Raw genomic sequence first — 72089 nt, 5'->3', positions numbered from 1 at the left:
ATATGTGTCATAAAAGTATGAATTGGTGTTATCTAGATGGTTCGGGGTGCATTCCAAGTAGGATTTCATAGATTGGTTATGGTTGCATGTTACGTTTCAGTAAATACTAATAATGGAAGAACCAGGGATGAGTCTCGGGAAAAATTGTGCAGCGTTCTGAATGAACGCAATTAAGGGGAAAAATTATTCTGCTAGGTGACATTAGTGGGTGGGTGGGAGCGAAATGAGAGCGTACACAAAAAGTGATAGGGCCACTGGGAGACCCAGAATATATGAGAATGCTGTTTGCTGAGTTTCAGCTCAGAAAAAGATCGCTTTGTTTCAATACACAGTTTAAGCATAAGTCTATTCAAACATACACAAGGTACAGGAATTAATATTAATCTAAAAGCATGATTGATATGATTCCATCTGCTAAAAGGCTGAGAGAAGTAATGAAGGATATAATGGAAGTTAGAGATTGTGAATGTGGGACACACTATTTCTTGGTAGTATCAAGAGCAGATCTTGGGAAAAATGGGTATGGAAGAAAATGAAAGAAGTGAAAGAAACTATACTGACAGTCGAACAACTGCAGGAAGAAAACTATGACTCATGCATGAAAAACTATTAGAAGACAGATTAATCTCTGAACCAAAAGAATGGAAAGTGAATGTAAGAGAAAAGGATATAGAAGCTACTTGGAGCAGAATATAAAAAATATTCTACAGAATGCCACAGAAATGTATGGTTACTCTAATGGGAAGGATGAAAAAGGATATTTGGTGGAAATTATGAAATGAAAAAAGGCTGTGGATGATAAAAAAAATGCATATAAGAGAAAAATGGCTACCAAAAAAATAAAAAAGATGAGAGAAAGCTACTTTATAATGTGTAAGACAGAAGTATGATCATCACAAAGAATGTACAGAAGTCAAAGAGAACAAGGAGATTGAAATTAAAATAACAAAGACCAAAATAGTTATGTTTGACAGGAAAATGAAGTGAATAATTGCAAGTTTTGCATAAATGATGCAGAACTAGAGTAAATGTGTGTAGCTTAGTAGAATGTTTACTAAAGGGGCAAAAATGGTTAGGGAAATATTAAGGTGTGCAAGATAATAGGCAGCATGTAGTCTATTGGGAAGAATGAATGTGTGGTGAAAGAAGAGAAAAGGCTGTGTTTAATATCATGCTTCTGTCACTTTTGTTAGGTGGTGGTAGGAAGGATTGTGTACTATGCCAGGAGAAATGTAGAAGTAAGATTAAGGCAATTGAAATGGGTAAAATGCTTGCAGGAAAACAAGAAGAAATGGGTTCAAGAATGAATGTAACTGAATGATGAGTGACTAGCAGAAAAGAAATACATTGAGATCAGAAAGAGAGAATGAATGAACTGCATGAAAACAACTACATGAATGAAAATTGAATCGGTTGAAATAGAGTGGAAAAGAAAGAAATTCATAGCTGGATGGAGTTAATGAGATTGTGAAAAAGAGAGAGCGGAAAGTTTAAAGAAGAAAAGGAAATGTATGAAGTGGTGTATGGATGTGCTGAAAACAAGAACCATTGGCAATGCTGGAAAGGTATAGAGAGGAATAATGAATAGCATTGGTGTGAATTGGTTTTAGCTATCTTGGCTTTTATTTTTTTTATTTCATGCTTAATTCCTTCATCTTGTACAGTATAACACTGCTTCCCCTCCCCCAAATAGTATGATGGATATGTATGTATGCAAAATGTAAAGGATAACATTCAAATCTTCACATATGTTATGAGGTGTAGATCAGATCAGATGGGTTTGAATATACAAAGATCAAATTCTCCAGCTGTAGCATCTGGCTTTGGTTAAAAACAGGCTGGGGGCTTGGATACACTTTGGGTTTAATTCATCTGAAAGCCAGTTTTACTCCACTAATCATGCACATTGTTTGTGCAAGGGTTAATTATATCTGAATGCAGGCAGACACACACAGTTTTTTTTTTCCTGGATTACAGCCACTGCTCCTTATCCAGTTTCTACAGACATATTATTCAGAAAAAAAGAAGCCTTCAATATGTGAGGTTTTATCTATCCTTTTAACAGTTAATTAAAAAAATAACATGACTGCTGGTAGGATTTGAACGAATGAGATTTGTAAAGATAATTACACTGGCATTACCATGAATATACATTCGGTAATAAACATGGTGTAGGTTTTGCCCGTCTTTTCTTAGAATGCCTTTTGCATTTCGGAAAAGATGGTTAGAAACAGTAATGGAATATGAGGAGAAAAAAATGAACCACTAATGTCATTGGTAGAGCCCTTCAGAGGAGAGAGAGAAAAAAATCTTGCCTTTCATAAGAGTTGCACAAATATGCAGTCAGACATCTCCTAAAAGGAATAAGGGGGGAATTATCCAAAAAGGCTGGCAGACCGCCATGTTGCTTGAAGGATTAATATACTGCATGTGAAGATGCTGTATTCATATTTTGGTTCCCAAACAGTCTTTAAAAAAAAAAAAGCAGCAGTGAAAGCTAAGGCTCATTAAAAGGAAAAAGTCAGACATCTTGCTGTTTAAAGAAAGGCAAATTGTAGAAGTTATCCAAAGCTGAAAGACAAATTGCTGAACCCATACCAAATGTCAGCTGTGAAGGCCCTGCTACAAGAGAAGATTGTCTGAGAAAACTTTTTAATTGGGTAAACCAAGGGAAGATCAAACCCTCTAAATTTTTTCTTTCTTGTAACAGGGGACTTCACTGAATTACTAGCAAAAAAAAAGTCTGTCTCAGGGTGGATATTTGGTAGAAACAGAATGCACTGGCAACAAATAGCTTGATTTGCTTCAGCAATAGTTTCATTTCATTCTGCAGCAAACACAGTTCAAACTTAATGTAGACATAAATATAGGTAAATTTGACCTTCCATCTACCAGCAGCTTCTCGGAATTGCTTTCCTATACTGCCCTCTACTGGAGAGAAAATGGCACAGAGAAACAACTCCATTTCTTTGGCAATAAAATAGAGTACAAAATTGAAGGACGAAATCTGAAACCAGCATTTCACTGTACTGTTTAAGATTCAGATTAGATCCATTTAGCTAACATCCAGTTTATCGGACCAGGCTACATAAAAATACATATCCCCTCCAGTTTTAAGACAGATTGAGGAAATTGGCTTGACTATTATTTATCCTCCAGTTTTTCACACGTGAAATTCAGCACCTTCTTACTGTGTGTTTGAAACATCTCCAAACAGCAGAGTTAGATGGTAAATTTTTCACTGTCATGAAAAGGCAATTAATTATCATGAATGTATTATAAATAACAGAGGGAAAGGAGATGCTTGAAGAAATCCCAGGATGCCTTATTCTCCAATTCAGTGGACATTCCTGAATAACAGACGCGCCCCCTTCCCAATTATTCTGTTAAAATGAGATTTCTCTGTAATGTTTCTTTTAACAATAAGCCTAAGAAAATGAAACAAAGGTTTCAAGGGAAGATGCGTGTTGCTGTGTTTCTGATTAAGTAATTTAGGAAAGTGAAAGCTACTACATTTAATTTGGATGTAGAAGTAAACCTAAATTCTCCAGGGTACCAAGCTTTATGCCTGGAGTCTACCAGGACACAGCCATGTTGCTTTCTTGGCATCAATATGGAAGTGTCTCCCTTCGTCTGGGTTTTTTTTTTTTTAAACTTCCCAATCTCACATATGGCCCTGGGATTCCCTGGCTGTCTCCCAACCAATCCCCTGTTAGATCCTATAATTCCTTGGCTGATTTTCTGTAATCAGCCAAGGAAAGTTATTTGCCAGTCATGTTCCCCCTACATCCTCAAAAGCTAAATTGAAGGCAAAATAAATAAACAGGGCAGACAGTTAATTGGAACTGTATAAGAAAACAAAGGCTACTCCTGGTAAATAGGAACAGCAGGATTATATGTGATCATGATCTATAGGAACTGTAGCTTTGTTCTGGTAAGAGAATGGAATAGAAATACAATTCAACCATCCTTCCTTACCAGATTTTTTATTGATTGATTGATTATGTGCCATCAAGTCATTGACAACTTTTAGCACATAAATAGATTTTCTCCATGACCATCTATCCCTAACTTAGTCTTTCATGTCTTCCAATGATGCACTCATGGACATTGTAACTGAGTCCATCCACCTTGCTGCTGGTCATCCTCTTCTTTTTCTTTCTACCTTTCCCAGCATTAGAACTTTTTCCAGAGAGCTCAGCCTTCACATAATGATATGTCCAAAGTAGGATAATGTATGCCTCTAATGAGAATTCTAGGTTGATTTGTTCAATGATCCATCAGTTTGTTTTCTTGGCTGTCCAGGGTATTCTCAGGAGTCTTCTCCAACACCAAAGTTCAAAAGCATCTATTTTTTTTATTTGATTTTATTTGATTTCTATAGCCACCCATTTCAACAAGTGACTCTGGATGGTGATATTCTTCCTCTCCTGTTTTTTTCAAAGTCTACCCTACCTGGATACTCTCCAGTTATATAGCAAATCCAGCTCAGAGTTCCAGTGGCTATAGCCATCCAAAGCACTCCCTAATTGTACAGGCCATAAATGCCATAAATGAATAAATCTCTAGTCCTAACACATTTTGTAGGCACCAAATTGAGGAAGAGCGGCATGAAGCATGCAAAGAAAGGCAGGAAGGCTATGATACATGCAATACATGCAGAGAATAAAATGAAGATTGACAAGGGAGTCACTGTTTGAAAATAAATATACATAAATAAATAATCCTATCCACTTTTTTCTCTTACAACCACCCACCTTTTTCTTGTATCCTAATATGGTTTAATGGTTAGTCATTACAGAAGACAGTCTTGGCTGAAATGCCTGATGCGGATAAACTGAAGCTCACAATTCCCTTCTAGATCTGAGAGACAACCTTTGTAGTTCTAAAAGCTACATGTGGGGCTGCTGGGTGTCTCAGGGGATGCAAACAGGACCATGTAACTCCAATTAAAACTGGGTTTATTAGATTTTTTTTTAAAAAGTACCCAATTAAATATGGATAGATTCCTACTTGTACCTAATGGCAATATACAGTATGTGAATTACATGGAATGTGAAACTAATCCTTAGCTATAATCACACTTTTCAAAATGTAATGGAATTGTTTATCTTCTGGGGAAATATCAATAGTTCAATAAAACAACTCCAGATAATGAGGAACAGTGTCACATGAACTGTTTATTTCCTCAATCACAAAATGTCCCAAAACTTGAATAGCTCGCATTTCTTTTGTTTTTAAAAAGCTGCAGTTGACACAGAACTCATTTTCCTTACCTTATTTTGCCTCATTAACTTCCTAAAATAATAAATATACAATCTCATCAAAAGCCTTAAAGCAAATTATTCTCCTCAGTTGAATGAGCTTCAGGCCCCTCTGCATTCACAAATAATGGATTTTTTTTTCCTAAGATCATACAAACACAGTAATATAGCTAGCATTACATTTCAAAATATTGGAAAACCAATTAACCATACAGTCCCAACACAAACAACAAATGAAATCTTTACATATCTGAAATAGCTGATGTAATGCTTACCAAAAATCCTTAATTCTGTTTTCCACAGTCAATTTTTTCTCTAGGCCCTTATGTATTCACAGGAAAAAAATGTTTATAATTAAAATGCAAAATAAAATGCATAAAAGGAAGAAAAGTTACAGACACAGACACAGCCCTGGATACATGAAGTCATAGGTGTCTGCAGGGTAGTCAAAAAAGTCAAGATGGAAGTCATAACCATGCAACTGAAATCCCAGCTTTTTTAGCATGTATCATGACATGCGTAAAAAGGTCAGGGCTTCAATCACATGGTTGTGGCTGCCATTTTGTCTTTTTTGACCCCATTCCTGTCAACACCTCTTCTGCAGATACCAAGCCCAACCTCACTGCAAAGATCCTGTTTTGATATTGCTGGAGGAGGGTTAAAGCCTCCCCTCAGCCATTCTAGGGTACCATCCTAGTGTAGCCATTGTTATCACCACCCCCAATTTTTCTAAACCTTCCTGGCCTGCAAGGCAAGACCTACCACATCTGCCAGTGGACTACAAAATGGCAGCCAGGAGCTTTGGAACATTATCTTTGCTGCCAACTAGTGGTCATCTGGAGGTTTGCAGCCCAGATATTATATGCCTAGCTACTGAGTCCTCTGAATTCTGTGCATTCAGCCTGGTAGAGAGCCATGGAGATGGCTTTGAAGCAAATGTCCAGAAACCATTGTGTAAAGAAAGAGGACAGAAGCATTATGTCAGCTCTGGAAAGGAGATAGTATTAAGAAGAGAATCAGAATAATTCCTCCCTGACTCACTGAGGTATAAGGGGGATGGAAGGAGAAGCATAATCAGACTTACAAGATTGGTGTCAGCCCTTTGTGCAGACCAGACCAGGAAACAAACTCCACAGGAAGACCAGAGCAATAATTTATTGAGATAGGCTATAACAACAGAATCTTGTAATTGCAGTAAACTGCGGGGAGGGGGGGATGTATTCACTGAAGGCAGATGACCCCTGGAAAGCTCCTTCTGGCTCCTTTGTTCCATTCTAAGGCCTTCCAGGTACCAAGTTAATAGCCCTATCTCAGGGCCCTTGGGAAATGTAGTCCACTTAAGCCCTGCTTCAGGGATGATATCCACAATGCACGCATACACAAATAGAAATAAATGTAGGAAAGGATTGCTAGACTCAGAGGTAATTGGGAATGATGTCTAAATGGTGTGTGATTATTCTGTTTGAAAAGGCTAATGGAGTAGCCCTCAGTTTGGGCTTCAACATCGGCTGTGTCTCCATTAATTTGAGACCCAGGACGAAACAATACAGGCCAGCAGCCAAGTTAGCTCTTTACAGTGGCTGACAAAGATCTTCTGTACAAAGGCATGCAGGGAAACAGAAATTTACAGTAAGTGAGTCATGAGGCTTTTCCTGTAAAATGTAGATTTACACTGCAGAACCTTTAAAAGCCCGTGACAGGCTTACTGATCTAAGGCCAAAAATACATATTGTATGATGTCATTTAGATGTTGTTAGCGCTAACATATAAGATACCCCAACCCCCAGATAATGAAACACACATGTTAGTTAATGTCTCTTAGAATTACACTATGCAGTATTATGGAAGACATGCAACACATTATTTTCCTGAGAACTAAACCGTAATATCAAAGTATTTCCAGTTTAAGTTCACTCCACTGATGGTTTTGATGGCTTAAGTCCTTGATCTCTTGATCTCTTGCAAACGTAATATTCAGATTGATCACTGGATATTTCAACAGATTCTGAAACCAGGTGATCTAGCTGGCCTTTTCTTTTTACCTCTCCTACTTGGAGAATCCATACCAGTAGGGAGTACTAAAACTTCTCCCTTGGTCAGCTTGATTTCATTTAGATTCACAGAAATCTACTTTATTAGAGGTGTGAATCCAAATCTTTCAGACTGCAACATTGTTAGACATCAACAAATATATTTTCTGTTTAAATAACTGGATGAAGTTTCTAAGCATGTCACTCATGAAGGGATGAAGCCCAACAAATTCCAGAAATATGCTTGTGTTTTTAATGCTTGATAAATAAACATTTTTATTTTAAAAAAAGAATTGTTGAGTTTGCCCATTTAATCACTAGATTCACATGTTCTGTGGAAGAGCTTAATTCAAATCAAATCAATCTTTGTCATAGACTAGCCTAATGTATAGCTTGGGGACATTCCCAGGGAAAAAATTAGCTTATACTCCTGTGTTAGGTCTTGCAGATCTGGACTGCACAAATGCAGACAGTTTGGATTTTCTAATGGCAGCAAAAAGATATTGGGAGGGGGGGATAAAGCATGTTTAGCAAAATTATATCCCCTTCTCTATTTTCAGGTATTTTCCTAATATGAAAAGTTTGGAAAGAAATTGATTTGCAAATATACTATGTTCAGTATTCCAAAGAATTACTAGTAAAGGTTTGGGAAGATTTTATTCCAATTCTGTCCAATTTTAAAAGGTCAGCTTCATAGATATTTACTGAATTAACCAAATTAGTAGTGGATTTGGTGGTCTTCTGAACCTGATGCACACCACTATCTGAGAGCACTCTGGTACAGACCAAAAGAAGATCAACAGTAATTGATCGACGTGTGGTAAGTTCAACAGAGCACAATGGGAATTACTTTTGAATAGCTGTGTGTGCACAGAATTGTGCAGTTTATACCATGTGTTAGATATACATTTGGTTTTGCTTCATAGGAAATATCCTTCCTCTCCTGAGAAAAAGCAGCAACACCAAAGCCCAAAGTAAAATCAGATGTATAGCTACAAGTCAGGAGACAGTCAAAATACATAAGATTCTTAGCCAGTCAGTTGGACTGAGAGACAGTTCTCCTCTAAATATTCCAGAGCAGCACAGTGAGGCAACCTTCAGAGAAACAATAGTGTATCCTTGTTCTCCTGCTCGATAGCAGTTATTATGACATGTGTATATAGAAACTAGTTATGTATTCTAACTTTTGCTAAATATAATCTCCAATCACAAGTTTCCCCTTCTTTTCCTCTGTTTTTTTTTCCCCATATCTTTTTGGATCTTAAACTGTATTCTTTTTTTATGCTTGCAGAAAGGTTAGTTTTAGACCCCTGGCTCTGCTATTTTAAAATAAAGACATGTTAAACTAAAATAGACAGTATAATAGGAGAGAAAGTATAACAAACAAAACACATAAGCAAGTATGAACACTTGGAATGTATGTAGGGCTTTATATGCATTGTCCACCAAGAGATCTGTGAAGTAGGACAGTAATAATATCCTCTGGGCTCATAGTCCTATCCTGTGAAGTGGTTCCACAAACGCTATTATTCTTCCACTCTTTCAGATTGTGGCTAAAATAACTATATTTTCATGCTCACTCATTTAATCTACTTCATATGTTGATCTATATTTCTCAGTTCTACCATTACGGTGACTCTGTTCTAAATTAACTGGAGTGGATTTTTATAGAAAGCAGCCTACAGATAAATAGCTTCTTGGCTTTACGTGAGCTTTTTACCCTACATTCTCAAGCAGTCTTAACGCATTCTTAGGGACATTCCACATTAACAGACTAAGAATTTGGAAATATGCTTTCTAGCAATCACACAACAGAGTCAATAAATCACAGTCTGTCAGGGATACACAACCTATGGGCATGGCTGATTCAAATGTACTTGCCTGAAATGTATAATGCAATCCTGCACATGTTTTGATGGGTTTCTTAACTATGCACAGGATTACAGCTTCATTGTGAAGTAGTTTTTCCTTTTATCTTCTGTTTAAAGCAGGAGTTCTTAATCGTTCTGTGCCAAAGGGCCTCTGGGAGAATCTGGTGAAATCTACACACCCCTTCTCAGAAAAATGTATTTAGATGTAGAAACTAAAATACTGGAAATAAAGTTGTGATTTTTCTCCCATCCAAGTTCACAGACCCCCTGAAATCTATTCACAGATCACTAAGGGGGCCTAAGTTAAGAATCTCTGGTTTAAAGTAAAGAGCCTTACTTCCAAATTAGTTTAAGATCACATATCTTATACCACATATACAATATTTATTTTTCATCCTCTGGATACAGGATTTGTTCCTCATCTGTATGACCAGTAGAGGATGCTATGCTATCTGTTTTACTAATGCATGTACTCCACAGCAATCATAACCATAATATCTGTGGAAGGAACAGTTTTTCAGTCTTTATTTTGTCTTATGGGCAACATTTCATGACATTCATAATCATTTGGCAGATTTCTCCTGTCTCTAATTTGTTCTGACCTCAGACATAAAACCCCATTCTGAAATGTGATAACATGACCAGATATGCCGATTTCAGAATTATAAAACATGTTGTGAATATTGTTCTACAGTATGTTGCTATACTATAAAAGTTCATTTTATAGGTCATATAATTTATCACTAGCATTGCCATGCATACCAGGCCAAATATTGTGCTATATAAAAAATTATTCCTTTAGATGTTGTTGTTTATTAGTTTAGTCGCTTCCGACTCTTCGTGACTTCATGGACCAGCCCACGCCAGAGCTTCCTGTTGGTCGTCAACACCCCCAGCTCCCCCAGGAATGAGTCCGTCACCTCTAGAATATCATCCATCCATCTTGCCCTTGGTTGGCCCCTCTTCCTTTTGCCTTCCACTCTCCCTAGCATCAGCATCTTCTCCAGGGTGTCCTGTCTTCTCATTATGTGGCCAGAGTATTTCAGTTCTGCCTTTAATATCATTCCCTCAAGTGAGCAGTCTGGCTTTATTTCCTGGAGGATGGACTGGTTTGATCTTCTTGCAGTCCAAGGCACTCTCAGAATTTTCCTCCAACACCACAGTTCAAAAGCATCGATCTTCCTTCTCTCAGCCTTCTTTATGGTCCAGCTCTCACAGCCATATGTTACTACGGGGAACACCATTGCTTTAACTATGCGGACCTTTGTTGTCAGTGTGAGGTCTCTGCTCTTGACTATTTTATCGAGATTTGTCATTGCTCTTCTCCCAAGGATTAAGTGTCTTCTGATTTCCTGACTGCAGTCAGCATCTGCAATAATCTTTGCACCTAGAAATACAAAGTCTTTCACTGCTTCTACATTTTCTCGCTCTTTGCCAGTTATCAATCAAGCTGGTTGCCATAATCTTGGTTTTTTTGAGGTTTAGCTGCAAGCCAGCTTTTGCACTTTCTTCTTTCACTTTCATCATAAGGCTCCTCAGTTCCTCTTCACTTTCAGCCATCAAAGTGGTATCATCTGCATATCTGAGATTGTTAATGTTTCCTCCAGCGATTTTAACTCCAGCCTTGGATTCCTCAAGCCCAGCGTGTCACATGATGTGTTCTGCGTACAAGATGAATAGGTAGGGTGAGAGTATACAGCCCTGCCATACTCCTTTCCCAATCTTAAACCAGTCCATTGTTCCGTGGTCTGTTCTTACTGTTGCTACTTGGTCGTTATACAGATTCTTCAGGAGGCAGACAAGATGACTTGGTATCCCCATACCACTAAGAACTTGCCACAATTTGTTATGGTCCACACAGTCAAAGGCTTTAGAATAGTCAATAAAACAGAAATAGATGTTTTTCTGAAACTCCCTGGCTTTTTCCATTATCCAGCGGATATTGGCAATTTGGTCCCTAGTTCCTCTGCCTTTTCTAAACCCAGCTTGTACATCTGGCAATTCTCGCTCCATGAATTGCTGAAGTCTACCTTGCAGGATCTTGAGCATTACCTTACTGGCATGTGAAATGAGTGCCACTGTTCGATAGTTTGAACATTCTTTAGTGTTCCCCTTTTTTGGTATGGGATATAAGTTGATTTTTTCCAATCTGATGGCCATTCTTGTGTTTTCCAAATTTGCTGGCATATAGCATGCATTACCTTGACAGCATCATCTCGCAAGATTTTGAACAGTTCAGCTGGGATGCCGTCATCTCCTGCTGCCTTGTTATTAGAAATACTTCTTAAGGCCCATTCAACCTCACTCTTCAGGATGTCTGGCTCTAGCTCACTGACCACACCGTCAAAGCTATCCCCGATAGTGTTATCCTTCCTATATAGGTCTTCCATATATTCTTGCCACCTTTTCTTGATCTCTTCTTCTTCTGTTAGGTCCTTGCCATCTTTGCTTTTGATCATACCCATTTTGGCCTGGAATTTACCTCCGATGTTTCTAATTTTCTGGAAGAGGTCTCTTGTCCTTCCTATTCTATTGTCTTCTTCCACTTCCGCGCATTGCTTGTTTAAAAATAATTCCTTATCTCTTCTGGCTAACCTCTGGAATTTTGCATTTAATTGGGCATATCTCCCCCTATCGCTGTTGCCTTTTGCTTTCCTTCTTTCTTGGGCTACTTCTAGTGTCTCAGCAGACAGCCATTTAGCCTTCTTGGTTTTCTCTTTCTTTGGGATGTATTTTGTTGCCGCCTCCTGAACAATGTTGCGAACTTCTGTCCAGAGTTCTTCTGGGACCCTATCTACTAAGTCCAGTCCTTTAAATCTATTCTTCACCTCCACTGCATATTCCTTAGGGATATTAGTGAGCTCATATCTACCTGATCTGTGGGTCTTCCCTAATCTCTTTAGTCTGATCCTAAATTGTGCAAGAAGAAGTTCATGATCTGAACTACAGTCAGCTCCAGGTCTTGTTTTTACCGACTGTATAGATGTCCGCCACCTTTGGCTGCAAAGGATGTAGTCAATCTGATTTCGGTGTTGTCCATCTGGGGAAGTCCATGTATAAAGCCGTCTCTTAGGTTGTTGGAAGAGAGTGTTTGTTATGCAGAGTGAGTTGTCTTGGCAAAATTCTATCAGCCTATGTCCTGCTTCATTTTGTTCTCCCAGGCCATGCTTACCTGTAATTCCAGGTGTCAACTGACTGCCCACCTTAGCATTCCAGTCTCCTGTGATGAAAATAACATCTCTTTTAGGTGTGTTGTTCAGTAGGTGCTGCAGATCCTCATGGAACTGCTCTACTTCAGCTTCCTCAGCATCTGTGGTTGGGGCGTATATTTGGATCACTGTGATGTTAGATGGCTTGCCCTGAATTTGAATTGAGATCATTCTATCGTTTTTTGGATTGTATCCAAGCACTGCTTTAGCCACTTTACTATTAATTATGAAGGCTACTCCATTTCTTCTGTGGTCCTCTTGTCCACAGTAGTAGATCTGGTGGTCATTTGATGTGAAGTGGCCCATTCCAGTCCATTTCAGTTCACTGACGCCCAAAACGTCTATCTTTAATCTTGACATCTCACCAATAACCACATCCAATTTGCCCTGGCTCATAGATCTTACATTCCAGGTTCCAATGGTGTGTTGATCCTTAGAACATTGGATTCTCCGTTCACCACCAGCACTATCGGCTGCTAGCCGTCCTTTCGGCTTTGAGCTAGCTGCGTAATCATATGTCCCATTTTGAACAGGACAGTCCCGTTTTTTTAATATTTCCAGACCGTCCTGTCATTTTAAAATAAATGTCCATTTTGTCCCGTTTTCTTAAAAACCTTACTTAAAAATTTGAAAGTTCCCATGAACCTGTCAGAATGCAGTCTGACTTTGAGTGGAAGGAGGGGGAGCTCAGCAGAAATGGTGGGGAAAAAGCCACAGAGCTCCACCTGGCAGGAAACCTAAAAAGGAAGAACACAGCTGGTAGGCAGTGATCAAAGGGTGAGCCAATTGGCTCCTGCCTTGAAATGGCGGGAAGAAAAGAACATAAAAGCACAGCCAGAGGAGGAACAGCTTGTCGGGGACAACCATTCACTAGACTCTTGCAAACGAAGGAATCCAAAGATTTCCAGCCCAAGAAAACCGAAGAAATTCCTGCCTGCCGATTCAGCCTGTCACCCAGCCCTGCCCTGTTTTGCCATCCCAATGTCCTGTTTTTAACCCCATCCCGTTTTGCCATCCCCATGTCCCATTTTTGTCTCAAGGAAATATGGTCAGCCTACCTTTAGAGGACTTCACAAAAATCCACAGTTATACTACAGGCAAGTAGCCTTTCACATCTCCATTTTATGGAGAGAGAGAGAGACAGAGAGACAGAAAGATATAAGACAAAGGCTGGCTGAACTGGAATAGTGCTCCAATACTGACATTTCATGAATCACCAGTAACCAAGGCCATAATCTCCACAATGATCCTCCTGTCACATACCACAGACACAGCACCATTTGCATGAAGTATCTAATCCTGGCTGTCTAACTGGAGAGGATTAGGATGAGGAACAATAATTTCCGTCAGCAGAAATCTACTTTTGTTGACAGATACTCTCTACTTTCTACTAGTTTATCACAGAAACCTGCCAAAAGTTCTAGTAAAGAACTGAGCTGTTGGCAGATAAGTTGAGTTATGTTATAATCAGATCCCATTCAGATCAAGGATGCATCTACAAGAACATAGTTAAGAAAAGTCCTGTGGAATCCTTAGTTTCATCTGGGAAATTGTGAGCATCCTAACCCCAAAATGCTAGAGAATTCCTGGAAGCTTGGCATTCAGACAAATCAGCCATCAATAGACACACAGAAATAAACCATATTTACAGACCATTCAAAAGAGACAATAAAAAAGCTAAGAAGGAAACAAAAAGTCCAGAACGCATTCTTTCCAGCAACCAACACCCAGATAAGCAAGGATTAACACCAGGCAAACAATCAAAGCCCTACCAAGAAGAAAACTACACCCCCCACCCAAACTGGCAGGACACACTACTGTATACAAACAGGGAGTCAACCCCACACTCACTCGCATTAAAAATGTTACCTAGTTGGGTAATGAAACATCTGCAAGCAAGCAACCAAGCTCAGAGAGTACCAAGGACTCCACAGTTCAACCCTGAGCTACAGATATTCTCTTCTATTAAGAAAAGGCCAAAAATAATTTCCAATGCAATGGGGCTCCCCAAGAACTATTTTCTAATTTCCCCCTATTTTTAGGGGGAATTTTTTTTCTAATTTCCCCCTATATTTTAAGCCACTCTTAAATGATTGGGGTTGTAGGAGGATATACAGATCAGAAATATCACTTCAGCTGGCGATGGCCACTTTAGCCCCCAATACTCTACCGAATACCCTAATATTAATATAAATAATAATAATTTGTATTAATTATGCAAGTAATACCTAATATAAAGAACATTTAAATGTTAAGAAAATCATTCTGAAATATGAGATTCTTGGTTTGAATGAGTTACTCTTCTGTTTGTTGTTTGAACACAAGATTCCGACATATACTGAGCCCGATCATTGGTGTGTCCAGCTCAGTGACTGTTTTGTTTAACTTTACTGTAAGACCACCCAAGGGCTTCAGACTGGAGGTTTTCCAATCATTTTGGAGATGTCAAGGACCTAAGATCTTTGGCATGCAGAGCATGTAGTCTTATCACTAGGCAGTCTTGCCCACTACAGAATCAGATGATATTCACAGTGGTGGGGGGGGGATGAGCAGATATAGTTTCACATTTTTTAAAAAATTGCGAAGTGTGGAGTCCTTGGTGCTCTCTGAGCTTGGTTGTTTGCTTGCAGATGTTTCATTTCCTGACTAGGTAACATCATCAACACACTGATGATGTTACCTAGTCAGGTGTTGAAATGTCTGCAAATAAACAACCAAGCTCAGAGAGCAGCAAGGACTCCACAGTTCAGCCATGAACTACATATATTCTCTTCTATTAAAAATAACAAATACATCATTTAAAATGGTTCCAAGACCGATCAAAGTATAGCAGAGAGAACCTTGTTCTTCATCCTGGTTTCTCTCCCACAGATGTTTAGGTATCCAGGTTTGGTGGAATGCAATTGCACATGGTCCTAGAACTTGACAAACTACAGAAGCTAAGAACTATATCTACAGAGATTATGATGGACACAGAACAAAAATAACCAATTTAATAATGGCATGACGACTCTACAATGCTATTCTCCACTCTCTCTCATACTTGCAATGCTGCTCCATTTCTTTGCCACTTATACTATGATTCCTCCTTCAAAGCTTCAGTGTATCTCCACTCAGCCAACCCTGACTGCACTTGTCCATCCCCTACCTTCCAGCCTTTGCTAGACAAATACCCAAACTTCTCTATTCTATTTTATTTCCTCACCTCCTGTGCTCTCATACCAGCTTGGGAGTCATCAGCTCATTGAACTGATGGCATCTGGTAAATGTGCAGATGTTCCTGTTGGGATGATTTGCATGTGAATAGGGCTTCAAATGTCACGTTGGGAAGCCATGCAAAGGTTTCACTTAAAAGTCCTACTGCTGTTTCTGAGGCAACCTCTGAGGAACATTTCTTTAGATTGCTATAGTTTCACTTCTTTGGCCTTTCTGATTTGCAATTGTTCATTCAATGAGTTAAGTAATAAATATATTGTACAAAGCTAAGGATTAGAAAATATTTAAAAACATTCTTCTGACTTAACACTAAAACTTTAGTTAATATTTTGATTTTCCTTCTTATATAGACAAACCTTACTCTTCACCCTGCCATAGCTCAATGATGAGTAAACATAATCCATTGTTGTAATATGCCAACTGATGGTTGAAGCTGAATAAAAAATCAGCTAGTAAGAGAGGAAAAGGAAAATTGAGTGGGTATAATTCTGAACTGGGGAAGACTCCAAACTGTAACACCTTGTTGAAGATTCCAGTTGCCCTGTCTCCATTCATGTTCTCTCATAGGACAGCTAGGCACATTTTATGATCTTGGTGTTTTGATCTCAAGTCTGCATGTATTTGCAAGCAATCATGAAAAAGATGGGTGGTGCATTTTTTTTCTGCAGAAAGAGCATTTTATTTTCACATCCAGTCCAATTAGACAGTTTGATAGACAATCCCTTGCAAATTTCTTAATAAACTCTTGCATGGGGTGGAGAGTCAATGAATATTAGCCATTAGAGCAGCAAGGCACACAGATCTGTTTTGACAAAACAAACGATGTGTTGCACTCTCCATTCATTAGAGGACAGACAGGATTATAGCATTTTTTAAATCTGAGGATGACAAGTCTAATGTAAAGCATGGCATTCCCCCATATCTCCTGTCCAGGATCTTCAGCCTGCATGGCTGGAGTGTAAGGATGAAACAGAGGGCTCTTTCAGTTGGGGTGTGCAAACAAGTGCAAAAGCCTCTCATGGGAGAATCAACCAAAGGCTTGCTTGCATTTTAACTAGGTGTATGATTTACGATGTATGTTTGCATGTCAGCTGCCCTGAGTTTGCTTGTCATAGAAAGCCGGGATAGAAAAGCTAAATAGAATTAATGAAGCCTCGCTGCCATAGGAAAGTATGAAAGTGATTCTTTATCATTTCTATCCTTCAGCTTTAACCTAAAACATAGAAACTCAACAGTCACTTCCAACCCACAAAATGTAATGCTGTATTAAATGTATTCCCTTTTGAAGGGCCATCCATTTTCATGTGATGAATGCTGAACTAATACAGCTGCCCTGTTGGGAATTGTATATAAGACAATCCCCAAATTTATTCTTGGAGCTTGGAAACTGGACTCACTGAAAGATTGCCTTGCTTTGTGGACAACCGCAAGCCAGGTAAATGGCTGCTGCAAAAGTAACAGAGAATCTTGTGGCACCTTAAAGATTATTCATTTATTTATTTTTTATCCCACGTTTATTATTTTTATAAATAACTCAAGGCAACAAACATACCTAATACTCCTTCCCAGTATTTTCCCCACAACAACAACCCTGTGAGGTGAGTTGGGCTGAGAGAAAGTGACTGGCCCAAGGTCACCCAGATGGCTTTTGTGCCCAAGGGGGGACTAGAACTTACAGACTCCTGGTTTCTAGCCCAGCACCTGAACCACTAGACCAAACTGGCTCTCATAAAGATTAACCAACCAATTATGTATAATTTTTCACAGTTTAAATTTCAGAACATCAAATTATGAAGTTAAAAAAGCCCTGCTCTCTGTGTCCCTTGAATGAAATTGAAATACTCAGTTTCATTCCCTAAACTCAAATCAAACAAGAACAATAATATACAAGAGCTTAATTCCAACTGTCATCAGACATCCTGAAAGAATTATGTCAGACGTGTCAAGAAATCTAGGCATTTAAACAGCCAAGTATGAATATTTTTAAGATTCGATGGATATTCCACAGAAACACATGCACACACACACACATACACATTTGATGAGTAAACGTTTGCACAAAGCAAAAATATTTGCTCTGACACAGTTGGTTTACTGACTGTAAATTGATGGGAATTGTGTCAGAGCGAACAGCAAAGAATGTACCACTTCTTACCTTTCTGCAAAAAAAATTTAAAAAGGAAGGAAGATAGATTGACAGTTTTAATATCACTGTCAACATTACATTAGACAGCATATCTCCACACCCAAAAGAAATACCATTTCTCTTTGTCGAAACAAACAAAAAGCATAGGCAGATTGGATAGCAGTCTAAGAAAACTTGTGCAAGAGGCAGAAAGGCAGCAACTTAACAGGCAATAGAGCAGTTCAGTTATATGGCCCTACCAAAATTAAGATACTACACTGGGTGAGCTTGGGAGAACATCTGCTTTTGCAGGAGTCTGATGCACAATTGATCTGCATCCAGATGTGCATCTATATGGACATTAATTGTATGTATTTGTGGAAAGCTGTGTCTGTGAGCAGATCTCTGTCATAAATTGAAAAGTGTGAAGATACTCAAAATGGCATTTGTAAGCATGGCAGAATTGTATTGTGTTTTATAGTTCATACAAGTTCATAAATTTTATAATTTGATAGAACAGCTGCCCTAATTAATATCATCTAGATAAATTTCACATGGATAAATCCAACCATACTTCTTTTCATTCCACTTTGTTCTTGTGATATTTGGGTTTGCTCAGCTGGTTTCCAGGTTATTGCTCTTTTGTCTTGTCATAAACTGTGAAATTATCTTGTTCTTCTATCCATGTTTCCTCAGATCATTTAACATACTTGGCTATACAAGCTTTTTGTGTACATTTGGTCTATGTGTGTACATAAAGAAATTGAAATATGAAAGAAAATGTCAGTCCACAAAGACCCACTGCTAAACAATGATCTCATTCAGGATACTTCCACATAATCATTGGTTTTACTCTTCCTACCTTTGTAATGTTGGATTAAGTGTCTCCACTACTGACCTCCATCCATCAGTATTGCCAGCCAACATGCCTTCCAACTAGCCAATGGAAGGATGCAAACTAGGCAACCAGACAACCTCATCATCCCTCACTGCCATTTCTTAGTGCCGTGAGACAGAAAAAATAAAACCTGACCCAGCAAAGCCACATTTCTGTCTTACCGTTGAGGTTGGGAAGATGTCAGCAATGTACAATCGCAATTTGTCACAAGATAGAAGTGGTAAAATCCAGAAGGAGAAAGTCCAGGGAATGTGACTAGGGAGGAATGGGAAACTGTTGGCCTCGCAGGGTAAACCAGATAGGAATCACAGCCAGATGAGCTAATTTTACTTAGTAGACAAGTATAGACAAGCTAATGTCTTTACAATGTGACAACCTGTATAGATGTGAGATTATAACTCCCAGGCAATTATTACTAAGAGTAGTAATCCAAATCACTTGGAGGGCATCAAATTAGGGAATCCAGAAGTAGCAAATCAAGCCTTTAAAGCATGATCATTAGCTAGGAAAAGCTCACCAGACCCAAGCAGCAAATGGGCTTATTCATAATCTTGTTCCAGTATTACAAAATGCTAACTATAAGGAAGTAAGCACAGGATTTAATTTAATATCTCATCTATTTGATTGAGATGCCACCCGAATCCAGAAAAACCCAGGGCGGCTTACAATATAACAAATAAAGTAAAATGAAGTATCAGTAAGGAAGGAAAATAGAAAACAAGTTAAAAACTAGAGAACAAAATGGCACATTCAGCCAGCAACCCAGAAAACATATACAGACATAATTTACTAGGGGCTCCAGCCATCCTAGACCAGAGCCTGGGAGAATTAAAGATTAAAGATCCAGCAGCACACTTCCCTTGTTTATTTACTCAGAAGTAAATCTCTTCTGAGTTTCCTAGCACTTGCTATCTTGTAACCATGAACAGAATTGCACCTTAATCAATAAATAATAGCAAAGCTGTTTATTTTAATTGGTGTTGGCCAATGAGGAGAAATTTAATTAACAAGGCTGGATATGAATGTTATGCTTGTTTAATTTGGAGGCATATGTGTGCATGTCTGTTTCACTATAATATGGAATGAAAACAAGATTGGATTAAAGAATGTTAGACAGGCCAGACCTTCTGATTTAGCAGAAGGGAATTTCTTCTTTTTATGTGAATTAAACAGTTCTGGGAGCTCCTGGGAGAAGCCCCAAGCGGGAACAGAGCAAATACTTGCATGTATATTAAGGTGAAAGATTCGATTTCCTGGCAACTTCAGTTAAATGATCTTAGTACCCATTTAGCAGCAGTCGTAGTATGGCACGCTGGAGAGCCATCATTGATTAGAGTAAATGAAATACAATGGCTAAACAGGTACAAATCTGCCATGATATAAGCTTCATATTCTACTTATTTATTTACTCCTTACATATAATCCTATGCAGGTCTATCCAATAAGCCTTATTTCCAGAAATGCCCATTTCTCCAAGACAGATGCTTATGTGTATCCACGAAAGCTTTCAACTTCTCTTTGACATACAGTATGGCATTTCTAACCATAACACTTCTGAAAAAACTTTTGGATGCTAACCAGGAACCTTTATTGCTGAACCCGCAGTAAGAATAAAAATCACCAAGGAGCTGATGGGAGGAGAATATGGCCAATCAATGAAAGCCTAAATTAGCTTTCCCTATCCTGTATCCCCTACATCTGTTAGTACTGCAATTCCCAGCCAGCATAGCCAATGTCAGTAATGTTGAGATAAGTAGGTAAGAAGCTGGCTGGAAATGTTGGAGCTAATTCCAACTAATTCCAATCAGGAAATACTATATCAGGAAAGGCACATCTAAACAAATTAGTCCCTTGTGGCTGTTTCTTCAGCCATTCTTAACAGGCCAGTTTATATCTCATGTTCTAGCATACAGTTCCTAGGCATTCCAGTACCTTAACAAAAGGACTTGGTCTCGTCCATGTTTTGTGAATCCTACTTGCGGTCTACTTGCACAAATTCTTCTGAAAAATGTGCTCTTGGCTGTATCCCTGACTGAAGGGTGCATTCTTTTCTTCAGAAAATGGTCACAGTTGACTAGAATTTACTGTCTGTATATTTGTACTTAGTCACATTTTTAATGCATTGAATAGGCTGATTCCAATTAAGTTAATTGCACTTAGATCCCTCTGAAAGCAACGTGAAAACTTAGTAATGACTTGAGGTTTCTTCATTCAGTAGGAATAAAGTAGGACTTAATGAGCAGAGTAATTGTAATTGCCATAAGGGGGTTGATGAGGCAGTACTTCCAGCCAGGGCAGAAGGTACAGGGGGATCCTTCCCTTTTTTCCCTTAACGGACTGGGGAAAACAGGGGAGATAATTGTGCTCTGTCCCATCCAGGCCTGTACAGCTGCAGACTGAAAAAAGCCTCTCAGGATTCCACCGGGCTTGGATCCACACAATGCAAGTGACCAGAGTGACATCTTTACCTGTAACATGTCCCCTTTGGAGTCCTTTTCTAAAAGAAAAATATTATATCAAAGTAATCCACCAAACAAACACATTGATAACATACAGCAATACCAACAATTTAATATAACATTACATTGATAACTGCAATAATAAAAAGGGGAAAGGTGGAAAATTGTATTTTAAATAGAACCATATTGCTCAAAAGCCTTTTTCCTTGCCCCTTCGTAAAAACCAAGAAACCCTTATTCATACTGTACATTGACAAACAATACATATTGACAATCCATTTCTGCAGATTGGATGTTTATTTCTAGTGTTGCTGAATATTTCTTTTGAATAGAGGAGAATATCTGTAGTTTAGGGTTGAACTGTGGAGTCCTTGGGGCTCTCTCAGCTTGGTTGTTTGCTTGCAGACGTCTCATTACCCAACTAGTCAGGCAATGAAATGTCTGCACGCAAACAACCAAGCTCAGAGTGCACCAAGGACTCCATATTGCCTAATTCTTCCTAGGGCTATTCCAGGCTTGAGTGTTAGAATTGTTTTTGGTCTTCTTACAGTATGCCAGTGATATTCCATGTTCTTTAATTAAGTAGGATAGAATAGCAGTAGCTTAGATATTTGTGTTCTGTTTTTTCCAGGAAAAAAGTCCATCTCAAAGCAATGTGCAAAAGAAACAAAACATCAAAACATATAAGTAAATGAAAGGCAACTTATCTGTATCAAAAACATAATACAAAAGCTAGTCAAATACAGCAGAATTTTTTAAAACTCAAAAATAACATTGAAAAGTGAAGCATTGTAATTATTTCCAATTAAAAGAGATTAAACACAACCATTGGAAAAATAATCAGTCTCCATTAAATATACATACAAGTAGCCCTTGCTTACTGACCATTTGTTCAGTGGTCATTCAAAGTTACAACACTGCTGAAAAAGGAGATTTACAACCCGTCCTCAAAGTTGTGGCCATCACAGCATCCCCGTGGTCACATGATTGTGATTTGGATGCTTGGCAACTGGCATGCATTTACGATGGTCACAGCAACCAACAGTCTTATGATATCCATTTGTGACCTTTACAGCTGGCTTCCAAGAAGCAAAGTCAATGGGGAAGTTGGCAGGAAATTGCACGTTAACAACTGTAGGTGATTTACTTAATGATTGCAGCCAGAACTGACACTGTAAGTCGCCATGGTCACATGATGTTTCACTTTACAACTATGTCACTTAGCAACAGAGTTTCCAGTCCCAATTGCAGTCAATAAGTGAGGACTACCTGTATAGCAAAAAAGTGGTTATTTTATTAAAGATCTTGACCATCTATAATAGCCTCTGGATCACAGAGTACAAAAACAAATGTTTTTTTTCCTATGGAAAACTGAAATTAAGTACCAGAAAACATATATGAAATTTTTAGTATTGATTGTTAGGGTCATCATTTTGCTTCTAAATGAAGGAGGAGCATGATCAGACCAAGTTGAAGCAACTTCTCCTGGAAGCTCAACATTTTGTTCAGCTTGCCATGTTAGATATTGGGTTATTTTTAATGAGATGATGATGATGATGATGATGATGATGATGATGATGATGATGATGATGATGATGATGATTTCTAAATGGTTATTCTGGTTGTACACTGGCCAGAATCATATCTGATTTGGGTGGCCTTAGAAATACTTATAATAAAATAAAGTGGACTTTGATGGAGGTAATTCAAGAATATAAGAAAAGCCATGCTGGCTTAAATGAAGGTTTATCCGGTCCAACATTTCATTCCCTCAGTGGCCAACCAGATGCTTCTGGGAAGCCCATGAACAATAGGATTTTCCTACTGTGTTCCCAGAAGTGCATGTATCTCTTATCCTGGAAGTGATACATAGATATCATAACATGATCATTCTCCATGATATGATATAATCTCCTTTAAAAGCATCCAAGATGATATTCATCATTTCATCCTGTGATAGTGAATTTCTGGATTTAATTATACATTGCATGAAAGTACTTCCTTCTGTCAATCTAAATCCTTAATCATTCAGCTCCATTGCATGATCAGTTCTAAAAATATAGAGTGCACCTATCTTCTTGATACCATACATGATTTTGGACTTCTTTCTTTTGTTTCTTCTTTCCAGTTTTTTCCTCTGAACTAAAAAAAAAATGCCAAACTTTGTTGTAGCCTTTCCTCATACAGAAGTTTCCCCACCCTCTGGAACATTCTAAATAAAAAGATATTACCATATGAGAATTCTCCTGATAAACAGAATAAAGAAGCTACATAATGGAATACTGTAATAAATTTTAACAAATTTTTACTTTGATAAGTTTCTTTAGCTTTAGTTGAATGCATTTCAAATTCTTGTAGTTATTATGTCTTCTATTCTAGCTGTAGAAGGTATTTCGTGTTTTCTCATTAACTATAACAACTGTGATGATTGCTAGCTTACTTAGCCCCTGTGTATACATTATAATTCCTGAACCATTTTTAAAAGGTGTTTTTTGTAAAAAGGTTACATAGGAAAGAAAGTTTTTAATAGAATTTCTTTTATGAAGTATTAAAACAAAACCTACAACCATGGATCTGTAACTATAGAATTCAATACATAGTATTAGTGTTAAAAAGCAGCTGTAGATTAATTTGTCACTTTTTATAGGCACTTCTGACTATAAACTGGCTGTTCACAAGAATACTTCTGTACAAATCCTAAAGACTGTATGAATAAGGTCAAGATTCAATACAGAATATTCTTGTTATGAATTATGACACATTTATGAGTGATGGAAGCTTTAGTTACCAGAGGAGAGAAGACCAAATTACAGTGCAGATTCACATATTCATTCAACATACAAACCTGTTTTGTATATACACAATTCCTTCACACAGGTGTACAAGTATGTGATGCAGTCATGTGGATACGACTTAAACCTTCAATTGGGCAAGGAATGAGATAGTAGTCAGGTAACTGGCATCCTGTATGAAGGTTTTTGAATCATCCAGCTACTGTTGTTTGCACCAAGAACTCAGCTTCAGTGGTTTCCTTCCCTTAAACACAAAAGTTTCACTGAGTTATTACATCTAATAACCATTGACAATAAAGCTCAGTTGCCATTCCAACAAGTTGCAGCTACAAATTTAAGCTATGGTTGGATCCAAATGTAGTCATGTTTAAAGAAGGCCCTCTGATATCAGAGGGACTTGAGTTTTGTAAGCTCAAACTTGACTTACTGGTATCAGTGGAAGATGGAATATTTGCTATTGAGTCCTAACATTTCCACACATAGTTGTAAAAGTTATTTCCTGTAGAGTAAATAAACAAATCTAAAAGTTGCCAATGGTGTTGGTTTATCTAGTCAAGACTAAAAATAGGCCTTTCTCTGAGAGTGGTATTTTCTTATCTAACCAAGTTTAAACTCTGTTACAAACCTCTTCCTCCCTGGGCAGTTTTTTAAAAAAGATGTTATAACTAAATTCTCAGGATAAAAAGAGAATTGTCATTGCAGACTAGAATTGCAATTCCTGGGATATTCATTATAAGTGGAAATGCCACAGAAATTATTCAGTCATTACTTAGGAAAGAAAATCCCTACCTATCTAGAATTGGGAGCAGGGGAATGCAGATATGCAAATATATCATAAGGAAATCAGCAATTGCCAATTACTTTGAGAAAAAATGTGGCTACAGTTGCACTCCTCCGATGTTGAGGTCCCAGAGCATCTATGTATCACAGTGATAACGCTCTTGGTCATAAACTCAGAAAGAGCAGATGAGATTTGCTTTGTTTTTATCATTTAGATAATGACTTTATACTTCATATGAAATTATACTATAGCACTTTGTTTAAACATAAATTTAAATAAGCAATTAAAAACACCTGGACAAAATTTTTGCCATCTGCCATTTTATAACATACGCCTTATGCCATGTTGCATCACTGTTTAAAGAATAGCAAAAGAGATATATTAATGTTGACCTATATCTCCTGAATGATGTACAGATACCCAACAACCTGAGCTATGAAGAGTAAGAGCTTTTATTCTAAAAAAATAGATAGATACGGTAGATAGATGATAGGTAGACAGACACAGATAGATACCCATCATTCTGGTCAAAGAGTTATCTTATGCAACATATGCCAAATATTTCACCTGCAAGAGTCCACTTAAAAAGTCATGAGGATGTTAAAGATAAGGAACAAGTGACATATTCAACCAAGAGTTATTTATGAAGCAATCTGAGTTTTCTAAGCTACAGTACTGTACAAGTTTCCATATTGGACAAAATGTAATAATAAAAGAGACCCAAAATGTATATAGCGACTATAAATATAATCTGGTTTTTCAATGAGATAGACACATGCTTATCATTTCAGATCTGTAGAGCTAGTCCTACGCCTATTTAAATGGACATGTTGCAAAAGCTCTAAGGTGTGCCACAAACTAAGCATCAGGACTGGGCTGCAGTGGCTAAAAGTGTAATGCAATTCTTGGCTGCATTAATGTTATATGTATATTATACAGCAACTGTGAGAAGTAAAATCACAGACCTCTGTTCTGCTTGGAGTACCGTATCCCATCCCAGGCACTAAAGATTTGGAAAAACATTGAGGAAGAATCAGAAAGATTATGAGAAACATAGCAATAAAGACTGAAATATTTGAATATATTACATTACTTGGTCAAGCTAATTTTTTAGAGCAGATAGGCCTTTTCACTGTCTCTTTTATCATAAGATATTCAAATCTAATTTATCCAGAACAATGTGGTTGACTTCCTTTTTTTAGAAGATGACCAAGAGCAAATGTCATTCAACTGTCTCCATATGCCTATCAAAAAAACCACCATCCAATGGATACAAATTTTACCTACCAAGAAGTGAAATCTTATACATCTTTTCCCCAAAATAAGACCTACTGTGCTCAGTGGAGCTTATTCCTTGGTCATACATACAGAATCGTAACCCTAGGATCTGTTTATCAGCATATTTCTGTTAACAGAAAAAAAGGAGGCTGGTAAGTTCTGAGTAGGTTATCTTGGTAGAAGAATTTGACAGATGGAGAATGGCAAAAAAGCAGTTTGGCATGAATTTGTTGAGAAATCAAGAGAATTCAATTATCTAGACAATATAGAGTATTCTGTGAACAAATTCTACAAAACCATTATGAATTTCAGTTAATTATTCTTGAATGTTTCAGAACAATATTCCAAACGGACATACTAATGCTGTATTTTGATTAGAATCTTGATCTCCATTACTAACTGACAAGAAGCCTCTCAGCGTTTTGTCTCTTCATTTAACTCTCCCTTTCACTTCTTTGTTTCTCTCCCCCCCCCAAATCTTTCCCACATAATTGATCACCATCTGTTGAGTCATCCTTACCCTCACAGACCTCTCTTTCCCCTGTGACGTACTTCTCCCACTTCTGACGGACATAGTCATCTCAACCAACGCCTTTATAATGGAATCTCTTTTTTTAAACCAGTAACCACCAAAGGCCCCAGTAAGAGAATCAGCACAATAACAGAAGAAGGGAGGAAGGACATTTTCTCCACAGTGGACTAGAGGAAAATAGGGCATTCAGGCCCAAGTGCTTCTGATCTGCAGCTACGGATTACCTCCCCAAGGAAATGCTTCTTTCTGAAGAAAGGAGCCCAACATCATTTTCCCAGTACTGATGTCCGGGTGACTTAGCTGGCTGGCTGCCTCCCTGGGTAGTTGAAGTCTCAAAGAGCAGCTGAGAATGTGGTAAAATGGCAGGGAAGGCAACAGTTCTCAAGACCGGAGAGAAAAGCCAGATGTTCAGCTGGTGTGGAGCAGGCACCTTCCTTTCTGTGCTGTACCAGACCCTGCAGGAGGCTGAACTAGCCTGCACGGTGCTCTTTTAAGTCAAAAGGGCTTTGTAAATGTGCCTGTCCCTTTAAAGAAAGGGAACGCTGCTTCTCACTCTGCCTCGGTGGGTGAACACAAGGTGCGAGATAGAGCCGCTTGAGAGAGAGTAAAGAGGAGCCGGTGGAAGGAGGAAGAAGGGGAAACCTGCTGGAAAAAAAGAGGTGAATTGGGGCAGAAATGAAGATAAGTGAAATAAAGGCAACAGGGCCTGGGGGGAGGTGAGAGCTTTTGTTTAATAGTCGCAGGAAGAACAACTGTGTTTTCGGGGGCGGGGGGAATAATAAAATTAATTGAACTTGTTATTGAAGCTACTCTGGGAGTTGAGAATTGTCTGTGTAAACTCAAATAATACTCTCAGCAACCTTTTGTGCCTGAACTTCAAAAAACTGAATTTCTAAGAGAATTGTCAGTAAAGATCGGCTGGGAAGATAAATTCCTGTTCTTCAGCTGAACCCCAGTGCTGGAGCAGTTGTTTGGGTTTTCTTTTCATGATTATGGAAATAGAAATATTTATGATCCATAGAAGTCTCACGCACGCTGCTGCTTTGATTGAAAAACACACTTTTCCTGTTCTGATAGAGCCATTTAGCTTAAACCAAATGTAAATTCTGAAGGAACAGCAAAAATCAAATTAAAAAGTACATCCAATATTCACAGTAGTTCTAGACTTTCATCTTTTATTTATGGAGGTTCTTGATTGTGCTGGATTATATTTATTCTTTAAGTGTTCCGGTGCTGAAGCTGAGTTTATCAGAACAATGGCAAACTTGAAACAGTTCTTCAGTGGGGATAGAAATACCATTTTTGTCAAGAAAGGTTATTGGTGTAAAAGTAGCAGATACTACTTTGCCCATTTTGTTCTTTATTTTTTATAGTTTTTCAATTAGCGTAATTTGTTTAATTAATATATTAATTTTAACCAAAAGAAAAGTGTAGAAATGTTCCTCATTGTGAAACACTAAAGCTGGATTTACATGACCTCTTAAGGTTTCTAATCAGTTTCTTTTGCTTAAATCAGATAAAGGTAGAACAAAATCATCTTTTTCATTCTTAGACTAAAACATTTGTTTGGAAATGGTATAATTTTTAATACCATTTTGTCTGGAACATCAATGAGGTTATGTTTCAAATAGAAAAATAATGTCAGAGAGAATTGTAGATTGAATTCTGATGTTCTAATGTGATTTGCTATGTATGTACAGTGGAGGCTCAGTAAGTACATAATATGTGATTACTTTTTTATAGCTCTCATATTATGAAATAGCAATCCAGAAACCTGTTGTGACTTCAAAATGACTTTTCATGTGGAAGGGTTGGTAGCTATCATTTTGTTCTACTTGGCCATCCTGATTGTTGGAATATGGGCTGCTTGGAAGACCAAAAACAGTGGGAGTGATGGAAGTCGTGGTGAAGCTATTATAGTTGGTGGAAGAGATATTGGCTTGCTAGTTGGTGGATTTACCATGACTGGTATGTTTCTCTCTTTTTACCTATTTCTCAATTATGTTTATCGTTTATAAGGTGATAGGACTGTATCCTTTCCAAACATGCAACCTCATAACCATAGAAAATGCTCCTTAGTTTTCAGTGAAACTTCAAGGTGTGAATAGTTCTGCCAGAAAGCCTTCAACAAGTTGCTTTCAAGTATTTTATTGAAAATGGCAATTTGTGTAACTGTCTTTGAAAAATACAACTCACTGAGTTATGCTTAGTAATGCAACATGAACCGTGTGAATATGCAGCCATTTCTCTTGTACATCCCCTTCTTATTTACTACAGAACCTACCTACTGAATGAATCACATTTCCCATTTTTGTAACACATTTGGTAATACCCAAAGAAAGCAAATATAAACAAAAGGAAGTCATAACTATTTGCATAATGAGCACATACAGTAAAGAATCAAAATATATGCATCAATCTGGCTTTAGTCCAAGCCAGACACCTCTATTAACTTCAATACAATTACATGAGAAATTTACTGAATCTTCTTCATCAGTATTTAGCCTGATCATTGTGGAACAGGCTAAATACTGGAATATTTAGAATAAATATTGGAACTACAAATATCTAGTCTGGTGATTCCCAGACTAGATATTTGTAGTTAAGCCCACATAAGTAGACATGCAGAACAATCTTGAAAATGTTTCATCAGAAATTACCATTCTATGTAATGGGATTGGTCATAAGTAGAATAAGCCTAGTTCAGTACATCGGATTCCCCCTTAATGTTATTTTCACAGATACCGGAAAGAATGGATCATGAAGTGTCTTTTCTTCAAAACACTTGGACTCCATGTTGTCCATGATGTCAAATGATGAGTCACAGTGTGCTAAACGTACTAAAATATTTAAAAGGTCTGTGACAGTGTTACAAACTGTCACTTAAGAAATGTGCAAAATTATATGAGATATGAAATGAGTCCAATCAGACAAAACGATTTGTCTTAAGAGTGGTTTAACTTCTTCAGAAGAAAAGCCATTCCAGTCCCCAATTTTATCGTCCTTTTTTATCTTCCACTTATTAATGCTTTGCCTTCAGCTTTGAAAATAATATTATTTAGGATTAATTTTTAATTGAAGAATTAACTTCCATGTTCTAATCAGTCCTCTTAATTCTGATGACATATTCTGGTACAGGCAAGAGTACAAATTAATAAGGAAAATATTTAATTCAATCATTGACTAAGTAAAACCCTGTGCCTCTCACAACTTCAATTTTTTTTGCAAGAATCTATGGTTATGTTAATAAATAAATATTTACTACAAGTAGTTGCTGTCATCTGTTGAATTGCTATTTCCAGTCATCCAGAGACATAACAGCCATCATTTCCCAATGCTGGGTTCTGAAGCCATACGGACTAAGGAACATTATTTGGTAGATTATCAATCCTATAAGCATTTGTTACCATTCACTGTAATTCCACAATGATTTTTGGTTTGCAAATCTTAAAATATGTAAGACAACAATTTACAAGATAAAATGGCATTTAATTATGTCTATAAGCTGAATGCCAGTCCTGAGAACAACCAGAATTTTGCAGACAGTTTCACTGAGAAGAGTGCCAACTGTCTACTAAGATTTTCTACATTAATAAATATTTATAATGGGGAAATAAGTTCTTCACCAGTTAATGATAAAAATAAGATTTTTTTTAAAATGAATGAATTACTTCATAAAAGAAAGACAGATTTGCCGGCAGAGTTAAGAAGAAATAATAGAAACCAATTTAGAAACATTGAGCAGTAAAATTAAAATAAAATATAATAAGTGACACTGTATTTCTATTTTCCTATTTTTTATAGCTGTGTTCAAATATATGAATAGATTAATAGTCTGAGTTAACATCTGATTTCATTCTAATATCATGGAATTATATTGATATGAAAATTACACATCCAGTTTTACTCTGTGTCTTGAGCTTTTCTTTAAATGGTTGTACTGTAATCATCCTGGAAGCTTATCTGATTAATACTCTGTCAGATATAATCAATAAGATTTTTTTCCTTTGATTTTCCTTAGTTTGTTTTTCCTTGTTGCTCTATTATTGTGTATGTTATTCATGTTTTGCCTGTATTTTTAAAATTTGTTTCAAAATAACCTTTCAATTAAAAAAAAAACGATGGTAATAATCCTACTGAAACTAAAACAAAACTCTCTGGTCATTACAACTGTAAAATAGTCCTAAAAGAGTGGAAAAGGACTTTTGCTATCTTTTCTACCATAAGTTTATGAAAAACCATCCATCCATCAAGGGACGAGAGGGGAAGGATGGGAGCTAATATGAGATATAAAATTAGTTAATGTATGAATGAAATAATTATATGAGATATAAGATTAATTAATGTATGAATGAAATAGTGATAGTGGACATATTTGTGTGCCTTTAGTAATATCCATAACAACACTGAACAGAAAACAGGCTGTGCCTAATATAAATACTCAGTCTTATATGGAGTATAAGATTGGGGTGACAGACAGATGTGAAACAAGCACATGAATGAACAAAGGAACATTAATGTTACATGATATACTACTTGATTCTTTGCTGCTGTTTTATTCTATTTTAAATGAGGATTTGTTTTTATGGTGTTGATATCTTGGACTTTGCTATTTATTCTTCACCCAGAAAATGTTGGTAACAGGGAGCTTGAGAACATAATAAATAAATTCTCTGCAATTTCATGGGAGAGAATGGATTCCAGAAAAGTTATTTGGATAATATTATTTAGAAAAGGAACCAGTTCCTTTAGTTCAGGAGAACAGTAATGTGAAATTGCTCTCTTTGGCGTTCTTTTTTAATAGAACCTATACCAATAGAAGTAAAACTTGGAACACAGAATTCTCTCATTCAATTATGTCCTTTTTCAGGAAGTTTCTGTTTCATTTTCCTACTCTTAATAGTTTCCCATCCTCCCCATGGAATTCCAACTGATTGTGCTAAATTGTAATTACACTACAGGTAGTCCTCAAGTCACGATGGTAATTGGGACCAGAATTTCCGTCGCTACACGATGTCATAAAGCGTGACATCACCTGACCGCATTGTTTAGCAATGGAGATCCCAGCACTCCCCGTTGCCATCGTTAACCAAACCTGACCAGTTGTTAGGCGAGGACCCACCCCAATCCAAGCCATTTGTGGCTTGGTCCTTCCCAGCCCCGAGCCTTAGTAAGGTAAGACAAGGGACTGCCTCTTCTTCAACTCCCCCCACCTGCCTATCTCCCCCATCTCCTCCCTTTTGGTTGCCTTGGCACTCCGCCACCTTTGCTGGCCTTGCCGCCCTGCACTCTGCTTGCCCTACCACCCTGCTGACCCTGCCACTCTTGCCGCCCTGTGCTCCACTCACCCTGCCAGCTTGCTGCCCTGCTGCCCTACCAGTCCTGCTGCCCTGCCAGTACCGCTGCCCTGTGCTTGCTGGCCCTGCAGCCTTGCCGCCCCCACCAGCCCTGCCGCCCCTAGCTGACCTTCGCTGTCTTCCTTCTGCTGCTGACAAGGTGCACCCAGACCGGCCCTGTGGGAGGCAGCTGCTGGCCACACCAGGCCCTCTTCCCAAGGCTGTTCATGCCATTTTCCAAATTGTACAGGCTATTCTCACGATGCTTCAGAAGGCCTCAGAAGCCTCCCAAAGGCCTTCTGAGGCATCACAAGAATGGCCTACGCTACCTGGAGAAAGGTACAAGTGGCCTCAGGAAGAAGGCCTGGCACGGCCAGCAGCTGACTCACACAGGGACAGGCCAAACACACCTTGTCATCAGCAGGAGGAAGATGGCAAAGGCCAGCTGGGAGTAGCAGGACCAGCAAGCACAGGATGGCAGTGCCAGCAGGGCCAGTGGAGTGCAGGGTGGCAAGCCTGGCAGGGCTAGCAGGGCAGCAGGGCAAGCAGAGCATAGGGCAACAAGACTAGCAGGGCCAGCAGGGTGAGCAGCACACAAGGTGGCAGGGCTGGCAGGGCAAGCAAAGCACAGGGTGGCAGGGCAGCTGCAGCTTGGCACTGGGGTGGCAGACCGCAGCACATGGCCTCAGGCGGCACTCCTCAGGGATGGCAGCGGCACTGGGGCTGAAGTAGAGGCCCGGGAGGGGTGGCAGCCAGCTGAGACTGCTGAAGGCCCTAGGCCTCTACAGTACTTCAGCCCCAGCACCACAGCCACCACTGAGGAGTGCCACTGTGCAAGACGTCCAAAAGGGCAGAGGTGAGGGGAGAGGCGGGTGTGGGGAGCTGAAGTGCTCCCATGGTCTTAAGTGCGGGTGGGCTGCCAAGTGAATTTTGATCACATGGCCATGGGAGCACTTTGGGAACCAAGCATAAGTACCATTCGTTCAACACGCCATCATTTCCAACAGTCGCTGAACCAATGGTCATAATTCGAGGACTACCTGTATAGGTATTTTTCTATATTATTTTTGGTTCTGCAGAGTCTGCTGACACTTTGGTTTGTGTGTGGAAGGTACTACTTTGGCTAGACTGCAGTGTGGATAACTGATCTAAGTAAGGTTTGCTACAAGAGCCAGGAATGCCACCTGAGTTTATGAGTGTACCAGACCATAGCCATGTTTCTTGTTATATCAATTACCTGCTTATCCATCATGCAGCTAAAAATTCCACTAGCAGCATTGCCTTTTCAGAGCATTCCGTTACATGTTCTTTCCATTATACGCTTATGTGGCATCAACACAAGCAGAACAAGTAACCACAGGACTTTGTCTTCATTCCATAGTCATAGCTTCCTAGTTTGGAAATTTTGCTTTGCTCCTACTCTTTCTATTTCTAGGAAGGACTTTCCTCTTTAGCCAAGCCTTTTCCCTTTGGATTAGTTAATAGTGAGTTTTAACTATCTGTTATCAGATGTGAATTGTTTGTTAAACTGTTGGTTTAAAAATATGGCTTGAATGCCTTCAGAGAAAAAAGGAGGGATATAAATCAATATTATTGTTAGTATTTATATCCTCATCTTTGACAAGTAGAATAATAGTAACTTGCAGACTACTTACGTGCCGCTGACTTTGCAATATCCTATTCTTTTGGTAGGGAGTAATATCAGAATAGATTCTATATAACTTTTTAAATTTCTGTTACTCATATATAGGCCTGAGTGCTTCAAAATATCCCTTTTTGTCTGTGTAGGAGGTATTATTCATCAGCAGGGATGAGAATTAGTCAATGATGCATATTTGGACAATAGATTAACCACAGCCTCCACTATGATCCTAGGAAGCCATTCCAATAAATACATTTTCCACTATTTTCACTTATTTTGTTGAGATACATAGATTAGTATCCAAACTAGAGGGTTTTTTTTTTCTTTTTAATTCTATACTAAATTCTTAAAATCCCCCAACCTAGTACCATTCAGGTTCAGAATTATGGGATTCATTTGGGCACCTTCATCATAAATATTAATGCAGCCTGTTCATGAAAACTACACCACTTGCGTCAGCTGCCAACCCTGGACCATAAGGAACTTAATCAGAATTTAATTTCAGTTTCTGTGCGGAATAACCTTTGACACAATTGGGGGTCAGTTCTTCCAGAGATCATCAGGAAAAGGCTAAGGCTGAGCAATGCAGCCATGCAAATGAGTTATGCTGACTCAGTTTGCTCAAAAGCATCGTTCCAGCTGGAGGAACTGGATACCGCTGAAGGAAAATATTAAGTGGAATGCCATACAGAGAGGCAGGAATGAAGGAAGAAGAGACTCAGGCAGAGAATGCCAAATTGGCTGTTGCCCATAGAAATACAGAGGTTTCACCTGGAACATCCACAATCCATTTGACAACCAGAGGCTGCTCCCTACTACATGATGATACTAATCTGAATTCTCCTAGTGTCCAAGCAACAATTTCAGTCCAAGATTCCTGGTGTTGAATGTGAGACCCTATTGTCCAACAACTTTATGCTACTGATAATCTTGAGTTCTCTTCAGAGGATGACAGGGCCAAAGTACTTATGAATTAACATGGATCCATAATGTACTTCTTAGTTCCTGAAACATTTGTAAAAGGCAAGCTGTAGGAGAGATAATCACTGCCATTATGATGCAGAATTTTACTAAGCTGTAAACATTTGAATATTCTCCCAACGTGACTAATAATACATATCTTTGTGAGCTGTCTGGAGCGTTCAGTATCTCCTGTTTGGTGATGGTGCTACATGCTCAGAAAAGAGCTAGCGAAGTTCACTGCCATTTCTTCTGTGAGTGAAGACAAGACTTTTTGTGGAAACACAGAGCCTAAGAGATAAAAAGGAGTCTGAGCAGAGACAGAGTAACAAAGAACATTCAGGCTAGCATTTAGATGTATGTATATGCCAGTTATTCTACTCTTTTTTCTTTTTTTCTATCTTTCTTTCCCATTACTTATTTAAATGGACTAAATCTACTAATTTTAAATGTGTAATGTAAATTGGCAAAATAAGTGCATGCAAACTAAGAAGTCTTTAGCTGAGATGTGACTGTGTGCTAGTCATTCTCCATTATATTATTTTTGCTGCACAAATAAATTATTCAGCTTTGCTTTCTCCATCCATTGTGTAATCTAAAGTTCTCCGTTTCTTCCACAGCCACCTGGGTTGGAGGCGGTTATATAAATGGGACAGCTGAAGCAGTGTATGTTCCAGGCTATGGACTCGCCTGGGCTCAGGCACCCATTGGGTATGCACTTAGCCTAGTTGTAGGTAAGCTAAAGCTGGGGGGGGGGGGAATTATTGTTAAAATGGCAAAGATAAAGCTTAAGCCAAGATTCTTCTGTCACTGAGACCAGAAAACAATGTGACTATCTATTCCCATGTTCCCCTTTCAATGTAACTGGATTTGGGAAGAATGGGTGCAACCAGCACTACAGATAGTATCTGCAGACCTATTTTCAACTGTCTTGTAATAAGGCATTAAGGACCCATTCCCTAATCAAAACCTTGGGACAATTTAGGCCGTTGTCCAACTTCCTGTTCAGGGCAGGAATACAAATTAAAGCAATGGGAGTTCAACCTTTGCTTTAATATGTCCAATAAAAGAGAACCTACAGTTTTGTAATAAATTACATTTATTATGTTACTGATTCCACTACTGAATTCTTCCTCTGTTGGGATAACTGCTCTGAGTAAGACTAAGTAAAGGAGCCGTTCCAAGTAAGATTAAGTCTGTGTCCAAGTGATAATTTCTATTCTTTTACTGAAACACGTATACTGATTATGACATTCCACTGGTCATACACTATCAGTAACAGTAATAACTATAAGAACCCCAGTTCCATTACTATATAGTCACTTTGACAGTCATTGAAAAGAAAGTTTTATTGGATTGTTATATTATGGAAAAATGATTTGGTGTGTGTTTAGATATCAGTTATGTTTCTCATAAGCAGAGTGATAGTACATATATAAAACCTATCATCCTCCATTGTTATGGCTGGCTGCTTGACCCAGAAAAATAATTAGAATCCAAACTTTTTTCAATTTCATAAAAGGCTTGCAGTTCATAGAGATAATTTTTTTGCTTCCATTTTAAGGCTTTATAAAGTTGGATATTATCTGAATTTTAAAGGTACTCTAGTTTCCTGTCAGTATCAGTGATGCTTAGGAAATGGAGTGTTCTGGAGCTGTAAATGTGGAGGATTTTTAATAATGGATTTGGAAAGGAATTTCCTGGACATGCGAGCATTTCTTATTTTGTGAACAGAATGCTGCTACCTATGGTCAAAATAAAATATTTTATGGGCTTATGAACTTGCAGCATTTTTAAAAATAAATAATTATTTCTACAGAAAAATGTATGCATAATCATAGATTTACAGTGATTATTGAAGATGGAAAATTTACACTGAATCAGGAAAACAATGAATTCACTTCTATTTTTTTATGTTTATGATATTTGTGTTTTTTTTATCTTTTAGGTGGTTTGTTTTTTGCAAAGCCCATGCGTTCCAAAGGGTATGTGACAATGTTGGATCCATTTCAGCAAATTTATGGAAAACGGATGGGGGGGCTTATCTTCATACCCGCCCTGATGGGAGAAATGTTTTGGGCAGCAGCCATATTTTCTGCATTAGGTAAGGAATTCTGTAAACAAATCAATTGTATAAAATCACCCTGGATAAAGATGAAATATGCAAATTGAGAAATGAGATACATTTGCACAAATGTTCTTCTAAACAAATGCTTAAGAATCGAACAAGCTTTTTCCAATATACAAGATAACTACAGTGTGGTAGTACTAATCAGAACACCGGTAGTAAAATATTGTGTAGAAAAGCCAGGTGTTCTCTTATTTATAGTAATATTTGGAGAGAGTAATCATGAAAGGATTTAGCTGTACAATTGGATTTAAAGAGATTTTGAGTGGGGATGCCACAATTCAAAATGTATTTTTAAACACTTAAAACATTTGGCCTATGCAGTGAATACCTTAATATCTCAAAGTCGATATATTGTACTTGTGCATATATCATCCATTTATATGCTGTTTAGTTGCAACATACAGGATTGTGTAGATCTGTACGTGCTGAGCTTATATCACTGCAAACTTGTATATCCATTTAAATGTGTACCCAATGAAAGACCATTGTTAACTTCACCACCACAGAATGTGCCTTGGAACTCCAGCCTGAGCCCCACTAAAGACATAAAATTGGATAATTTTATTTATTTATTTATCTATTTAGACTGTATAAGACCATGTCACTCACAATCTATGACTCTGGGTAGACTACACCAGTAAAAATAAAACACAGTAAAGGTCAAAAAATAAATCCAGCACAAAACCAAACCAATATGACAAAACATGATCACTACATAGACAAGGCTGGGTGTAACAAAACACTCACTTTCATAGCGGAATGGGTTCATCTACCCCCTTGGTATAATAACAGTGATAATATTGTCTTACCTTTGCACTTAGGGTGGCATCCCATAACAATAAACATTCAAAGGCATATATTAAAATCAATTCAAATGTTAATTAATGCCTAAAGCCTGGCAAGACAGATGTCATGTCTATAGACTGCTCTTCCAAAACCAAAGGGAGCTGGAATGAAGAAACTTCTGAGGGATGACATTCCACCACCCAAAAGCCATACATAGAAGGTCCTGTTTCACATGGCAGATAAATAAGCTCCTGACTACGGGATCATTTTCAGAAGAGCTTGTCTAAAGATCTTAATGCCCGCCAATTAAGTCCCTCAGATAGCTATTTATGGCTTTAAAGGCAAACAACAACATGAAGCTCTAAGGAAAGTCAGTTCCTACCAAGAGTGAGCAACTTGAAATCCCCAGATGATGGATTTTTTTTTCTGTTATTTACGAAACCGCGCAGCGGGGTGAGCTCCCGTTGCTAGTCCCAGCTCCCGCTCACCTAGCAGTTCGAAAACATGCAAATGTGAGTAGATCAATAGGTACCGCTTCGGCGGGAAGGTAACGGCATTCCATGGCGTCATGCTGGCCACATGACCCGGAAGTGTCTACGGACAACGCCGGCTCTAAGGCTTAGAAACGGAGATGAGCACCACCCCCTAGAGTCGGACACGACTGGACTTTACATCAAGGGAAACCTTTACCTTTACCTTTTAGTGCTGACTACCAATGCCAATTTTACCATTAAAAATAAATTTAAAATTGAGATACTAAAAATGGTTAAAATGCCATTTCAATAAGCAAGTGAAATGAATAATTCGTATTACTGAGTATTTATATCATTAAAGCCTACAGAAAAAAATGTGTTTTAAGGGATTTTTTAAAAAAGCTAATAAAGATGACAGGCCCCTCCACTCTGCAGGAAATGTGTTCCAAATAGCCTGCACCATGTAGGGCTTTAAAGGTAATTAACACGTATGTATGTATGTATGTAGTGGTGCCAAGTGACAGCAATATCAGGAAGGAGTATGAGAAGCTGGAGAAGTACCAGGGCCTGAAGGAGGAACTAGAGAGGATGTGGAAAGTGAAGGCCAAAGTAGTCCCAATGGTGGTAGGGACACTTGGGGCTGTGACCCCCAAGCTGGGAGAGTGGCTCCAACAGATCCCAGGAACAGCATCAGAGCATTCTGTCCAGAAGAGTGCAGTGCTAGGAACAGCTAAGATACTGCGCAGAACCCTCAAACTCCCAGGCCTCTGGTTGAGGACCCGAGGTTGAGGAAAACACATACCACCCATAGGGGTGAGAAGGGAATTTTATTTTATTTTATTTTATTTTATTTTATTTTATTTTATTTTATTTTATTTTATTTTATATATATATATATATATATATATATATATATATATACATACACACATACACACACACGCATACACACTTTAAGCACAAGGGTAATATGGTCTTGTCAAATTCTCTAGAGACCAGCCTGGATGCTGTAATTTATACCAGCTGAAGTTTCTGGGCCAGACGAAAGGCAGCCCCATGTAGAACACATTTCTATAGTCAAGGTTACCAGCACACACACCACATTTTAAGGCCATTATCTTTCAGAAATGGACTCAGCAGGCATATTAACAAAAGCTGATAAAAGGCATTCCAGGCCATTTCCTCAATCTGTGAAGAGAGGTTTGCTCCAGAAGCTTGCCTCTACATTGTGATGTGCTCCTTCCAGGAGAGGATAATCCCATTCTGAACATGCACATTTACCATGACTTTGGGAGTCTGGCCACTCACAATGAGCAGCTCCATCTTGTCTGGATTTTAGGTCAATGTATTATCCCTCTTCCAGTTCATTATTGACTTCAGGCAGACACTGAGGAAAGTATACCATTTCCTAAAAAAGTCACAGAGAAATACTTTGGGTATTCAATACATCAGCATGCTGATAGTGCCCAGCAAAAAAATCAGATAATTTTCCCCAGCATTTTCATGTAGGTATTGAAAAACACAGGAGACAGACCGAGTGGAGTCCTAAGGAACCCTGTATAATAGTTCGTGTTTCAAGGACCAACTGTCTGCAAATGATATCATCTGAAATCTACCCGAGAGATAGGAATGGAAACTCTGAACAACTCTGACTTCTATACTCAAATCTCTCTAGTGATCTAGAAGGATTCCTTCAGATACCTCTCCTTAGAGGTAGACTGCAAACAGTTAACCCATGGCACAAGAATCTAAGAACTCTGATTAATTGTATTTATTAAGAGGTAGGTTAAGGTCACAACACAAGAATTCTAGTGAGTACTTTCAAACAAGACAGTATATTTCAACAACCTATGGCAGTGAAACTCTTGCCCATTTCTTCAAGCTTTTTTATACAAAAGGGAGGAGACTTGCCTCTTCTGTGAACTTTCTACAAGCCTTAAAAACTGACATGGCCACCAGAAGGCAAAATAGCCCTTAAAGCTCTAATCTCTCTTTCCTAATAATGACTTGACAGCCTTCCAGTACCAACTGCTATTCCCCACCACTACTGATTGCTGCCATCGGTCCCTGTGCCCCCCCCCCCCAACACACTTTAGCAAGTCACTTAAAAGTCATAATTGGTCTTTATTTTCCTTGTTGTGCAGGGTCTTGCAGTTGGGGCAATATGCAGAATATTGAAATAAATCATGCATGGGTGTGTGAGTGGAAAGGAATCCTTCAGATAAATCCCTGACTTGTACTTTGCAACTTTTGCTACCTTATAACCAATAACTATGTACAGTATATAGAGCTGGTTGACAATGACATGTTTAAAAATAAATAAAATAATCAGCCTTACTTCCAGCTGTGTTCTGATTATCTGGAAAGCAACGGGGGTGGGGGGTTTAACTATAATTTTGTTGCAAGTGCTTCAGAAACCAAGAATAAACTGCATGCTGAGGTGATGGAAACTGAGTGGCTTAAACAATTTTCAGGGAATTTAAAATGCAAGTTCTCTTTTAATGGAGCTTACGGTACATGAAAGCTTTCTGTCATGTTTCACAATGTGGAAGCAAATATTGTAAAAGCTGTTATGCTCACAAAAAGACAACTTGCAATTAGGAACTAAGATTTTACTGTTTTAAATGCTAAGGTATGGCTGTGAGTGGCTTATATGCATATTGAGTCAGGACCAGGGACAGCAACATGTTCAAACATAAGCACTATGTTTTGTCCATGAAACTTCCAATATTAACAGGATCAGTTGGTTAAGTGATTTTATGTTTCCTACCTATGACAGGAGAAAAGGGTGCATCCTAGATAACATACATTCACTTCAAAATGTGCTGAGCAAACCCTGTGATTCTCATGATTTAACCTTTCGGCTTAGAAACAATGGCTAGAGTGATATATTACTGTGTAAACGGAACATATCAGCATCACAATTATATTCTTCCAGTTTTGTTGCTACAGAATTTCACCCAGGACTTCCTAGATTTTTTTTCCCCTATTTCTTTTCTCTAGAGTCACTCCATATGTTGCCTTTCCTATGGTGATATCACTTCACATAGCTTAATATGCTGACCACTGCATGCTCTCATGATGCTTTGGGTGATGATGCAAAATGGTTCTTCTGCCTGGCAGACACAGTTCTCACACCACCATTCCATGTCTCAGGTACTGGCTGGTTCTGAGCCTGAGCCATTCTCTGTGATGTGCAAAATAGCACGGCTTCTTATACTTCTTGTCTACGGTGGCTTAGATTCCATTTGGAGAGCTTTTCACTGACATCTAATTTTAGAAAGTGATGGGACAGAGTAGGTCCTTGAAAAGATACTCTATAGATCAGACTAAATGAGTCTTCTGAAAATACTGTCAACCCTTCTATTTTTTCCTCATGAAAATATAACCTTGTTTTAGAAACAGACAAAAAGTTGCAAAATGAACTTTTCAGTCACATCGAAACACGTTGGAAAGAGCATAAATTGTTAGCAGATGTTTAACTTATTTCTCTACCCCAACCCTTGTTACAGGTGCCACCGTAAGTGTAATCATTGAGATCAACATGAATATTTCAATTATTGTTTCTGCTTCCATTGCAACTCTATACACATTAGTGGGAGGAGTTTATTCAGTTGCTTATACAGATGTGGTCCAGCTGTTCTGCATTTTCATAGGATTGGTGAGTTTTATATTTATTTTTCCATATTTAATACCAAGGCGAATGTATTCTGTCCAAACAGAGGAAGAAGGTGCTTCGTTTCAACACAGATTACAAGAATACGCTGACTAATGTGCAGGAGAAAGGGAATATTAAGAATTTTCTTTATATTCCCCTTGTCTTAACTGTTCTTATGGAATAATCCAGCACCAACTTGTTAGATATGAAAAACACGAGAACTGGACCAGAGATTTCTGAAAAGGAACTTACTTTATTTGAAGCGGTTTGCAAAGCGCGGTGGGCACCTTGACCAGGCTACGCAGAGTCCGATCAAAAGGAAAGATGCCACACCCAAAATTACAAATACACACTTTCTTATACCTTTCCCTGTCCAGCCTCCCCCTTCTCCTTTCTGGCCTGTTTACCCATTGGCTGGGCACTCAGACGCACAATCTTCCGACCGCCTCATTCCCTGGACCCCTCTATCTTATTTTGCTTATGCTTGTAAAAGCCTATTTTGAAGCATTTGAAACATTCCAAGGTTTTCACACAGTGAAATCCTCATAGGACAATATCTCATATGGTTACATTTACTCTATCTCCTTGCTTAGCACACCCTGGAGGAGCCTTTGTTCATATGTCTCCTCTGTTGGTCAGTGTTAGGCTAATTAGTTAGAGACCAATTGCTTCCCTTTGTTTCTTTTGAAAGAGTTCTTACTTGTAAGCCACCTCATTGGCCCAAGGCTTTTACACATTTAAACCTTTACCTGTGTTAACTGTCTCTTTCTGTCTTCATGTTAGTTTAATTATTTATCATTGTGTTACTCACTAGCTTAAACTTTGCTATTAACTAATATTAGTATTTATACCTTAAAATCTCCCCCAACCAAGATCTATATGATTTTGCCTTATAATATCAATAATAATTGGTATTATTATTTTTACAAATTGTATTATTCCATATACCACAATCCCCCCTTTTAATTTTTATCAGTTTGTTCAATTTGTAACTCGAATTGTTGTAAAACGTTTCTTGCCTCTAGATATCCTTGAGTATCGTGGCTCCCCAAGCTTTGGTACATTATTGATTTTGGAGGCATCATGCTTTTGATTGTACTTTGGACAATGCTTTTGATAAGGGGGATAGGATCCCCATCATTAGAGCTTGTTTCCAACTACTGAATAACACCCCCCCCCCAAATCCCTCTTGTCCTATATCTAGGGCCCCTTTCCATCCACCAAACCAAGAATCCAGCAACCCTGCAAGGGAGGTGTCTACCCCCGAACCCTCAGCCAACTCCCCAGACAGTGCAGCCAGACCCTGCAAGGCCCAAGCAACAGTTCCATCGGGGGCTGTGCTGCCCGGAATAAAGGCACAACAGCTCCCCCCCCAGCACCACACAGACTCCCCCTTTCTCTGCCAACAGCACATCCAATGCCATTCCACTCTCCCAGGCCACCCCACTAGTGGCATCCACCCATTCTGCAATACCCTTCACAACATCTCCGGTACAGTTCATGAACCCCTGTTGGCCACAATAGATGTAGTTGATCCAATCCACATCCCCGGTAGACCATCACCCACCAAAACAGAAAGGATTCAAATCCCGTCAAAGTTTGGCCTCTAGCCCTGAACTCATCCGGCACTCCCCTAGGCACTCCCACCCTGTCTACACACACTTCACTGTCAAATGATCCTCCCGGTGCATCCCTCTTATTCCTTCTGGGTTTTAAAATACCCCTTTTAAATGCAAGAGTAAATGGAATGGCCACTTAGCTGCTGCTCACAAGCAAGCTGGCCAGCCTTGTGCTTCAGCTGCTTAGAGAAGTTTGCCACAGGCCGTTTTCAATTTCCCAATTTCTGAGTTAGTACCCCATTTGCAACCCCTTTGTTTTCGGAAGCAAACAAAACAAAACAAAACAAAACAAAACAAAACAAAACAAAACAAAACAAAACAAAACAAAACAAAACAAAACAAAAGGCTTCTTGAGGTTGGCAAACCTAAAGCTGGAGCTTTCTCTTCCCCCGTAAGACTTTATATTATCTCAAAAGGGGAGAGCCCCAGTCTTTCGGATGTCTGAATACTTATTCTCAGGAGAGCAATTGGCAAGGCCTGGGGCCACCTCAATTTCGCCTCCTGAGCCAATTTTGCCACTGCCCTCTTTAAGAGCCCATCAGCCTTTTCTAAATGCATGTCCACCATGAAGAGTTGTCAACCCACACAACCAGCAATTAAGATATGTAGCCTGACAAGCTATTTTCTGAGTTAAAGCTATTAAGGTGTTAAATTTTTCACCCTCCTTCAATAGTTGTTCATCAGTCCACTTGTGACTCAGGCGCCAGCCTATAAGGCTAACAAATTCAAACCAGTGGATTAACCATAGTTCCTTACTACAGGTAGGCTGGATTTCAGAATTGTATCTTAATACCTTTTCATATGAAAATATAAATTCCCTATTGTTCTAAATTGAGTGCATCTTCAAAGCTTCCCTTGAACCCTGTGACTCTCTTTTCCAGGTTCAGGGACCCGTATGGTCATCAAAACTACAAGGTATTAGACAAAAAAGTTCAGGCGCATTTTTTCTTTTTCTGCACAGTTCAGTGTCCAGCAGTATTTGGCAACACCAGTGTCTTCTTTAGGGTTTCTCCCAACTCAGTTGCTGACTCCCCTCCGTCTGGTTTAACTCGATTTCCAGACTTAAAAGGATGCGTCTGCTGTTCCAACAGTTGGACTCTGTGTTCCTGTAGATAGGGAGACAAGGACAAGACTTGCGCAGATAACTGTTTCAAATGCTTGCAGACAAATTTCTTCCCCATGGCATGCATGTCTCCTACTTCTCCACTAAGAATTCCAAGATAGAGTCACCCATCTCAAATGGACTGACTCCTAGTCTTTTCTTAGGAGCAATCCAGAGACTTAGTATTGTCACTAAAAAGGCCTGTGTCCATGTTAATGCTGCCTTTGGTCCTAGCCCCTCCAAGTGTCTTTTCAGCCTATAAAGAAAGCCTTTCACCCATTCTAAGAAACAGTTCACCCCAGGGCCACCCCCCTTTGGAGGTTCCCCTGGAGTTGAACCTGGTTGGTCTTTGGGTTGTCCTTTTGGCATACCACATATTTCTCACACACACCTGTTTGGCTTTCAAAAAGATTCCAGGACAAATAAATATTCTAGACACACAATCCCCTAAAGCGTTTGTCCCATGTGACTAGATTGGTAAGTGTAGTTTTGGGATATATCTAAAAACTATTTTGGATAAAACTAATTTTTCTGCCCTAGCAAAACACCACCCTAAGTAGGTAGGCTAGCCATCTCTTCGCCACCTAACCCAATTGTTTAAATAACAAGTCTTTTCCAAAAGCCCCAGAATTGGGTCAAGACTTTCACAGCCAGACCACTAATTTTAACAACTTCATTTCTCTTTTTCAATCACAAAAAGAAAGCATTGACATAAGAGCTCATCTAATGTTTGGACTGTTTCCATAACCAAAATTGTCAAAACAAAAACAAAAACAAAAATTCAGATAGATCATACCAGTCCATGGAGGCTCTACTAAACCCATATATTGTCCAAATTTTTTTCTCCCTTTCCTGTTTTTATATCATCATGTGCTATGTTGAGGAGTGATTAAAATTTAATCCATATAAAATTTATAAAAACACACACTTTTCTAAAAACTAGAATGGCAGGGGCAGAGCAGAGTGGAGCTGTGAGAGCAAAGGGGTGCCCCCCCCTTCTCTGAGTCATTGCTTCTCTGAAACTGCCCACATTTCCCCCCCCTACAGCAGCAGCTGCAGAAAGAGAAATCTCTGAAACTTAAAAGATTGTCCCTGATGTGTGTAAAGGCACTGCAAAAGGAAGAATCCTAAAAAGATGGGGGAGTAAAGGATCTTCTGTAAAAGCATTGCCCCTCCCCTCTGTCACCCTTCTGTCCCCTCATCTGGATCCTCAAGCCTGTAACAAGCAGGCAAGAGGCAGACTGAAGGGGGAAGTTTGGGTGAGACTGGGCAAATAATGAAACACACATACACCTCAAACAATTAAAAAAGGTGGGAAAGGATTGACAAAAACCTTTCAACTTTCCCATCATATGCATTCAAATTACATAAATCACAACACACACACACAAAACCTAAGGAATAGACTCACACAATCTCTCAACTCTCTTTTCACAACTCAAAACAGTTTCTCAACCTTACATGTATGCGCACATTCAGACAAACATATGTTCTTAAAAAGAAAACCGCACACCAATGCCTCAACAGGCTGTTGCCACATGCAATCCATCACAGCCCTGCAAGAACACAGAAGCTCCTCCTCCCTGCCTCTCAGCCAGGAGAAAGGAATGCTTTATTAAAAGGGCGATAGCTCCCATCAAGATGAATCTAGCCGCTCCCATGCCTATTGGAGACAATCCACACTCAACTGCCCTATTGTGATTTAACTCCCTTTCCAGAGAGCTTGCGTCTCTCCAGGGCCTTTTCGTGCCTGTCTGTTTCCCGAGCCCTCCATTCCATGGGATACCTCCTCGACCCAATCTTCCGAGAATTCCCCTGCCTCCCCCTCTTTGGGGCCGCAAACCTTGAGTTAAAAACAAGGCATTTCATCTTTCTTTTTCTCTCTTCCTCCTGGGGTTGCCCTGCAAACACCCTGTTCATTTATGGGCTCTGCCAGAATATCCTCCCAACCTTTCCCTTTTCTGTCCTATTTCAATAACCATCCTCTGTTCCTCCAGTGTCGGGAAGACTGATAACAAAGTCTGAATATCTTGTCACCTTGGATTGTGGGTTTGCATCAATCCAATCCACAGACTCTCAACTAAATCACTGACACTTCATCCATCCAACCTTCCATCCACATACAGTTGCCAATCCTCAGCTCTCGTTTCCAAATTCGAATTAAGCAAACAACACAAAACACAAGGCTTGTGTTCCTCAGTGTGACCTTTGGTATACCCTTTGCATAATTGTTACTATTTCTATCCCTTCTGGCAACATTAGTTTATTGTTACTGCCCCATGGGTAATCCAGCTTGCTTCTTCCTCTGGGGTTAGGATAACTTTACTTAAGCTCCTGTAAGTGTGGTGTTATTACAGGGAAAAACTTCTTTCCCTTTAGTCCCCTCTCTAACCATATTTTTCCAAAATTGTGTACCACCCCATAGGCATTCTTTCTCTCAAGTCATCTCAACATCACAAGTTCATTCTTATTTCTCCTTCACTTTATTTAATTCACTTTTACTCAATTCCCTTCCACACAAATTAAAGTGGTCACCTACTCACAGCACTGAACACATGGCACAATCAAATCCCATGTCCCTCCATTCACAGCAAATAACAGACGGGATGGCATAGCCAAAAATTTGGAAGACCCGCAGCCTGGCCAGAGCTATGGATTTCCAAAAACTTGACGCATTCCCCTTTTACTGCGGAGGAATTCAGTTCTATAAAGGGACAGACTCACATTTAACTCCTTAAGGGACAAGCTCACATAGCTTTTCTCTCCTCAGCTCAGGACAGATGCCCATGCCACATACACATACATGAGCACACACACAGACTCTCTGCACCATTTCCCTCAACAAATATACATACCAATACACAGGCAACTACCTACAAACAGAAAACATTTTCCGCATACTCATACTACTCTCTGACAGTCCTGAAGGACTCCCAGGATTGATTTCTACCAGTTCTCTTCTTCCCCGCCATTTCCACACCTATCCTTTCCTCATCTCTGAGTGGCGGCGTCCTGCTGTGTTCCCTTTGTTCCATAACCTCCCTTATTGTTGCTACCCTGATCCTGCCCTTCTGCTTACGTTTTTCACTGTTTCTTTTTGTACATAGATTTTCTGCGTTTCCTTTAAGAAATCCTCTATATTCTCCTCAGCCCATCTTGGTTACTGCCTTCTCTCACCCTGATCCTTGATCAGCACTAGCCCCTCTCGAAGGCATTCCTCATCGCTGCTGTTCTCTTTACTTACAAAAATGCCTGTGGGCGGGTCTGGCCCTTCCCAAGACACATGATACTAGACTTCTACATAAGGCACCTGGTCCGTGAGACCATTCCCTCCCACATAGTCCTTTAACTGAGTGACTTCTTTACCTAATTGCCATTTCTTTACCATTTTTCTATAGGGTTTCTTTTCCCAATTCTCCAACAAGAGTCCGAGCGGACTCTTTAGGTATACTTTGAAGGGACCGTTCCTTTCCTCCGGAACTTTTAGTGTTGCCCATATTTGGTTATCGCCTTCCTTCACCCGGATTATGGGGCCCCTTCTCGATCATCTGGTTGTTTTACACCCAAAGTAGAGTACTCCAGCCCACGCTGGATGTGCTTTTCAGCAATTTTAAGCCTCTGACTGTCGGGGGTAAAACCGGGCTGGCCTCCCAGCAAGCGCTGGCTAGTTTTAAAGTCCAACCTCAACCTATGGCATCGAGAAGAGTTTCAAGAAGCGTTCCCAATCGTCCCAGAGCGGACACAACAACCTCGGGAGTTACCCAGAAGGGAATTTACCGCTGCCTTTATTGGTTCCTCAGCCTCTCCCTTCCCAGTTTTTCCTCGATCCAGTTATTCACTTCCGCTTCTCCCCTTCTCCGGCCAATCCCCTCTCGGGGGTATGGAACCGCGGCGTTTCGGGGATCCACTCTCGCTCCGCCTTGCCAGCCTCTGAGGCCCTCGGGGCGTCACACACACACACTTTCACTGGATCTCCGAACCTGGAGAGACCTACCCAATCCCCCAACCGCCCAGGTGTCTTAAAGTGGCGCTCTGTTTCCACCAAGTCTACTCACCTGGGTCCACGCGTGGAGTTTCCCGGCCTTTTACAGGGGCTGCAACATCACCCTTCTGACATCCCTCACCCTTCCTTTTTCCTTTTCAGAGTGCTCCGATGGTCCGTCCTTTTTGTTCGTTTGGCTCGAACACCTCTGCTCTCAGGCCGGAGTCTCCACGTTCCGCCCTCCTGGCTACCTAAAACCGGGTAGGACGCGTCTTCCAGGAGGTCAGGCCGTGGCTCCCATCCGGCCCCGAGGTGCTGTGCAGAGCCCCACGTTGGGCGCCAATTTGTTAGATATGAAAAACACGAGAACTGGACCAGAGATTTCTGAAAAGGAACTTACTTTATTTGAAGCGGTTTGCAAAGCGCGGTGGGCACCTTGACCAGGCTACGCAGAGTCCGATCAAAAGGAAAGATGCCACACCCAAAATTACAAATACACACTTTCTTATACCTTTCCCTGTCCAGCCTCCCCCTTCTCCTTTCTGGCCTGTTTACCCATTGGCTGGGCACTCAGACGCACAATCTTCCGACCGCCTCATTCCCTGGACCCCTCTATCTTATTTTGCTTATGCTTGTAAAAGCCTATTTTGAAGCATTTGAAACATTCCAAGGTTTTCACACAGTGAAATCCTCATAGGACAATATCTCATATGGTTACATTTACTCTATCTCCTTGCTTAGCACACCCTGGAGGAGCCTTTGTTCATATGTCTCCTCTGTTGGTCAGTGTTAGGCTAATTAGTTAGAGACCAATTGCTTCCCTTTGTTTCTTTTGAAAGAGTTCTTACTTGTAAGCCACCTCATTGGCCCAAGGCTTTTACACATTTAAACCTTTACCTGTGTTAACTGTCTCTTTCTGTCTTCATGTTAGTTTAATTATTTATCATTGTGTTACTCACTAGCTTAAACTTTGCTATTAACTAATATTAGTATTTATACCTTAAAATCTCCCCCAACCAAGATCTATATGATTTTGCCTTATAATATCAATAATAATTGGTATTATTATTTTTACAAATTGTATTATTCCATATACCACAAACTGTAATTGTGATTTATATTAACTATGGATCAAATTTAAACATGGCATGAAATCAACGTAAAATTATAACTTCAAAACCTGGCTACATAGGAACTCTGATCAGCACATTTGGCAATTGCTGAGGTATTGCAAAATTGCAGATAGCGAGAGAAGTTAACTTGCACCCAAGAGAAGAGGGGATGAGAAATGGCCAGGAAGGATGATGGGACCAGGTATCTGAGGAACTGCCTCTCCCCGATTACATCTGTCCACCCCATCAGGTCTGGCAGAGAAGGCATGCCGCTGGTCCCATCTGCCAGGGAATTACATTTGGCAGGTCCCAGGAGGCGGGACTTCTCTGCTGTGGCATCCGCCTTGTGGAATCTTCTCCCCCCAGAAGTGAGATTAGCTCCATCCCTCTCAGCGTTCCACAAGTCCCTCAAGACCTGGCCACATGATCGGGCCTGGGGGTCCCAGGGGGCCAGCGAGATTTTGTGATGGCTCCCTTACTGCGTTTGATTAAAAAAAAGTTTAATGTTAAAAAAAAGTTAAATAAAAAAGATCCCTGCCTGTTTTAGATGCCTTTTTATAGTCATTTTAATTGTGACTGTTTTTGTATATTTATTGTTTTTAATTAAGTGTTGTATGCCGCCCAGAGTCACTTTTACGTCAGGTGGGCAGCTATATAAATATGATAAATAAATAGTGGTTCTTGATTTACCAGTGCCTCTGAAGGACATAGTTTCAAGGACAGAATCTGACTGGACTGGCAGTTGAATTCGTCCGTTCTGGCCACAGAATGTTTCCTGAGGGCGCCATCTTTAGACAGCGGGTGCAGAGCAGGCCACGTGATATCTGCAGCTCTGTTCTCCAGGCCTTGCGCCTGCTGCTCGCTCCCTCCTTCCCTCCATTGTGCACACATTTTAACATAGGGAGGGAATGCTTTCATGTAGCTCAAGGGCAGAGTCCCCTCCCTTCTCCTCCACTGTATCCAGATTGTGTCAGTAGGAAAGACTGAAGAGAAAAGCCCAAGCCCTCAGTCGAAGTCTACTCGCTCCAGCTGAACTCGCCCTCTTTGTAGTACTGACTCTCTTTGTGCACACAGAAGTAAACAGGTGTTTTCTTTCCGAAGAGAAAAGCTGTCCTCCTTCGATGCAGAAGAAGGCGTCACGGTCAGTCTTTGCCTTCTGGAGGGAGAACACATTACCTTTGTCTGTGAAAATATACACAAAAAAATATTGTTCTCTACCTTTTTTTTTTTAATCCATTCAATCGTGTCTGATTCTCAGAGACAGCCTGGACAGGTCCCTGCAGTTTTCTTGGCACGGTTTTTCAGAAGTGGTTTGCCATTGCCTCCTTCCTAGGGCTAAGAGAAAGGGACTGGCCCAAGGTCACCCACTGGCTTTGTGCCTAAGGTGGGATTAGAACTCACGGCCTTCCAGTTTCTAGCCTGGTGCCTTAACCATTAAACCAAACTGGCTCTCTCGTTCTCTACCTACTTTTGCACAAAAAAAATGGCAAAGATCCCTATCAAAGAATGTACCCCCCATAGAAAATAAACTTTTATGGTGTATGTTGCAGAAACCAACACATTTTATTTCTTTATATTTCCCATTTTCTCTTGTTAATCTCTTCGTCCCTCAGTTTCCCTTCCCTATGCTCGAAAAGGCCTGCCTTCGTCTCTACACTATCTTAAGCTTGTGGTTATCTGTTGCCTTGTGGATCAGATTTAAAGCAAGGTTGATCACAAGTTTAAGAAGGCCTTGCAATAATAATCTCAGATATGTCAACATCCACATAGTGTCCATGCGCAGCAACACTAATGCTGCATGCTGCCATTATATCCTGACAAGGATACTTAGTTGCAAACTTTTACTATTTTATTTTATATTTCATACTATTTTATCTACAATTTTACTATTATAAAACTGGAGTCTAATCCTCTGCATAAATAGGTAGACCTGGGCTCACTGGTACTTATTACCAAATAGACACAGCTGGGAGCTCCCAGTCCCAAGAACCAGGATTGGTCTGCTGAATTTGTTCAGTGCTTCCTAGCATTGTATATTTCCTTTCAAGTAGGAGAATATGGTTTCAAACATTTTATTCCTAAAACAGCATTTTCCTTTCTCTGATCCAATTCATTTCACCTGGTAGAAGTAAATTCAAAATGGAATTCTGCTTTCCTCCAGAAGAAGATAATGTTAGCAATATGTTTTCATGTAAATAATTTCACTTGCCTACAATTTGTGCCAAATGATTAAAGGAAACCCAATTAAATAGAAAAGGCTTGTTTAGGTTTTAGGGTCCCTAACAATTTTCTCCCACCATCAGAGACACACATGATAGTATCAGAGAGAGGAACTTCTGCTCCCAATTCTGCAACTTCCTGCCAAGGAAGATCACTTTACTTCCATGCCTGTTGTCTTTCAAATCCAAAGACTTTTTTTTTAATTAGGATATGTTTCTGGTATGTAATCTCACCTGTGTGAAGGAGAAGGTTGCAGCTAGTGTGTACAAGGTGTTTATTTTCTCTGGATGTGTTTCATTTCATGCATTTCTAATTGGTACATTTTAATCTTTGAATGATCACATTTGCATTTTATTATTAGCAACTGTGACTGATAAGTTTGGAAGAAAGATGAGAAGAAAGGTAAATAAAACAATTTCTGTATTTTCTTGCCTGCAAAAGTGTTTTCCAACTGAAAAATGGCAAAATAAAAAGATAACAGCAAGAAATATTTATGCCATTCTTTTATTATCTGCTTCATTTTTTTATAGTGGATCAGCGTCCCATTTGCCTTGTCCCATCCTGCAGTAACAGACATTGGATACACAGCTGTGCGTGAAGTATACCAAAAACCCTGGCTTGGGACCATTAAATTACCTGACATATACACATGGATTGACAATTTCCTTTTACTGGTGAGCATTTTTGTGAAAGGCTACAAACCACTCAAGTTTTATTTTCCAAACTATTAAACTGCAAATTGTCTAAGCCAGGGAGAACTGACCTGGATCCCTCCAGAAGTTTGGACATCAGCTCCTGTCAGCTCCAACCAGCAAGGAATTGTGGTGGTTGTAATCCAAACTGACTGAACTGTACAGGTTTCCTGCCGTAGGCTAAGCAAAATCAATTTAAACAACTGCACAAATAACCTTTTAAATCTAACTGTATGCTGAAGATATGCAATTACAGTTATATGACATTGTGAAAAAGCAGAAGACCTCTCTGCTGCAAGTGACTTAGGAACTCTTCCTAGTAATTGAGAGTGATAGGATTCAGTGGATCTGCAAGAGGAGGGTCATTGGATGGATACATAATTATTGGGTGAATGTCCTTAGAAAAGAATACTTGCAGTAGGCAGATACATTAATCTCTGGGTTCCAGAGCAGGACAGAAATGTGTGAGGGAGTATTGTGAGACTGGCTTAATATATAGAATTCCCAGTATAATTTCTGTGACATCATGTCTGAAGTCCTTGTGCAAAATTAAACAGAAAGGTGATGTGTGAGCAATTGGTCTAGACAGTTAATGCCAGAGAATATCTAAAACCAAACCAGCTTCTCTGTGGATAAACAGCTTAACACAACAGCTTCTACACAGTTATTTCTTGAAACTTGTCACTGGTGATCCATCTCTGGACCTATTTTCTGCCTTGAAGGAAAGGAACTAGACCAGGGTTTCCCAACCTTGACAACTTTAAGATGTGTCAAATTCAACCCCCAGAATTCTGGGAGTAGAAGTCCACACATCTTGCTGAAGTTTAGAAACACTGAACTAGAGGCAAGCCAAGGGTTAATGGATCATGACAAAAATGTGCAGCAATGTTATTCTCTCCTGCTGCTCTCTAGAAATATAACCCAAAAAATAATGGGGTTTGGGGAAAAATCTAGCTTAAGAATCCAACCTTCTTTCTGCTCATCTTAAATGTCATGTCCCATACTTTGGTTAGGGAGAAAATGCTTGAAGGTTTAAAGCACTGTTTCCCTGCTGAAGGTGGAGTCCCTAAGGTTGTTGCTAGGCAAATAGGTTTGACAAAGAAGCATGTTGGCCAATTGTGTTTTTGCTTGGACTCAAGTGAGCCTCTATTTGCCACGAATGAGTGATTGCTGTGTTGTTTATGGTTATTTGCAGATGTTAGGAGGAATCCCATGGCAAGCCTATTTCCAGCGAGTCCTTTCTTCTTCATCAGCTGTGTATGCACAACTGCTCTCTTTTCTAGCAGCTTTCGGGTGTCTTGTGATGGCAGTACCTTCGGTACTCATTGGTGCCATCGGTGCATCAACAGGTACATTGACCAAGCTTCCAGTGTGCTGTTATTTGAAAAAGCAGCAACCATAGAGCAAGAGACAGCAATGGCCATCCTTGGATACCCCTATTTTTTGTCTTCAATCTGTTTCTTAATCTGGGGTTTTATCTTTGCTCTGAATCACATGCGAAATTAAAACTAAGAGATGAAAAATAAAAACAGAAGGAGAAAGAAATATTATTTAATTTATATACAGCCGCATGTACTGTCTTCACTCAAAGTGGGAGATGAAGTTTTTTCCTCTAAATCAGTGCTTCTCAACCTTGGCAACTTTAAGAGGTGTGGACTTCAACTCCCAGAATTCCCCAGCCAGCAAATTTATCTTTATTTTGTACTAATGTACTGTAGGGTCAGATTAAAAGCCTTTTAAGGGATTGGTGGCCCTGCTACTGCATGTTTTCTTTGTGTAAATGATTAAACTTTTTTCTGACCTTATTGCCTAGTAACAAATCAATGGTTCTGAAGACTCAAGAAACGGACCTCTACATATTTTGGAAGCTAATATCCAACTATAGATGAATGGCCAGAATAGAGGTCTGTTTACCTCAAAATTGTAGCAACCATACAATGTCTATAATACATGAATACTATTTTTCCATTATGGTGTAGTTCCCAATAGTATTAAAACAATCATGCTATCCAAAACAGTTTCACAGAAGCATAGAATCCAGTTTGGAAGGGCCATTTAGGCAACTGATTTCAACCACAGAGTCAGTGTGAGAATCCAAATTAAAGTGTTCTTGACAGATAGCTTGTAGCTCTGCTGAGGCAGGTGCAGGAAAAGGGAAGTTATCATTGCACTTGGTTCAACCATTGAACTGCTCTTACTGTTACTCCTATCCTTTAACCGAAATCTGGCTGGAGAATTCTAGGAGTTGAAGTCCACAGTTAAAGTTGCTAAGGATGAGACACGCTGCTCTAAATAATTACGTGTGAAAGGGGTGGGGCAGGTTCTGAGCAAGTGAGTGGATGGAGCTGCAGATGGTAGCAGACATGGTGCTGTAAAGATGCTTTGATTAGCTTGTAAATTAGCTCTTTCTCGGGGGGAGCTAAACGCCTGGTTAATTTAACCTCTCTTCCTATACAATTAGCTGTTTTCCTGTCCTCTCAGTATCCAATTGTTTCCTCTTACTCTTTCCATCTCTTCCATTTTGATATACTATCTCCCCTCGCCTTATCTCCATCCTTTTCCCCCCTTTGTTGCTATTTCTGGTGGAAGTAGGGAAGGGAATATATCTCCTTGTGTGTTTATATCTCCTTGTGTGTTTCTGTGAGTGTGTGTTTTCTTGCATGAGAAGGGAATACTGGATGTGTGCAGATGAGGAACAATTAATTTTATGATTAATATAATTGGGGTACCTTGTTTTATGAGCCTCGTGTGGCAGAGTGGTAGGCAGCAGTATTGCAACCGAAACTCTCCCCACGACCTGAGTTCCATCCCAGTGGAAGCTGGATTCTCGGGTAGCCGGCTCAGGTCGACTCAGCCTTCCATTCTTCCAAGGTCGGTAAAAGGAGCACCCAGCTTGCTGGGGAAGGGGATGACTGGGGAAGGCAATGGCAAACCACCCCGCTCTATAGTCTGCCAAGGAAACGTCGCGAAAGTGGCATCCCTCCAATGGGTCAGACACAGGGGACCTTCACCACACCTTGTTTTATAAGCAATTCTAATTGAGTTGTTGCATTTTATACATCTTTGAATAGACGTACACAGGAACCATAGGAGAATTTCTGCAGACGCTGAAGGGAATTACACAATACCACCCTTCCTTCATTCCAATCTCAAGGAATCCCTGTTTAAAACTGCCTTTTGCCTGTGAGGGAAGCTATGTTAGAATCTAATGAATGGCTTTTATTGGGAGCATGATGCACACCAAGAGGGTGACCTCCCTCCTTGCACAATGCAGTCTGAATCCTAATTCCTCTTGAGTTCTGCTGTTTAAATTTTAATTGTACACTTAATGTATAATTTGACACTTACGAAACCTGAATTAAACCTAACTCAACCTGAAGCCTTTTAAAGTCTACTAGATTTCACATCTGTACATTTGGCATGATACTAGGATGCAGCCAAGATTAGCATGTAAGCCATAAATAAAAAGCTGGTGTAGACATATTTTGTAACTCGTTATGTAACTGTGAATGTTGGGGTAGACCACAGAATCCAGCTTTTGCGGGGTGGGGTTTAAAGCACGTTTTTAGCTCTTAAAGCTTGATCTTTTTTTCAGGTACAGATCTACCTACAGTACTAGTAATTAGTGTGTGTTTATATTACAGATTGGAATAAGACAGATTATGCTGGCCAAGACCCCAAGTCTGAAAATGAAGCTGACATGATATTACCAATTGTCCTTCAATATCTTTGTCCAGTGTACATTTCGTTCTTTGGCCTTGGGGCAGTGTCTGCCGCTGTAATGTCCTCTGCTGATTCCTCCATTTTATCAGCAAGTTCTATGTTCGTACGGAATATATACCAGCTTTCATTTCGACAAAGTGTAAGACTATATTATAAACACAGTATCCTTGTGTAATATTGCAGGAGCTGCAGTTGGCAGATGACAATATTTTACTATATATAGGAATGAAAGAGTCCTTTGAACCTTTATGTGTTCAATCTATGACAATGATTGAGAAATGGGGTAACGATGTTCACTCACTTCTAATGTTCTCAAACCTTTGGATGTTCTAGAGGCAAAAGTCTTCCACAGTTTTTATCTGCAAGACTTAAAGGGAAAAAGTAGTCATGTACCTTGTATTATATGCACGTGCTTGAATATTGGGAGTGAAAATATTCCGGATCATATTAAGTTAGCTACTGAAGATGAACTGCAATCCTGTCTATTAAAACCGAGTTAGGGATTCATAGTCAGATCACTTCAGTGAACTCTCAGTGTAAATTTTCCACATTGAAAATTGTGAGATAAACAAATATGCTGTAAAGAAGTAGTCTTCTCCTAGTAACCTACTTTATTCAGTTATGAGTAACTGAGTAGACAACAGTTAGGAGTGAAGTGCAACATACCCAGGTGTTTAAGGAGAAGGAATAATAGAGGAAATTTATTTTGGCTTTATAACCAAGGAAAAATTGCAGAGTAGAAACTTTTCCATAACTGGATAACTTGCACTAAATGCAGTGTTTGTTTGTTTGTTTATTTGTTTATTATTCAGATTTCTATCACTGCCCATCTCTGGGTGGCTTATAATAAAATTATCCTTTTAAAAACATCCACATATAAAATTACAAAGTGAACAACCAGAATACTAAAACAATAAATATAAATATAAAATCCAAGTGGGAGAGAATTACATTCGGTAGGGAGGACCTTACACCACCAGCCACCCCCAGGAACAGCTATTGCCCTTCCCACCCCAGACAAGGCAGCAGAACCAGGTCTTCAAAACCTTCCGGAAGGTCAGGAGCAAAGGGGCCTAGCTCACCTCCGGGGGCAGAATGTTCCAGAGGGCAGGTGCCACTGCAGAGAAGGCTCGCCTCCTGGACCCTGTCAAGTGGAACTCCCATGCCAATGGGATCTGTAGCATGCCCTCTTTGCATGACCGGATGGGACAGGCCGATGTTATGGGGATGAGACGGTCCCTCAGGTAACCTGGCCCCATGCCATGTAGGGCTTTAAAGGTCATAACCAACACCTTGAATTGGACCCGGAAGCAAACTGGCACCCAGTGCAGCTCACGCAGCAGTGGTGTCACATCTGCTGATCTTGGGGCACTCATAACTGCCCACACGGCTGCATTCTGGACCAGCTGAAGCTTCCAGATACTCTTCAAGGGTAGCCCCATGTAGAGCACATTGCAATAGTCTATGTGGGAGAAGACCAGGGTATGAGTGATTGTCCAGAGGGCATCTCGATCCAGGAAAGGGCGTAACTGGTGCACAACACAAAGTTGCGCAAAGAGCCAATGCAGTGTTGACTATTTATGAAAATACAACATGCTACAGAATTTTAAAAGTGCCTTTCTGGCCTGAATATAGATGAAAATTATTCTTCTGCATGTGTTCAAAGGCATTTCCAGTGATCTGGATTTTCTTCTGCTGACCACACTCACAATCAGAAGTAGCATAGAGATAATCTTTCCAACAGCTGACATGCCAAAACAGTTATATATAACATTCTCCTTCCAAGTTGTACAAACAGAGAATATTTTAGGCAGGGTATAATTGTTGTTGTTGTTGTTGTTGTTATTATTATTATTATTATTATTATTTCCTATCTTTCAGGGAAAATTCCCTTTATGCAAATATGCCAGAATTGTGAGGAGAAGGGCATTAGCATGATCCAGTACATTAAATAATTGTCCCTGTTAGCAGAGGCATCTTATATGTCTAAGATTCTCTAGTTGCTGGTCATGTACAGATGTCAGTTTGTTTACGAGCCATAAACACTCTAATTAACAAGATTCTTTTTATCATCTTGAATCCATATAATTCTGTTTGATAACTATATAGTATACAAATGTCTCTGGTAGAAAGCAAAATCAAAATGTTCCTATATTTTACAGGCTTCAGACAATGAAATAGTTTGGATCATGCGAATTACCATTTTTGTGTTTGGAGCTTCAGCAACAGTGATGGCTCTGCTAGCTCAATCCATTTATGGTCTCTGGTTCCTCAGCTCTGACCTGGTTTACATCATCATCTTTCCCCAACTTTTATGTGTTCTTTTTATCAAGGGAACAAATACCTATGGTGCCATTGCAGGATATTTATTTGGGCTCGTATTTCGAATTACTGGAGGAGAACCTTATCTGTCCTTAAAGCCTTTGATTTTCTACCCCGGTTGGTATCAAGAAGATGGCACGTATTTTCAGAGATTTCCTTTTAAGACATTAGCTATGCTTACCTCCTTCTTTACAAACATTGCAGTGTCCTATCTAGCAAAATATTTATTTGAAAGTGGCACTTTACCACCCAAACTAGACTTCCTTGATGCTGTTGTTGCGAAGTACAGTAAGGAGAACATGGACAAGGCTACTCTTGTGAAAAGTGACAATATTGTTCTAAATGAACTGGCACCAGTGAATCCTCGACACACTTTGACTCTGAGCTCTACTTTCACAAATAAAGAGGCGTTCAGTGATATGGATTCAAGTCCAGAGGTATCCACTGCAGAGGAGAATTGACAACAACCCAGATGAAGAGAAATGCTGCTTTTGCCTCACCCGTAGTGCAACAGGGTACGCTGCCATGGAAAATTAAAGGTAGCTTGGGAAGAAATGGAGACAAAAAAAACACCACCACCACCACCACCATCACCACCACCACCACCACCATGCAGTTCTTTTAGTTTGTTTCAGGAAACAGGAACAGTCTGGAGTAAACTCTTATATAGTATTATCAAAACAAGTTGGGTAGAATTATAGAATATCTCACTCCACCGGTATTTGAATGAAGGCTGTGGTGGAGATACGGTTATTGCAACAACAACGAAAAAAGGAAATGCAACATCCAGAAAAGAGACATTGGTCTCTTTAAAACTTATAGCACTAATTTGCACAGGTAGAAGTAATCTGCAAATTCAGAATCCCTGTTCTCCTAGCTCCCCTCCATCTTCTAACTGCATTGGGTCCCCAGCTTTTATTTACACATCCTGGAGCAAGATTGTGCCACTGAATGTTAGCAGTACCCCCAAGACTGTGCCACTAAATGTTAACTTCAAATCATAAACATTTAGTAGTACAGTTTTCTTGGGTTTTTTAGAAATAACAAACCAACTGATTGTGTTAAGCTTCTAGTATTTTAACATGCATATTTTAAACAAAATCTAATAAAACAAAGGCCTATCATTCAGCACTGCTATTGTAGTGATGTCATTGAAAAAGTGAGACCACCATCTGCTGTCCTAGTTTATGATTTAGATGGAATCTCTTCAGATAGAGGAACCCTTGAAATATATAATTTATCTGTATAATATGTGGCAAGTTTAAGTGAGAAAAATGCTTATCAACATAATAAATTGTCAAGATTGGAAGGACAAGGAGGACAGGAAAAACAGCAGGTTGCTCCTTGCCTCCAGAATTAAGAGAGTGAAAACAATAAGTGTGACATAGCTAGTGTGTCCTTCTGGGAGCAAGGGGTTCAGGAAGGAAGCAGAGGAATGTGCAGATTCCATGATCTCCAGCAATAAATGGTGCTCCTGAAATTGACAGATTTAACAAACATGTATACAATATATCACTTAAATGTATACAAATATGTCACTTAAATCATAGATTCAGCACCTTGCAACCAGTAATAGAGATGATACTCTACTAAGAACAGGGTTTTCCTTTGTGAAAAGTAAGCCTTTTCTCTCATCAGTTACCCCTTTATAAAGCCAAGGGGTTTCACTTGGAGAAAATAACAGCCAAGATGCAACCACCCAGGTTTTCAAGTGGTTATATCAAAAGCACCCTTGAGGATCTTTTTTTAAACATTCAGAATATCCAAATGGTGCTCAAAGTGACCTGGGAAGGGGGTAAAAGGGCGTTTTAGCATATCTTCAGCATTTTCTATCATTACAACACTGTCAGGTCAAGAGAAAGCTAGCTGGTTAATTCTTTCCGAGCATGCTAGTTTTAAATGTGCAGTGAGTCTATTTTATGTACAACCCCATTCAGACTTCTGGTATCCCTTTGTCATCTGAAATGATATACCTTGGCAGCAGTTTAATCATCTAGATTTTCTGCTTCTCTTTCATTGTGGAACATTGCTAACTAGCTAACTGCCTGATTAGAGTACAGTATTGACCTTTTATCCAAATCATAGCTTTGTATAAACATCTAACGGTATGGATTCAGAGTGTGTGTGTGCCTCTCATGTAACCTTATGTAATCAGTGCCAATATAAGCCTTGATAAATTGCTATCATGTATGCATTCACCCAACTATACCCACATTTTATGTATTATCTCCAAAGCAGTTTCAATTTGGATAAATGTGGTTTACTGTCCTCAGAGCTGGGCCAGTATTAAGCTATTGTATGTATACAAGAGGGTTTATGCACCCTTTTGAAGCTAATCACAGGAAAATAGCAAGAAAATATGTCTCAGCATTTGATGCATTCCCTTAAATATCTGATAGAACTATTAATCTTTTGGGAAGCAATATCACATCCATCCACCAGTATCCAGAATGATCAGTCAATGCAAAAAAATAAAAACTTGCATGGTTGCCGACACTGTCTTTTTTTTTTTTAGACACAATAAAAAAGAGGGAATTGTCACTTTTAAATGGTACTGCACACTAAACTATTATCCATAAAGCTATAGTTTTGCATTTTGAATGTGCTACAAATAGTTTGCTCAGCCATCAGGGAATGTTTCCTTGAACAACATGGACGGGTCCTTTTCCTTTCTTCTCCTTAAGAGCAGGGAGAAATGCTATCATTTGCACTACTAACTGAGATCCAGTACAGCCCCAAAGCTTCTCTGTACTGGCTGATTGTGGTAGTCCTTGGAATATTTGTTCCCTCTCCTGTATTCCCACAACCAATGGCTTCTTTCCATCCACTGGAGGTCTCAAGTCATTCTCTCTGCATTATTTTTTGCCTCTCTGGTAGACTAATACAAGTGTGGCAACAGTTCTTTGATTTGTAGTAAATAAATTAGTTTGGCTTAGAATATAATCTTTATTGAAGTGGGAATTATACATTAAATACTCTTTTAAAAGTTAATTAAATATCTTAATGTATAATATTCTTCTCTCAGCAGTAGCAACATTAGAGGGAAAAATGTTTAAATGCATTTTTACAGCAATAATTTGAATGGGGAATTCAATCTGAGAGGATTGAAACTGGAAAGTTCTTGTATTCTTGAAGGGTGATTATTGGGGATGCTTGGATCCCTCTCCCTCCCCCCCCCCATTTCATCCATGCTAGTCACAGATGATTAAAAACAAAAGAATGATGGTTTTCAGGAGTTGGTGAGTCATAAAATTGGAGGAGAATTAAGATTCATGAACTCCATCATTTCCCCAAGTTACTGCCATTTCCCCATTACCACAATGAAGTATTTTCTAGGTGGTGTCTTGACAGAAAATGGCTGCTGCTGTTACGTGAGCATTAGAGAAAGAGTAGGTCCATCAACTCCAGTAGGACTAACATCACAGCAGAGGAGGCAGTGCAAATGTTTAAAAAAAAAATAAGAGGGAAGCAAATCAACTTTGCCCCATCACATGCCCCAAATTTCAGTGCTTGTGAGAAGACAATTTACTCCTAGTCTAATAGAAGCCATTTTAAAATTGAAAAATGTGGGAGGAAAGAGGCAGGAAATTAACCAATTACATTTAATCAATTTACTTTGATTAAAATCTGTAAAATTTTGGACTACATTAGAAGTTTAAATTGCTCCTAAAAGAAAAAAAAATCATCAGGATTCTGAATGTTGATATTTTTCACCAGTTTTTACAAGGTTAATTCATTGTATATGCAGATTTCTTTTATTTAATTCTAATCTGATACATATATAAGATTACAAATTAAATTGGCTCTATAAATTACGTTTAATGAAAAAAAAACCCTTTAATCTCTTCTCTGTCTCTGAAATGAATCATTATTGGCATACCCTGCTCCAACATATTTCCTCACCATATGATATGTCTGTTTAGAAAAATATAGCCTTATTTCCAAGCCTACCAAATTAAACAAATTATAAATCAGAGATTGTTATAAGCCATGGATTGTTACAAGCCATAGATTGGCCTTTCAACATGATCGCTATGTATTTAACCAGAGAATTTAGCTAGTTTTATTACTTTCACTCCTGCATTGCTAGTCATGGGAAAATGGCAGTAGAAGAAAGAAATGAAACTTAACAAGTAGGAGCATGACCTGATTTTACATAAGAGAAGATGCATGAATGGCTCTCTTACTGTATTTCTCTCTTCACCTAAATCACCTCCAGAGATCTGCCCTTGATTACAGAGGGAGAAATGTAAGATGCCTCTATTGTTTCCTTTTCCAAAGCTGATCACATGGTTGGTATGCAGCCTATTACCATGCCTTTTTAAAATAAAAGTTATTTTGGATAAAAAGAACCAATAACAGGTTTTCAATGTGAGTGTTCTATTTTTAGGTTTAAAGGTCAATAGCCTAAAGTATTCCTTTATTTACATTTCTATATGTCTAGAGATTTCCTAGAAGGCATTCTGCAAGCTATATTGTCACAGCTTCTAATATTAATTGCTGCAAATAGATTTTTCTAGGAATTAGTGACACTATGTATACATCTTCCTTTTAAATTTTCATATTTTGCGTCTTTGCAGGACTCAAGTAGCACTTCATAGTCAACAGCAGATCCATACTTCATGTTCACATTTTATGACTCAGCTAACATCGATCATCTTCCTAAATGTCATGTGCAGATCTCAACATAAGAAGAAAGATGAACATGTTGTGAGTCCATCACACAATACTGCACCGTAGAATAGTCTAAACCAAATTTGTGCATAGGGAAGGATCAGTATTTGAAATGTCCTTACTGATCTCTCAGAGTAGATGGTTCAGATTCATTGGGTACATTACTCATAATGTGTAAGATGTTTTATGAGCATCTATTATTGCACTAGATATTTTAAGGAGAAAGATCTCATCATAGTGTCCAAGCAGAATTTTCCATAAAAAGAGAAATCTGCAACCTTTATAGACCAAATCTGTGATCTTTATATCAATACACAACATTCCGAGTCAGAGAAAGATAGTAATGCTGAAGACTGGATTATTTTTTTTTATGTGTTGGAAAAATATGTAACTTGCACTGGGAACTGATCATCATTCTGTATCAAGTGTGTACATGCTCCCAATTCACTTAGTCATGAAAACCCATAGGTTTAATAGAACAATCTGTTTTTCTCTTCTTTTATATTCTTGGGCATGCATACAGTAAGTAAATGGAGGAAGGAAACAGGATTATATTGAGCCTATGAATTTTTTCTGTGTGTTGGCATTGTACCCACAATGGGATTGGATCAGGTTCTTAACATTATTCATTACCATTATTACTATATTTATTGAGGGAAACTTGTCATGATTCTGATATGTCTATGGCTGTTAAAATATAATTCTAGCAAAAGTGAAAATGATTTTTTGATCCAGGACAGCAGCACCCATTGGTACTGCTGATTCAACACAAGCATGAAGAAGGTAAAATACTTCATTAAAGGACTTCTTCAGAGCAGAATAGGATCAGAGGTAAAGATAAGCCACCATTAGCTCATATTACCTACCATGAAACTCTAGAATGAGTTAATTGTATCTACTAGCAGTAGAACAATTTTGCACAAGCTCAAAGCTCCAAGGCTCTGGTTGCTTAACAATAGTAACAGAAGTGGATAGAATCAACATGCTGTTACATAACTCCCATGTTTAGGGAGGTCATTCTAAGTAAGGTGATTCTTAGTTTCATCATCAACAAGTCTGGTCATTTCTATATTATGAATGTTATGAGAGACTGAACTGAATGTATACTTGAAAGACACTAATCAAATACTTCTAACAATCAGATTTTTGCCATTTATTTTCATAGAGTTATCGTTAATATTTAAAATATATTTGAAATATTTTAAGTCATTGGCAGAAACATGATCAATTACCTGCTTACACTGTGCTGATTTGATCCAGTAAAATGTGTCAGTATATAATTGTAAGTCTGTTATTTAAACAGGGTAGTAGTTGTAGTTATTTATTAGCATATATACATACATATATATACTGTCTGTCATAAATATATTTTAAAAATGGTTGAGTCAAATAAGAATTCTGCTGTCAATATCTATGTTTCTCTCTGCATGTGCAGAAGTATATTAATTAGTACCCACAAATTCAGGAAAAAAATATCAAATGTTGTCTAGTTTTGTCTTCATTTTTGTCCAGCTTTTTAAAAATATATACATTTATTTTAACATTAACCAGTGTGTACTGTGTATGATTTCTAGAATGCACTATATTGAAATGAATTGGTCTCTTTCTAAAGATTTGCAATTTCATTTCAAAAGGAGAACCCACTAACAATACCATCTTCATCAAGATAACTCAGTAGCCTTACCAAATCCAATAAAATGGGTTAGGCTGCAAAATAATTATTTGCTCAAGGATATCTAACAATATTCATGGCTAAACAGGGAATCTGACCAAACCAGATACAACACTCTAATTGCACTACAGTTTAGGCATACAACAAATAACCAGGTTCTTTGCCATGAATTGTACATGAAGCAGCAGACTAATCCTTTTCCTGAAGATATTTTGGAGAAGTTTCACGATTAACAGCATTAACAAAATGATAGGTTACCAAGAGAATTTTGCACACACATGTTTGTGCCTGCATGTAAATCAGAACTGCATTTCTAATCAGGCATGAGAAGCAACTTAGGCTAAGGAGTATCTTAGCAAATATTTAAGGATGGGAGCAGAAATCTGAACAAATATCTAATGATGTTATTCAGAAGGACAAGACATGGTGTGTCACTCTGGACCTTCAGGGTAAGATTGGAGGATAAGGATTTTAGGAAATTTTTGAGCAAAATTATAGTGAGAATCAGTGTTATGAAGCAGCTCCTTGGCACAAGTAACATAAATAGGCATTAAAATACATAAAATGTCCAAACAGGTTTAAGCTAAAGAACTGTTTACTTCAGTGAGAATTTGGTGATCCACTCTGAAGCAAGACACAGAAGCAAGTTACCTGCCTTTAGGATTGATGAAGCTAAGTATCTGATAACATTAAATTTACCCCATCCAATTTTGCCCCAACTGATTAAGAGATTGTTCTTTCTTTGCTTATTAACACAAATATCCACCTCCCCAACACTACCCTCACCCCAGAAGCTATGTTGGTAGCAAGGCCTAAGTTAATGTAAAGAGGCTTATGTATTTCCAAATAGGACTTCATATAATTGAAACGATAGAAAGAGAAGCAAAGCCTGTGCTAATGTGCTACGGGTCTTACTTGTCATGCACAGCAAAGAGGAAAATCAAGTCAGTAAGACTGATATGAGATGACCTGCTATGAATAAGTGATATGCAGGAAATTGTTCATCTAACCAATTATTCTTCCACTGGCTTTGGCTCAAAATTCTCATACATGTTCAGCCAATACTCTGCCAAATATATATCTCCATGATATAATATCAATGAGAACTGAAATCACAGGTAGATTTTATGGTGGTTCTATGACAAAGCTTAGGGTGAAGCTTTACATGTTTCTGTTCCACAAGCCAGGAACTATAAGCAAAAATGCACACTAACCACACCTCAATGTATACATACATTACACAAACACAAAAATCCCTTAGCCATCTTGCAGGCCCAGATCTAGGTCTCAGGGAATCCTGACTAACTTGCCTTTGAGAACCATCTTGGCAGTTCTTAGGAGAGTGATGAACGTGCCCCAACGATACTAGATAATTTGATCTAGTCATCCTTTTCATTTAATGTCCCAGAAATTAAGCTGGGGACATTGTGGGAAATAAAAATCTTAGCTAGTTTCTTTTGCCTAGAGACCCATGCCAAAATTCAGTGAAGATCAAAGTTACAATATCCAGAGAGCAACAGAAGTAAAAATGTATCTTCTTCTTTCATACCTTCTTCTTAATACATGTTCTATAATACAAACTAAACTTAAATATGTCATGCAGGTCAAGCAGAGAGTAATGAATGTGCCAGTTGCATTATGACAGAGGATGTCATAGAATATAAACGAGTTTTAAATGAGTTAACGTAGACAATTTGACAGCTGAAGCCTATCCCTACAGTATTTAGGAGTCTGGTAAAGTTTTTTTCTTTTTCTTCTCTTCTGAGTGATGAAGATAAACAGGTAAATGTGACTGCTTGATGAGTTCCAGAGATGGTGAAGTGATAAACAGCATGTCTCTAATTAGCAAAAGCAGGCATGACATGTAATTTTATTTTGAAAAATTAAACTCTTTAGAAATATACTATTCATCATACAGTCTGATGGAATGCTACAAATATTACCATCACCAGTTTCTACTAGCCCATTTTCCCTGCCCGTAACTTTCTGGAACAATTTCCCTATGTCTTAAAGTATCAGAATAATGGACATAAAACGACAGATTTGAGCAGTGCTCCAAACTTCTTCAGTTCCAAGAGACTTCAGTACATTGTCTCCTCTCTTATCTGCAACAATAAGAAATTGAAAGCCATGGGAGGGGGGGGAATTTATTTTGGCTCAGGGCCATGCCCACCCCTTGACCGTTCTTGAAGGCAGATATAAGAAACATCCTATAGTGGGGAGACAGTGGCAAGCACCACTGGGAAGGTCGAAATTATAATACATATCCTCCTTAACTGCCCATTTTACAGAGATGTTCGAGACAACCTTATTTCTTCGATCCTGTACAAGTATCCTCATCACACAAGCTTCTTGGATACTTTCAGATGAGAACCCTGCCATTACGTACAGCATTGCAAAATTCGGCACAGCAGTATATAGAACATGGCAGACCCTGTCAGACTCTAAGTCTGGCCCAAGCAGACTATTAACTGCACACATATAGCCTGTAGCTAATCCTGTGTCAGCTTCAGGCTGTTGATAGAGTTCTAGGCTTCACAGGTCCACATATCTAACCAAGGCCTGACACCAATTAAGTATGCTGGTGTCAGATGGGTAAATCCATGCCCAGGCTTATAAATGTTTTAAATAGTGCGATTTGAAACAACTATTCTAATCCCCAACCTTTTAACTCTAATTTTTATGTTCTGAATATTAATCTCTATTTTCAAATCAGATAGTTCTTAGTGTTTATTACTTACCCCCTCCTCTAGATTTAGAGCTAATTTCAGCTATCCTATGGCTCATGATTTCATGTGCTTAGTTGCTTTTTAGTTGCTCTGCACTCTTCCTGTTTTGTATAGTTTTATACAGTTCGCATTTATCAAATTAATATGGAGAAAACTAAGATGTTGACAAAGAATATGAAGATGGAAAATCAAAAAGAATTGTGTGCAAAAACTGGGTTTCAGACTGAGAAAAAAGTGAAATATTTAGTCATTATTATAACTAATATGAACTGTATGTTATTCCAAAATAATTGTGTTAAGGTATGGAGTGAAATTAAGAAGGACTTACTAAGATGGGAAAAGTTACAATTATCATTGATGAGAAGAATTTCTATGGTAAAAATGAATGTGCTACCCAGAATGTTTTTTTTATTCCAGACAATACCTGTTTTGAGAAATGATGAATCCTTCAAAAATGGTTAAAAAATACATCCAGATTCATATGGATAAATATATGGTTCTCCAAGATGCAAAAGAAAGAGGTGGACTGGGATTGCCTGATCTTAAATTGTATTTTGCTGCCTGCTGTTTGGTTTGGATGAAGGAATGGCTGTTATTAAGAAATAAGAGATCATCAGAATTAGAAGGACATGGCCTGAGGTTTGGGTGGCATGGTTTTTTATGGTATGATAAAGTTAAAGTAAATGTCGACTTTAAAAATCATTATATTAGGAATGCCATATTACGAATATGGAACAGATACAACCCAGGCTATGCCCAAAATTATTTTTGTGGGCCTCGACTCAAGAAGTGTTTTATAGAAAAGAAACAGATGGCAAAGAAAAATGGTTAATATTGTTCACATTTAGTGCTTATGCTTCTGGTACACTCTGTACTGGCCTTGTCCTATCACACTCTTAGTTTAGTCTTATTTTTGTATGTACATTGGTCTTGGATCACAACAATAATTATGTCTTAAAGCTGGGATAAGCAGTCTGTACCTCATCCAATCTCTTTGCATTATTATTATTATTATTCCTACAGCCCCAAAGACCTCTCTGCCAGACTTTTCAACCACAACCTCATGGCAGTGAAGAACGCTGTAATATGTGCATTAGCTAAGGCTCACAAACAGGAGAGAAGTCTCCTAAGACCTTCTATCAGTTTGTTTTTCTTGATTTCCCAATTTTCAGCTGGACTTGGCATAAAGGATGATCAGACCATGAAGCCTCCATAGTTCCCAGAAGAGAAAGGGGTGCAGACAGCTAAGGAGGAGAAGAATGGTTTCTGTAATTTCTCCAAAGAGGGTGAACATTCAGTGACCCACAGGTTCCATATCAAATGATTAGCCCATTTTTGCAGTCAACCAAGCTCTCCAAAGTTCAGCAGCAGGTCTCAACTAAGACTTTTTTTTTAAAGGTATATATAGGACTACAGTATTTTTATTTCTTTTGTGAATCATTTATGGGTGTTGGACTGCTCCAGGAAGATCAAATCCATGATGAAGTTCACATTCAGCCAGGAAAGCTCACTGAGTGACTTCGTTCCATTCACAATATCACAGCCTAACCAACCTCATAGGGTTGTGGTGGGGATAAAACTAGAGGAGGAAATGCCCTGTCTGTGCTTTGAGTTCAGAGAGGAAAGAAGGAATATAACTTTAAAATAAATGTAATAAACAACAGTTTTGATTGGCTTTCACAATCACCTTAGGTATCAAGAATGGACAAAACCTTATTCAGCATTTTCTTAAGTCTGCTTCCACATAATGCTTTATGATGTGCAAGGTGCTGATGGCCAGGCCTCTACTTTTTCTGCGGCTGCAAACTGTAAATACCCCTAGACAAATGTCTCCCCATGGGGCTGTTGAGAAGCAGAGGCCTTAATAACCTGAACACTTACAAAAGCAGAAAACCTGCCTGGGGACAGACAAGTGAATGGAAAGCCTTCCTACAATTGCATTTCTTTTCAAGTGTAAACTTCCAAAGCTCAGCTATGCTCATTTTTTTTATTGCAGCCACACAATGGAACATGCGCCAAAGACTGGATGAGGGAGAAGCTCTATCAGCCAAGAATGAAAATTTATTCTGCAGGATTTCAGCAGGGATGCTGACTTGTAGGGATCAGTGTCTTGTTGCTGCTAAGATGGTCTTTAGATGTTTACTCAATAGCAATAAAAGCCAAACTATGATCATATGTATTCTGTTGGATATTTATTACACATTTGTTTGCCCTCTCTGAGCCTGAAATGCAGTGACGCTCAGCTTCAATGAGACTGTCAAAATATTGGTGTTATTTCATGGTCTTCTCACACTGAATAAACAGAGTTGCTATTCTTTGAGGGTTTTACTAAATTAATCTTGCTATGTTTGCTGAAAGACATACATCTCATGGGGAAGTTTTAATATTATTTCCTGGAATATTTAATTTGATGCATGAAATGAAAAGAAGATTGCATATAGAAATAAGGCTGAATCCAATGGAAAGGCACACTCCACCCTTCTTCTCTATGCTTTTTGGTTCAGTGATGGGGCCCTAAGTATTCACAGACTATTGGGCATAACTACATTCTCAAACTGTGTTTATGCCACCATTTCCTTTTGCAGGTGGGAAGCTCCAGCTTTGTAAATTGTGATTATCTGGACTAATTAAACTGCAACACTTAAGGCCACCTTCCCTTTCTTGTATTTCCAGATGCATTAGACTACATTTCCCATCATTCTCAGCCAGCATGATTAATTGACGCATTTCTTTATTCCATTAAATAATCTATTTCAATTCCAACAGAATATATGCTCTATCTATCCATTTCTGAATTGCCACTGAATTCAGGGGTGGTTGCAATATCTCAGGGGTAGGCTGGCATGTTCTATCTATGCTATCAAGTACTAGTGTTCAGAGTTCCAAAGAAAGGGAATAGCAACCAATAGCACTGGAACCAGGAAGGAGCAAGATTGGTGACAGGAAGAGAAGATTCTCAAGCACTTGGCACACCACAATGCATAGCTGGGAAAATGATGGATGATTGCTATGTAGTTGTTGATGTATGTGAGAAGGAGAAACACATAAATTGATCAAAAACTAACTGGATAACCAGGGGCCTTTGGAAGCTGATTGATTGATTGATTGATTGGGAAGATATCCAGGGGTATTGGGAGTAGTTAAATAATTTCTTAAATGTTTATTGGGAAGGATATTTGGACTACCTCTCAGGGCTCCCCAAAAGCCCCACCACATTAAATAGAGAAAGCATATGGTGAATAGCCATGGAACTTTCACTCAATAACATTAGCACTTTCAGCAGGATAGATCCAGCTGATAAAAAAGGAGGTGTCCTTCTTCACCAATATCCCACATGATATTTCAGACCTAACGTGATGATATTACCACAGATGCTCTTTGTTTTGCAACTCATTCACTCATGCTAATAAGTCAACTGAACATACAGTATCTTTTACTAACTATCACATACAAGACGCAGCTCTTCTCAAAGGCTGTTCAGCATCAATAGAAGTGAATTATCCATCTAGTTGAGCACTCTTGATCTGACTGGTCAGGGAGCTTGTTTCTCAGCCCAGCCCAGCCCAGCCTGGGGATGTTAGAAATGCTGAATAGGGTTACCACTGGGCTAGATACTAGATAACAGAAAAGAGATATATAATACTTTAATCTGCTACATTATTGTTATTGTTATTGTTGTTATTTCTCACCTTTATTTTGTACAGCTCAAGGCAGTGTACATAATGCTCCCACCTCCTATTTTCCTTCTGTAAGGTGGATTGGACTGAGAGACTAGTAGCCTAGACGAAGGGAGTTTCCTTTCTAGCAGCTTACAGCATTTTCCAACCATAACTGTGCCAAAATAACAGTAATGAAGAAAGGCTTTCTATTGTTTCATTGATGGGTGTTTAATGCTATAAGAATATTGTAAGTTTCCACATTCCCCCAAAATACATTCCACTGACTCACAGAGACCAATTTTAAATTAAATATAAAATTTCTATATATTTCACTATAGGTGTTGACTGAAAAAAAAATCAGACCAGTACTTCAGATTTAATAAGGATTAATGCTTCCTATTAATAGCACATGCTGTTCCTGATACAAGAAATGTCCCATTGTTTCTACCCATTGTTATTTAGGTTTGTTTGTTTTTCTAGAAAAGTGTACACATTAAGCAGGTAGTGCTTACAATCCGATATCTTACATGGACACCATATTCTCTTTGAAGCAAAGATTCTGCCGAAATAACATTTTTGGATGTATCTGTTCAATGTGCTTTATGTTCATCGCTTGAAAAAGAAAAGGCATATTCGGTCTCATGATGGCTTCTTAAGAAGGCAAAGGCCTGTAATTGTTTTGACTCTTATAGCTCACTAAAGCTCTTGAATCTCCCACTTCCAGTAAATCAAATCTTCATACCCAGAATATTTAAATTTATGTTCTTGTGAAAAGAAGAAGAAACTGCAACCATGTATCAAATATGGAAGCAAATTAGTCAATGTCAAGATGTTAAATTAGGCTGCAATCTAATGGAAACTTAAGCCACTATTGAACACTACTGGGTTTTGACAAGCATAACTAAACATGCACATGTTTGTAGTGTGTATTTGTTATGCTCCCACACATTCATGGTTTTGGACACACTGTAAAAATATGCATGGAGAGGATATTTTCTGATGTTATTTGGCAGTGTGGATTTTCCTCATAGACTGATTCTTCTCTCAAAACAGTAACATCAGTCTAGTTCCAGGCATGTGGGAAAGTTCCACATTAAAAACAAGACCACATGCAGTAAGAACTACTCTGCTCTCATGACCCC

At 38.9% G+C, this 72089-nt stretch overlaps 1 protein-coding gene across 1 annotated transcript; it reads left to right on the top strand.

The window, feature by feature from the left end:
• The first annotated feature begins 28206 nt into the window (after positions 1–28206).
• On the top strand, positions 28207–58783 carry SLC5A7 (solute carrier family 5 member 7). The gene is made up of 8 exons (XM_063304353.1): positions 28207–28423; positions 35014–35127; positions 36342–36497; positions 41296–41444; positions 52007–52150; positions 53364–53517; positions 55813–56030; positions 58054–58783. The coding sequence occupies exons 1-8, from the start codon at positions 28246–28248 to the stop codon at positions 58672–58674; spliced, it is 1734 nt and encodes a 577-aa protein (XP_063160423.1). The 5' UTR covers positions 28207–28245; the 3' UTR covers positions 58675–58783.
• Positions 58784–72089: the final 13306 nt, after the last annotated feature.

This window comes from Candoia aspera, chromosome 5 (genome assembly GCF_035149785.1).
Source record: "Candoia aspera isolate rCanAsp1 chromosome 5, rCanAsp1.hap2, whole genome shotgun sequence".
In the NCBI taxonomy this organism is placed as follows: Eukaryota; Metazoa; Chordata; class Lepidosauria; order Squamata; family Boidae; genus Candoia; species Candoia aspera.
The sequence above is the reverse complement of the archived record's forward strand: the minus strand, read 5'-3'. Positions and strand labels throughout refer to the sequence as shown.

Coding starts and splice junctions, on each gene's coding strand:
- SLC5A7 (XM_063304353.1), top strand. CDS start 28,246: ATGACTTTTCATGTGGAAGGGTTGGTAGCTATCATTTTGTTCTACTTG. Junction 41,445..52,006: donor TCTGCATTTTCATAGGATTG/GTGAGTTTTATA, acceptor ATTTTTTTATAG/TGGATCAGCGTCCCATTTGC. Junction 53,518..55,812: donor TGCCATCGGTGCATCAACAG/GTACATTGACCA, acceptor TTTATATTACAG/ATTGGAATAAGACAGATTAT.